Source organism: Blennius ocellaris (genome assembly GCF_963422515.1).
Source record: "Blennius ocellaris genome assembly, chromosome: 6".
NCBI classification, from domain to species: domain Eukaryota; kingdom Metazoa; phylum Chordata; class Actinopteri; order Blenniiformes; family Blenniidae; genus Blennius; species Blennius ocellaris.
In genome coordinates, this window is record NC_137655.1 from 26,182,465 (window position 1) to 26,239,334 (window position 56,870).

At 45.2% G+C, this 56,870-nt stretch overlaps 2 protein-coding genes across 2 annotated transcripts; both read left to right on the top strand.

The window, feature by feature from the left end:
* Window positions 1–2,229: 2,229 nt before the first annotated feature.
* On the top strand, window positions 2,230–37,541 carry LOC308131750 (MAGUK p55 subfamily member 4-like; the record flags this gene model as incomplete). The annotated part of the gene is made up of 17 exons (XM_080498583.1): window positions 2,230–2,251; window positions 3,953–4,074; window positions 4,910–4,987; window positions 5,511–5,594; window positions 5,679–5,810; window positions 10,618–10,699; window positions 11,144–11,229; window positions 13,538–13,609; window positions 16,220–16,419; window positions 23,886–23,944; window positions 30,158–30,196; window positions 30,366–30,533; window positions 30,986–31,066; window positions 32,014–32,107; window positions 33,762–33,870; window positions 36,549–36,683; window positions 37,356–37,541. The coding sequence occupies 17 exons, from the start codon at window positions 2,230–2,232 to the stop codon at window positions 37,539–37,541; spliced, it is 1,749 nt and encodes a 582-aa protein (XP_080354709.1).
* An 8,447-nt stretch (window positions 37,542–45,988) lies between these two features.
* On the top strand, window positions 45,989–53,074 carry vtcn1 (V-set domain containing T cell activation inhibitor 1; the record flags this gene model as incomplete). Its single annotated transcript, XM_080498584.1, has 4 exons — window positions 45,989–46,034; window positions 47,146–47,508; window positions 50,210–50,461; window positions 53,034–53,074. The coding sequence occupies 4 exons, from the start codon at window positions 45,989–45,991 to the stop codon at window positions 53,072–53,074; spliced, it is 702 nt and encodes a 233-aa protein (XP_080354710.1).
* Between the last annotated feature and the right edge of the window lie 3,796 nt (window positions 53,075–56,870).

The window sequence follows — 56,870 nt, forward strand, 5'->3', positions numbered from 1 at the left end:
ATAATAATACTAATAATAATAATAATAATAATACACATGGCGTTGTAATAATAATGGCTTGGATTTATATAGTGCTTTTTTTCAAGGGGATTTAAAGGCCTAGTGAAATGTAAAACACTACTTTGCAAAAAACGATAGTTGGGGTTCTGCTTATAAGGTTCCTCCGACTCTGCCCCACCATTGTATCATAACAAAGTTATTTGAATTTTGAATCTCCAGCCGAGGAAGTCGGGGGAATCCTTCTTCGTGGTCGTGATGTCATGAGTTGTGCAGATCTCCATCTGTTGTGTTTATATCGGCTTGTTTCCTCTTAAATATCCAAGTTTTAACAGTGTTTTGAAGTTATAGTCGGCGTTTTATGAGCCTTGAAGAAAGATTGAGCCTGGAAGAGACCAGAGAGGAGAAAAGGAGCACAGGCGGCGGGAGCGGCTAGCTCGGGCGGCTAGCGGTTAGCGGGAGCGGCTAGCTCGGGCAGCTCGTAAACGATCAAGTAATACCTGGACTCATCTTGGGTGATTCCACAGTCAGAAAAGCTCTTGGACGTGTTGGATCCAGGAAGCCGGTCGTTCTGCCAAAAGTCCGGAGCCTCAAAGCCTCAAAGGTGAAAAGTGGCGGCTGCTGAGGCGAGGAGACGAGGACGAATGGAGGACGAAGCATCTTCTGCTTCCTCAAACATGTTCCAGACGGGGTCACCGATGGCAGAACCACCTTCTGTGTCTTCTTCATCAATCACTGGCTTTGAAATGACCATGATGATGAAATCTGGTTCAATTCAGCCTCTTCGTGGTCAAAACTCTGATCCTCCATAATGTAAACACAACTTGGGCGTGTGCACATCTCGTGATGTCACTCTGTTATTGTCAGAAGCTCCGCCCAGCAGAGGAAATAGCGCCGTTCATCGGCTATTTTCTAGCAGACTGCCATGTTTTAACATTTGACCTTCAGCCAGTTAGCAGGAAAACGTCCCTAGAAGAGACACCAGAGTGTTTTGGAGGTGGAATTCTCATTTCACTGGGACTTTAAAGCGCATACAGAAACCATTATTCATTAACACCAGTCACAGTAAGCTACGTTGCTGCCACAGCTGCCCTGGAAACAGCCCGTCCGACCACCACCAACATTCATGCCCATTCATATGAGGCAATGTGGGTAAAGTGCCTTGCCCAAGGACACAATGACAATGACTTGGATAGAGCGGGATTAGAACCAACCCGTTGGTTATTGGACAACCCACTACCACTGAGCCACGGTCGCCTCGAACTAGTAACTAGTTCTTCTGCACGTGCTCAGTAGATGGTCAACCAGAACAATCTTTTCCTCCGTTGGGTCATGACTGCCAGTCCTTATTCTCCTGGAACTTGGTTGTTTTATTTTGACAGTCACCATAATAACAATGCACCTTGGTGTCTCTTCTCTACCATGTCCATGTTCTCCCACTGTTAATGTTGAAAGTGTATTGTTCTCTGCCGCATGTGTGTTTTTCTCTTTTAAAAGCACCTCTGAAATGACTGTGTTGTAGTTGGTGCTACATAAATAAAGTTGAATTGAATAAAATTGCTGCACGTGTGTGTGTGTGGGTTCAGTCAAAAACAAACAGCACCCACTACTGGCCCAACGTGAAAAATGCAACGCATTCAGTTTTTCATGTAACTTCGTTTTCAAAATGTTGCCGGGTACAAACACAAAAACAATCTGTTTTCATTTGAAACATTGTCGTGTAAACGGGGCCTCAGTTTTCCAAACACAAACACAAGAATCTAGCAAATGTCCAAAACTTACAAAATGACTGAACACTAACAAATTCACTGAGGATGTAGTGAAGTGTCCACAATACTGGCACCTTATCTGTTTATTTGAACGAGGAAGTCAGTCGTATGCCTGACACGAGCATCAGGAAGCCAAAGAAGAGAAATTTAAGAATGGTAAAAATCCATAAATAACCCAAAATATGGTTTAAAATCACACTGTCTTCATTGTAATTTCTATCAGTTGCTGGCATTGGGTCTAAGACTCAGTGTACAATATTCCAAGTACAAACATGTTTCAGAAAGTTTTGCGTGACATGGCAACCTATGAATTGCGGTGAGGCGAAACCGTGACCATAAACTGCCTGGATTTAATATGATAATCAGAATTATTGAAGAGTTGTGGCGTCACTTTTTCCTTCTCTTCTTCCATTTTCAGTGGAGTAAACCTTCTCTCCATCTCGTGTGACTCCAGATAATCACAATGAGGCAGGCTCTGGAGGAAGGTGAGACACACACACACACACACACACACACACACACACACACACACACACACACACACACACACACACTGCTCCTTGTCTCTCAGATGGATCAAAATGAAAGAATTCCCTCCCTCTTAATAAAGTAGTTCTCTGCTATTCTATCCTAATGTCTTATGTGAGTTCAGTTTCAATCTCAAACTCCACACCAGAGCTTTAATTTGAATTTAATCTGGTCTCAACCCCTAATTCTGACAGTATTAGTCTCTCTGTAGGAATCAGGGCTTCTCCCTCATCCTAATCCCGCCCATCCCAAATACTCTTTTCTTCTAGCTTCTGCTCAGGTCACACTTCCGGCCCTAAACGTTAGCAATGACATTCTGGACACCCTGGGATATTGTGATCCACCAGTGTGATATGTCATGTTTCAGTACAGTGAGGCCTCCTCATGCTGTTTTAAAAACCAGATGCTCTGACAGAAACAACCGAGAATAGTTCAGTAATTATGTTATAATACATTGATGTTACATATCAAACTAGACAAGTCAACATTGGCTGTAAAAAAAATATTCAAACAAAATCAAAACACGACTGTATTGCCAACCAAGTGAATCACCAAATATCAAAATCATCATAGTGTAATTTTGGATACAAACTACAATGAACAACAACAGACATATTACAGGTAATGATCATAATAAAAGGTCTTGTTTTTTGAGCAGAAGACGAAACGTCTTGATTTAGGTAAATCTTCCTCAGACAATGTTTACAAATGAATATAATGAGAGCCTTAAAAAGACATAAGCTCGTATTGGGCTTAATTTGAGTTTTGACTCAAAAATCTGAATGGTCTATTTTTAAGACAAATTGGAGGCTGGTGTTCTGGACAGACAATCCACAGATATAATAGCTTTGAGGCAAAGCGATCGCCAGAAAGAAAGAAAAAGAAACCTGCAGAGATGCACAAATGTTGATATTTGTAAGTTTCACGTGAATAGAAGAGGTGAAAAGAGTCACATTAGAGGGCTGCTTACATCAGGGGTTTTTGAGGTCTAACTTCAGGTGGAGTCACTAAGCTCATCATCATCATAATTAGAGTATGAGGGCTTCAAGAGGACGGAGAACAATGGTGCTTCTCAAGGCCATAAATAACATTAGTGCCCATCTGGGGCGACTGCAGCTTCGTTTGAAGAGCTTGTGGTCTTCCAATCTCAAAGTTGAGAGCTCGCCGCTCCAGTTTGCCACGCCCACATGTCAGAGTGTCCTGAATGGGGTAATAAACCCAAGTATAGCTCGATGGAGACCGGCCATGTTGTATGGCCTCCGCTGTTGTGTGTTAAGAGTGAAAAAGCATGTTGAGGGAAGTCCACTTTACCATTGAGCATTGTATCAATTCTACCAAGTTCACTTGAAACCAGTTGTCCAATGGAACCACTCGACCATTGGTGTCGGCTGATCCTCATTTGGCCAAATTTTGCTTTGTCCTCGTCAACCTTAGTTGGATTTTGTTCCCTTTGGAGCTGCTTCTGTTTGGGAGCCTTACAATCCAAATCAAGGGGTGTTACGTTAACTGCTTCTCTTTCCAGGTTTTAATTTATCAGTAAATAGGAACTTAATATTGGTATCTGTAGAACTCTATGCTTCAATGTCTTACCTTCCCTATTCTTCATTCCCTGAACAATCGACCAGTTACAACAGGTTTGTTTGTGTTTGTGTGTCCAGGCATGAGTGAGGTGCTATCCAGCATGGTGGACGACATTGGTCAAGCAGTCAGCAGAACCATGAGTGGCGGTCATGTTCTACATGAACTGCTGAATGCACCGTGGCTGCACGCCCTGCTGAAGGTGATCAAACTCAAGACTCCTGCTCCACAACAAACACACCATTACCACCGGGCTTGGTCATGAGGGGATTTTTGCTTTATTTATGCTTTTCTATTAAACCATTGACCTTTCTGTGCTTACTGTGCCCCGCGATGCTAATCTGGATCAAGTGAAGGGATGGATTGCATACACATTAAGAGATGACTGTGCTGTAACAAGTATTATATAAATATATTTTAACTGACTGGATCTTATCTGTAACTGTCCAGCACAATGTACAGGGCACTAAAGAGGCGAAGAGGCGAGTACAGGCAGGAAAGAGTGAATAGAGATGAGTGTCGATGCTTGATTTCTGACAGAAGGTGCTGTAAGATTTTCTCTTTACTTCTGCATGTTTCAATCCGGGCGAAGTCATAAACGGATCTGTAATGATCAAAGTTTCCACAATGATTTAGTACAAGTACCGATCGGGCCTCTTCTCAGCATTAAGCTTTTAAAAAAGGGCCCCTTGACAGCAGCCCAGGGATGCTGCTCCATCTGGTCTCGGGGGGGGGGGGGGGGGGGGTCTTCTCTGCACTCTCTGTCTGGTGCCTTCCGGGTTGGGGCGTAGCTCTCGTGGGGTGGTTCACCGGGGCCTCCTCTGGTCTGAGGACTGGGACGGCAGTGTCCGGGCCCGATGGCAAGCTATGATAGAAGCCATGGATGTAGTGACATAAGATATGGGAATTGTTGGTGGAATATTAGAGGAGCCAGAGATGGGGAGATGAATACAGATGATCCAGTGTGGTGACCCCTCAAGGGAGTAGATGAGAGATCAGGAACTTCATTGACATGTTTCCCATCTTGTTCTGTGCAGATTTACGAGTGCCTGGTGCGGTTTCAGAGGTTGACACCAAGCCCCTTCTTGCCTTACGCGTCTGGACTTTCACATGAGGTAAACACACAAGCACATGGTCTGTATGTTTCGTGAAGATCGGGTGCTGGTAACCAACAGACATGAGAACTCACCATTTTGGTGGGTTGTCTGTGTGGGGAGGAGTGCATCACCAGTGTCCCACTTACTTGGGCCTGAACAATATGGTTGTGGTTGTCCGTTTGTCCGTTTGTCCATTTGTCCATTTGTCCATTTGTCATACAGTGCTGGTCGAACTCAGGTCAGTCAGTTAATATCTTTTACATCCCAGCCGCCCCCCCTCTCATAGTGTGAAGGAAATTCTCCCCAAAAGAGAGGAATGAGGAAAAATGATAAAGAAATGTAAAAAAAAAAAAAATGCTCGGTATTATAAAATGAGGACGTATACCATATATCAAAATCCTTCCCCAAAGTAATCTCTATCTCATTGTTTACCAGCCATAAGATATTGATACATATTTGTTTGTAGTATTAACTAGTTTTTAAAGATCCTATATGAGTGTGGAATTGTGAATTCCTGTGTTTCCCTTTCCTTCACTTTCAGATCATAGCTGCACTACAGCAGACTCACCGTCCTTCAGCTGAGGCAGTGGAACTCTTCAGCCTCCTCAGCTCTCCCCACATACAGGTCGGTTCTGTCATTTACGGCTCAGATCAGATTTCGGTCCTCTGACTTGTGAAAACACCAGCTAACTGTTTGCGTGTCCTTCAGGCCCTCCTTTCATCCCACGACAGCGTGGCACAGTCCGACTACGGCCCGGTCTTACCGCCTCTTCCCGATGACCTGCCTGAGGACGAGGAGGCCGTGAGGATTGTTTGTCTTGTGAAGAATAACCAACCACTGGTGAGAAGCAAGCATTTTTTTGTTTTTCTGTCTGCTTTTTATTTGGGGTTTGTGCTGGCAAAATATGACTTTACAACATATTTGAACGAATTGATAAAATGACAAAATCTAAGTGCAACATTTGCTGTAACTTTCCCATCTTTTTGAGCAAATGTGGGAGCATTATTTTTAAACTGAGAAATGGTAGAGAAAGCCATGTGGGTTCTCTGTTTCAGTTTTGCTAAACTCACCAAATAATTTCATCAAAATCTCTTCAGTGAAGCGAAAAAGTGTCGACTGTCCTTGACATGCCAAATAGCTTTGCAAATAAAGAAAACAAAACATTGTTCCCTGACTTCTTTTACCAATGTTGATTATGTACACCATGAAGACCACAATTACATTTTCCAAAAATTGACAGTATTTTGCAGGCGATAGGTACATACTTAACCAGCTTCTAGAATTCATAGCCATTACTATTTTAGAAGTTGTTTTTAAGACAATGGCATTCATCAAGTAACCTCTAAACAAATACTGAAAAATGTTTTTTCAATTAAATATACTCAGGCTTTGTCTACATGACAATGTTTCAAGTGAATACAGTTTTTATGTTCTTGTTTCAGAAAACAATGTAGTTCACATGCCAGGCCAGGAGTTAGTGTTGATAGTTGTGTTGTAATAAAACCACACACACACACACACACACATACACACACACACACACACATGCACAGAGAACAATACACTATAAACATTATGAGTGGTGAGTTGGATTGCTATTCCAGTGACTCTCACCTATAAAACTACCAAGTCCCAGGAGAACATGGCCATTGTTGTTATTGTCCACAGGAGAATTGTTTACCATGACCATGGTGCGCATGCACAGTAGCAGTGTTTCAGAGAAGTTGTGTTTTCCCCCGTTTCCAAAGAGACAGAGTCAGGCCATTTGGAAAAATGTCCACCTTGGGAGCCATTTTCAAAAAGCTGTGTTATCAGTGGCTCCGTGTACCATGTTGTGTAAACAGACACTCAAAAGGAAATGACAATTTTCCATTTTCCATGAAAACATTGTCGAGTAAACGGAGCCTTAGTCACACTCTTCATCCAAACAAACTTACTCTTCAAAAAAAAAAAAAAAAAAAAAATTTCTCATCTTACCTTCAATAAGGGTGGAGAGGGGCAAACTGTAGGAGGCGATAGCGTGGGGGTGATTCGTAGCCGCTGGAGCAGCCTTCGCCGCCTCACGCTGGAACGCCTCGCCCCGGCGAGGAGGGCGTGGTCAAGGGAGGAAATCTCAGCCTCGGAAAATGAAGCCAGACTTCTGCCCGTCCACAGAGGAGGAGGGGGACACTTTCTTCCTCACTATCAGTCAACAGGAAGCTGCCGTCTTTGTCCCCAAAGCGCCGAGCTTTGGAAGAAAGGCCTCAACCAGTCAGCGCCCTCCGTGTTCACTCCGGCCACATGCACTGGTAAGAGCAGGAGGAGGAAGAACAGGAAGTTCTACATTCACTCATCCGTTTGTCTGTGAGCAAGTCACTCAATACCCACAGGAAGTGTGGGGAAGACGTCCATCTCATCTTCCAATCATCTATGTGTCATTTGAAGTTTCATTAAAAGGGAAAGGAATCCATCAGTTTATTCATCCATCCATCCATCTTGGACACTCCCTTTGTCTCGAGAAGGACTGTGGCGTTAACAAGAGGTGCACCCTGGTCTTACTACTCCCAGTTTTGAAGCAATACATCCACCTCTATGGTCAATCCAACTCTCAACCCAGCCTTTCAGTTTGGCATTTATTCCTTCAACTACTGGACCATCTGTTCATTTATCCAGTGGATGTATCAGAAGACTTTAACCAGTTCGTCCATCTCGTCTCTCTCATCTGAAACTTGACCAGTTTCCCCACATCTTTGTTTTTCTCTTGTTATTGTTCTTGTCACATTATTCATTCTTGTCGAATGTACCTTCAAGCTGTGCTCACACTTGTGGTATGGTTTCCTCAATTTGAGTAAAGAAAACAAACAATTCAATTACATTTTAGTCCAGTTTCTATTAATCTTGGTACTATCCATTTTTAGCATAAACTGCACTGAAACTAAAGGCATATCATAGACTTAACCTTCTCAAAACTGTTTGCTATACGAAATCCCAGCATATATTAAATGGAAAAAATGTTTTACATTTTCAGAAATCATGTAGAAATCCTTAAATGTGTCAAGAGATCCTGCAAGATGATAATGGCTCAGTCTCCTCACGGTATGCCCTATAGGTTGGTTCAGATGTTTCTGGTCCATGATGCACTCAAAGTGTCTTTGAACGACGTTTCACTCGTTCCGAAAGAGGGATTGCTTTCATGCCACAACTCGACCAACAGACCGTCAATCAAACCAAGTCTGAATCCAGCTTGTTTCCTGCAACTCATCATTTTTCCTTCTTCCATTTTTGTCTTTTTATGCCTCCCCTGTATTGCACCTTGTTTTCAGAGAAACACAAACCAAATGAAGACGATGGCGCCTCTACAGGGGCGAGCAGTGACGACTACGCTTACCCTCCGCCCCCAGTTCCAGCTTACACTGTCAGCCTTCCCAGCTCTCCCGTCTTGTACACAAAGGGGGTACCGGCTGGGCAATCCAGAAACGTTCCTACGCCTGGCAGGACTTCTTCTTGTCCTGGAATGAACCCTCAGCGACCTCCCACAGCGGCCACCAGTCCCGCAACGCGGCGTTCCACTCGTCAGCAAGGGGTTAGCACTCTCCCCTCTCCCGAGATGCAACTTGGCTGTCGCTCTGGACTTTATAACCAACAGCAGGAAGAACCTCTTAGTCATTATTTGATGCGCCACCCCTCCACCGCGCCCCATCACAATGGCCGCAGTCTACCGATGCAGCAGCTCCAACGTCGACCTCCTGAGTTCACCAAGCAGTGCAGCGTGGAGGAACTGAGGTCCACGGTTCAGACGGTCGCCAGCAGTATCGAGCACAGCAGCCGTGACGTGCGCCACCTCGGTCAAAGAATGGTGGCTGCCACCGAGATGATCACAGACAGCGTGGAGGAGAATGCCCAGGCGCTCAACCTGCTGGCTGAAGTGGTTGACAAGCTCCAGGGGCTCATTGTGGCCAAGAACCAGGAGCCGTCGCCTCCTCGACAACCGAAGCGCAGCCCTCCCCCGCCGCCCCCACGGATTTCTTCAATGTCCCCCAAAGCAGTCTACAAACCTCCCACTCCGTACCCACGCCCCATCGCGCCCACCTCTTCCTCGTCTTCCTTGTCTTGCTCCAGTTCTTCTTCCAGTTCCTGTGCAGACGGCTTCGCGATGTCACAGAGCCCAAAGTCAGAAAATGGACACAAAAAGATGGCGCCACCCTCTGGTGCCTCTCAGAAGGCAGGTGGGAGTGGAAGTAATGGACAGGTCAGGTTCAACAATAGAATAGTGTCGAGAGCTCCATCGCAGGACCAGGACTGCAACAACACAGGCTGCTTGAAGACCAGGAGGAACAAGAAGAGGAAGAAGAACAAGTAGCCAGACTAAAAACCGTTTCCTCTCTCTCCCTATTGGCCAGTGGAATTACATTGATATCAAAAACCCAATAGCTAATCAGAACATAATTCAAACACAGAAATGTAGAGACACGTTTTTTTTTCCTGGACATTTTTTTTCTTGGACAATAAATTTACGAGATTGTTTCAAATGTTGGATGTGACATTCTGAGCAGCAACACTGTAAAGGTAAAGATCTTTTTTTTTCTATTTGTTTTTTTGTCATTTTAATCAACCATCTATAAATACTGATGATCTGCTTTTCATTCATTTTTCATTCTTTAAAGTCTCTTCAGACAAATGTTCAGACACTTTTATCTTGTGGTGTTATTTCTATTGCTTTATTTCTTTCTTTCTTTGTTTGTTTACAAAACGTGACAGTTTATATAATTCAGTTTTGTTGATACTGAAGTCCGTTTTGTAAAAGGGGAATCCCCAGAAGCGCAATGCTTGTGGACAGTGACCCACAGTTTAATTACACATATAACTAAAAAACAGAAACAGCAAGATGCAGATTCTCAAAAGTAAAACAGAAATTAAAAAAAAAAATCACCCATGTTTGAATTTGAAGAGCTTCAAGAGGAAGAAAATGGAGTCTGACTGCCAATTGGTCACAAATGTCCGTTTCTAAACAAGACGGGTAAATGCCAACTGGCCGCTTGTACAGGAACTGCTTCCAGCAAAACAAACAGCTGTGGTGGACATTACTGCAGTCAGCATGCCAACTGCACGCTCCCTCAAAACCTGCGACATCTGAGGCATCGTGCTGTGTGATCAAACTGAACATTTCAATGTCTTTTATTGTGGCCACCCTCAGACACAACTGGTCAATATTCATGTTGTCTAATCAGCATCTTGATGAGCCACAACTGGGAGGTGGATGGGTTATCTGGGAATAGGAGAAGTGCTCACCAACACACATTTAGACAGATGTGTGAACAATATTTGAGGGAACTAGATGTTTGTGTTCAGCTCTTGAAAAATGGGAGCAAAAACAAGTGTTGTGTTTATAATTTTGTTTAGTATAGTAACAAGTGTTTCTCCCAATGGAGGTTGAGGACCGTGCATGTGGTTTGTGTCAGCCATCATGAATCATTGATGGGTTGTTCCGTCAGATTCCAGGTTACTTCCTCAGGTTTACCACCATCAGTGGCTTTCATTTTGCTCTATATATCAATCACCTCATTTCTTCATCTTCATTCATGCAGATATATACAAACAGCTGAACGGTCTGAACTTCTCCTACAGTTATTAACGGTGGTTAAAATTGGGGTAACTGTCTGTCAATCAGGGGGCAACTATAAAGAGGAATGAGAAGACTGGGGACATCTACATCGCCCGAGTGATTCACGGAGGACTGGCGGACCGCAGTGGTAAGATGAAACTCAAAAACACTGGCATCCCACTGTTTGGAGGGAGGGAACCAATATTTGGCTTCGTTGTACTGTTTTACTGTCTTTTTTCAATCAGAAATGGTAGAGAGGGTCAATCTGCAGGGCCCGAGGAGGAAAAAGTTGCTCGTGACATAATCGTGTTTGTGTGAGCTTCAGCTTGTTGTAAAAGAAAGGAATAATGTAGCGTGGTGCACCTTGAGGGAGGTCTCATTAAGAGTGGAGTGGGTGTGTTGGTGACATGTGGGAGGAGTGTTGGTGACGTGGTAAGTGTTAAAGGAGGAAGTGTGGTGATGTCATGGCGGTGAAATGTTTGACCGTCATTCTGAGTGAAGAATAAAGAAAACTGACTTGACAACTCTGTCCATCTCTTTAATGGCTTCCACAACAGCATCCTTTCTTACCATGGGTGTGTGTTTTTATCAGGCCTCCTTCATCCTGGTGATTTGCTAGTGGAAGTGAATGGAAACCCAGTGGTGGGCTTGGAGCCAGAACAGGTCATCCAGATACTGGTAGGTTCAATTAATTCTCTGACATAGCTGAGGCTATTACAATTAACACAAGAGTTACTTATCAAAGAAACAAATTGCTTTTTATTCATACTAACATGAAATAACTCAAATACTTTTTAAAAAAGTACAGTATGTGAAGCTGGTCCCCCACCCCTCGCAAAAATCTGTGAAAATAGTCTCAGTCGTCTGTGCTGCATTAGTGCTGGTTTGTACTGAAAGAATGATCGTTTGTGGGGTTTTACAGTGTACAGTGATGACATCACTCAGCCCCCACATTCTCCAAATCAGTAGCAGTGCCAGGATTTGGATTGTGGGTGGGCCTCAAGAAAACTGCATGGGCCAGTGAAAATAAGCCCCAAAAAACAACAGTTCCCCTTCATCTCCATCCACAGCGACTCAGTAGAGTTGTGCTGTTACATGATTGTACCCGTGCTCCACTCTGGACTCACTTCTGTGTGCATTCTGTAACGTAACCATCCTGAAAATATCTACATTTCTGCTGCCTGGCGTTCCTCACCTTTCCTGAAGTAGTTTAGGTTTCACTTCAGGAGCTCTGAGCCTCTGGTTCTTTATTTGCTTTTAATTTGTGGTTGTTCAGACGGGGAGACGGAGGATCTCTAGCGCCGGTGAGCGGACCCTACGTAACGGCGTGGATGACGATTTTGACGTCACTGCGCGTGGGGATCCACACATGGGGTAGATCAGGGGTGGGCAATCCTGGTCCTCGAGAGCCGCAGTCCTGCACATTCTAGATGTTTCCCTGCTCAAACACACCTGTTATCATGATGAGGCTCTGCAGAAAGCTTGACAAGGAGCCACTAATTGCTGTATTGATGTGAGGAGACATCTAAAACGTGCAGGGCTGCCCTCGAGGACCAGGATTGCCCACCCCTGGGGTAGAAGCTGCTGATTGGCTGAGAAGCTTTCACTCAAAGCTTTCCTCAGTTTGCTTATTGGATGAACTGCTAGAATGAAAATCACTCACTACTCACTGGGTCAAAAACATGGTCAAAACAGGTGGGCCAGGACCTACAATGGGTGGGTCCAGGTCCTACAATGGGTGGGTCCAGGACCTACAATGGGTGGGTCCAGGTCCTACAATGGGTGGGTCCAGGTCCTACAATGGGTGGGTCCAGGTCCTACAATGGGTGGGTCCAGGACCTACAATGGGTGGGTCCAGGTCCTACAATGGGTGGGTCCAGGTCCTACAATGGGTGGGTCCAGGACCTACAATGGGTGGGTCCAGGTCCTACAATGGGTGGGTCCAGGTCCTACAATGGGTGGGTCCAGGTCCTACAATGGGTGGGTCCAGGACCTGCAATGGGTGGGTCCAGGTCCTACAATGGGTGGGTCCAGGACTTACAATGGGTGGGTCCAGGTCCTACAATGGGTGGGTCCAGGTCCTACAATGGGTGGGTCCAGGTCCTACAATGGGTGGGTCCAGGACCTGCAATGGGTGGGTCCAGGCCCACCCGGGACCAATACTGGCCCTGAAGGTGCTCCAAATTGAACAAAAAATATCTTAGAAGTTGCTCCGTTGCTGCTGCACAGTGTGCATGCCTTCCACATCGCGCCCAGGCGTGATGTGGAAGGCATGCTTGCATTTTCTAATATTATTTATTTCATATCTTAAAAACAAAGGCAGCACAAACGGTAATTCTTTCAGCACAAACCAACACAAATGCAGAACAAATGATTGAGACCATTTTTGTTCAATTTGGATGTTGTGTGTGGGGCTGAGTGAAATTAGATTGACCTTCAAAATATTGTTTAATATATTAAAAACAAAAGCTGCACAAACAATAACTCTTCCAGGACAGACCAACACTAACGCAGCACAAACGATTGAGACTATTTTCACTGATTCTAGCGAGGGGTGGGGTTCCAGCTTCATGGAGGTGAATCCTGGGCAGTTATCGCAAATAAGTTGTGTGCAAGTTTAAAAAAAAACATAAAGACTTAATCACAATTACAAATCACTTCTTAAAAAGTATTTGAGATATTTCATGTTAGCATAAATAAAAAGCAATTCATTTATTTGATAAGTAACTCTCGTGTTAATAGTAATGGCCTGAGCCACGCCAGCTTTTGGCTAATTCATTTAATAATCTATTTTCTTATTATATTAAAAAAAAATTTGCTTTGCATTGACTTGTTGACAAACTTTTGAAGATTATTCATTCATTCATTTTATTTATTTCAATCACACTAATTAAATTTTTTTGATCAGTCCATTTTTATTTACCTGTACTCCTTTTGCTGTTTCGTTAACTCACACCTTTAAATTTCTTTTCTCACCATCTGTCAGATTAATTCTCACGGGACGATCCTGTTCAAAGTGATTCCAAATCCAGCTCAGTCCAGCAGCAGCCAGAAGCCGGTATGAAACTTCACCTTCTCACCAAAGGCTGCAGAAACATAAATGTGGGCAATAAATACAAAGAAAAGAAATGAGACATTAAAAAAATGTATGACTTTTGCTCCCATTAATCTCATAGTTTCTAAGCTACTGCTTTTGACTGCTAACGGGAAGTCTCCACCAGAATTTGATGATGAGATCTCCTGGTAATATATGAGACATAGACAACAATGTTATATCTAACAAATCATTCAGAGTTTACTGCAATCTGATAAGAAATAAATCTTTGTACTCATTCTGATTTGATGCATTTATCGTGTACTTTAAATCTGCAGTGTTTCAAAAGTTCATCCTTGATCTTTCCCACATTTTGTCACATTACAACCATGAATGTAAATCAGTGAGTGCAGTTGATGGCTGGTAGGCTCCGCCTCCTCTGGACTCAGATTTACATTATAAGAAGTGAAACGAGCTTCTTATTTCACTCTTCATCCAACAGCATCAACTGGTAAAGCTTCACATCATCAGCTAGCCTCTTTCAGTCACACTGACACCAACACAAACATAAACACTGGAACTTTTGTCCTACAAAGAAAGTTTCTTTTATAGAGATGGATAGTAGGGATGAGTGAGTACACTGTGTCTGTACTAGATGTGGGCGGGGCCTAAACCAGAAGTCGGCGGTTCAAGTGAAACTGGGTGGGGCTTAAATCGGTACATTATTTTAAGTCTGAAATTAATATGGATTGATCAGAAGTTGCTTTATTTATTGTTTATTTGAAAACTTTTTACAAAACAGCCTCAGAATTGAGATTCAATGTTTTGTATATAAAAAAAACTATATACAGTGTATAAAGCTTACTTTGTAATATTTATAATATATTTATTTCTATGGACTGCCACATACAATAAACAAATTAATATAGGCTTCTTTGTGTGTTCAGCTATATGTGTGTATGTGTGTAAGTGGTCTGTAAGACTGTTTATTTTTTAATGATGTGTGTAAACCTGGTGATTCATGTAACATCCAGTTTTGGCAAACAGGGAAATAATATGTCAGCCTTGTTCACTGTATTCTTCGTTCAGTACGAGCAAAGTTTTCCAACTGACTTTACACCACCAGCCAAACTAAGAGCGAGCAAACGGTAAAAAAAAAAAAAAAAAAAAAAAAACCCGACTGGAGTGGAGGTGTGACCAACATGACACCTGCCGTTTTCAGCTCTGTCTTGTCAAATGCACCGCGTACGTTACGGAACAAGTTCACCAATAACTTTAAATATCAAACAAACTGAAATAAAGGCGAACTGAAGAAAACCTAAGAAGTAGTGAAGAGAGCAACTTGAGCTAGAGTCAAGTCAAACACAGAGAGTTCAGTCACTGTGCGTCTGTGTGTGTGTGTGTGTGTGTGTGTGTGTGTGTGTGTGTGTGTGTGTGTGTGTGTGTGTGTGTGTGTGTGTGTGTGTGTGTGTGTGTGTGTGTGTGTGTGTTTACTGTATATTTACTGTAAACAAATTAAAGTATAGAGATACGTGCAGCACAAATTTAATTTTGACCTTCAGTAAAAAATGTCTGTTATTTTTCAAACTTTCAAAAATTATTTTAGGCCAAAAGTTTAGTTATCACATACTTTTTTTTCTACTTACTCCTATCTTATTTGAAAACAACAAAAAAACAAACAAAAAAACTGTCTCAATGGAGATTATGACCAAAACTCAGTTCACGTACTTGAGGTGAGGCGGGGTACCTGGGTGACTCACCTGCTGACTTTTCTCTGCACTTTATTTTCACGATCAGCAGGAACAATTTTCTCACACATACATTACATACATGACACAGGCTGTAGAGTCCTGCTGTATAACAAATATTGTGTAAAGTGTAAAGTTCATATTGTTGATATGCATTGATTTGTATTGGATCACAGTCAGACATGAGGCTCAGCTCTCCAACGCCTCACCCGGGACATTCTCACATTTTTACTTCATAACATGTCAAAAATGTGTAGAGTAATACTGAAAATGCATCTTTATCGCAAATCAGTGGAAAATATTCATATTTATTTTATCTAAGTTTTTTTCTTTTTTCATGATGGCAGGTGAGGCACTGCCTCCCCTGCCCACGCCTCACTGATGTAAATGTATTTAGTTTTATTCATGTGCTCCACCAACACAGCGTGCCTCATAATGGTAAAGTGGAAGGAAATGACTCCTGATATTCAAGTTGTTTTCCAAATAACACCGAAAAGTGTTAAAGTACATTTAAATTTACATTTGTGGTTGTAATGTGACAAAAGTTCAACCTGTATGAATACTTTTGCTACCACTATATTTATTTCTGCTGACAGTCATACAGTCCTTCATTTATTATTCATTTTATTTTTTCCGAACATTTCACAGTTGAGATTACAGTCATTTAAAACAAAAGAGAACACTTTGCATCAATTGTCTAATTATTTAGGTTTAATGAGGCAAAGTAAAAATGCATGGTTTGTGCATTGTTGTTTCCGAAAGGCTTCGCATTTTCACCACATAGTTTTTAAAATGATGCAGTTTTCATGCTGGGCCACTAGTAGGTGCTGTTGCAAAGAACAATCCGCTATAAATATGAACAATTCTGCCTCTGTCCGTCCCTCAGGTGTACATGAGAGCGATGGTGGACTACTCCCCGCTGCAGGACTCCTCCATCCCGTGTCCGGACGCAGGGATGTGGTTCAGCAGAGGAGACCTGCTGGAGGTGGTCGACCAGTCGGACGCACACTGGTGGCAGGCCAAGAGGCTGCCTTGCTCTGCTGCATCCTGCGCTGGACTCATCCCTTCTGCCAGCATGCTGAAGAGGTGGGGCGCACGCATGCACACACACACACACACACACACACACACACACACACACACACACACACACACACACACACACACACACACACACACACACACACACACACACAGGTTCCTGACAGCTTGCAGTACTCACAGGCTGCCACTAGAGTGTGCTCTGGACTAAATAAAAAAATTCAATTACACCCTTAAAGGCCCAGTGAAATGTAAAACACTACTTTGCAAAAAACACTAGTTGGGTTCTACTTCTAAGGTTCCTCCGACTCTGCCCCTCCACTGTTGTCGCATAACAAAGTTATTTGAATTTTGAATCTCCAGCCGAGGAAGTCGGGGGAATCCTTCTTCTTCGTGGGCGTGACATCAAGAGTTGTGCAGATCTCGATCTGTTGTGTTTATATCGGCTTGTTTCCTCTTAAATATCCAAGTTTTTACAGTGTTTTGAAGTTATAGTCAGCATTTTATGAGCCTTGATGAAAGATTGAGCCTGGAAGAGACCAGAGAGGAGAAAAGGAGCACAGGCGGCGGGAGCGGCTAGCCCCTAGCTCGGGCGGCTAGCAGCTAGCGGGAGCCGCTAGCTCGGGCGGCTCGTAGACGATCAAGTAATACCTGGACTCATCTTCGGTGATTCCACAGTCACCTGACAGAGTGCAAAAAGGCGATTCAAAAATAAAGCAAAATAAATGAAAATAAACTATTGAGATAAAATTCACAAATACTCAACATAACAATAATAAACATGAATTGAAAATAATAATAATAAATAAAGTGCATTTTTAACTCCGTTACAGCAGCATAGCGCTGGCCGTGGCGTGGATGTGCGTCCGGGACACCGGAGTCTGGAGCTTTCGTCTCCGGCGCTGACCGCGCTCCGGCAGCTCCGCTTCCCAGAGGCGGTCAGCGTTCTGTTCAGCCACGGTCAGTGGCGCTTTATCGCGGGGACGGACCGCGGAAGCGATCAAAAGGAGCTCAGAGCTCGGCGCCTCCGTGTTCCGACGCTGTGCTGCCGGACCGCGATCAGCGCCGGAGTGGAGAACCTCCTGCTTTTGAGCAGAAAGCTCAGACTCCCGTGTCTGTGCCTCAGCCAACCGGGGGGAACGCTCCGGTCACTTGCCCCACATCCGAGCGCTCGAGTGCGGGGCACGTTGCCCCAAGTCGCCGGCAAGTGGCCGGAACGTTCGCTCTCTCACAAACACGGAAGCGGCTGCAGCTCTCCGCTGCAAAAAGTAACTTTTTTTGTTTCCGCTGCAAAAAATAACAGTGCAAAGTGGAGGATGTAAACAACAACAGAGGATTCACAAGATCTAGATCTGACGACTTTCTTTTCTCTTGTAATGTCACATTTCTGTGGAGCTCATAAGCCCCGCCCGCTTTTCACGCTCCTCTCTGCAGTGGAAACGCGACCCAAAATTTCGGTCGGGGTCTCTATTCCATACCGCTCCGCTCCGTCCCGGCACTTGTGTGCGGTGGAACCGGGGCTTAAGAGAGGAGAACTAAATACTGACACTAATGACACTAAATTACAAACAGCTGTGACCAGGAAGAGGAAGCAGGAGAACACAGGGGAGGAGCTCAGCAGGAGGGGAGGAGTGAACATGTCAGGGAGGGAGGGGTGAGTGAACATGTCAGGGAGGGAGGGAGGAGTGAACATGTCAGGGAGGGAGGGGAGAGTGAACACTGTCAGGGAGGGAGGGGAGAGTGAACATGTCAGGGAGGGAGGGAGGAGTGAACACTGTCAGGGAGGGAGGGGAGAGTGAACATGTCAGGGAGGGAGGGAGGAGTGAACACTGTCAGGGAGGGAGGGAGAGTGAACATGTCAGGGAGGGAGGAGTGAACATGTCAGGGAGGGAGAGGGAGAGTGAACATGTCAGGGAGGGGAGAGTGAACATGTCAGGGAGGGAGGAGTGAACATGTCAGGGAGGGAGGGAGGAGTGAACACTGTCAGGGAGGGAGGGAGAGTGAACACTGTCAGGGAGGGAGGGAGGAGTGAACACTGTCAGGGAGGGAGGGAGAGTGAACATGTCAGGGAGGGAGGGGAGAGTGAACATGTCAGGGAGGGAGGGAGGAGTGAACACTGTCAGGGAGGGAGGGAGGAGTGAACATGTCAGGGAGGGAGGGGAGAGTGAACATGTCAGGGAGGGAGAGGGAGAGGGAGAGTGAACATGTCAGGGAGGGAGGGGAGAGTGAACACTGTCAGGGAGGGAGGGGTGAGTGAACATGTCAGGGAGGGAGGGAGGAGTGAACACTGTCAGGGAGGGAGGGGAGAGTGAACACTGTCAGGGAGGGAGGGGAGAGTGAACATGTCAGGGAGGGAGGGAGGAGTGAACACTGTCAGGGAGGGAGGGAGAGTGAACACTGTCAGGGAGGGAGGGGAGAGTGAACATGTCAGGGAGGGAGGGGAGGAGTGAACACTGTCAGGGAGGGAGGGAGGAGTGAACATGTCAGGGAGGGAGGGAGAGTGAACACTGTCAGGGAGGGAGGGAGAGTGAACATGTCAGGGAGGGAGGGAGGAGTGAACACTGTCAGGGAGGGAGGGGTGAGTGAACATGTCAGGGAGGGAGGGGAGAGTGAACACTGTCAGGGAGGGAGGGAGGAGTGAACATGTCAGGGAGGGAGGGGAGAGTGAACATGTCAGGGAGGGAGGGGAGAGTGAACACTGTCAGGGAGGGAGGGAGAGTGAACATGTCAGGGAGGGAGAGGGTGAGTGAACACTGTCAGGGAGGGAGGGGTGAGTGAACATGTCAGGGAGGGAGGGGTGAGTGAACACTGTCAGAGAGGGAGGGAGGAGTGAACACTGTCAGGAGGGAGGGGAGAGTGAACACTGTCAGGGAGGGAGGAGGAGTGAACACTGTCAGGGAGGGAGGGGAGAGTGAACATGTCAGGGAGGGAGGGGAGGAGTGAACACTGTCAGGGAGGGAGGGAGGAGTGAACATGTCAGGGAGGGAGGGGAGAGTGAACACTGTCAGGGAGGGAGGGAGAGTGAACATGTCAGGAGGGAGGGAGGAGTGAACACTGTCAGGGAGGGAGGGGTGATGTGAACATGTCAGGGAGGAGAGGGAGAGTGAACACTGTCAGGGAGGGAGGGAGGAAGTGAACACTGTCAGGGAGGGAGGGAGAGTGAACATGTCAGGGAGGGAGAGGGTGAGTGAACACTGTCAGGGAGGGAGGGGAGAGTGAACATGTCAGGGAGGGAGGGGTGAGTGAATACTGTCAGAGAGGGAGGGGTGAGTGAACATGTCAGGGAGGGAGGGGTGAGTGAACATGTCAGGGAGGGAGGGGAGGAGTGAACACTGTCAGGGAGGGAGGGGTGAGTGAACATGTCAGGGAGGGAGGGGAGAGTGAACACTGTCAGGGAGGGAGGGAGAGTGAACATGTCAGGGAGGGAGAGGGTGAGTGAACACTGTCAGGGAGGGAGGGGTGAGTGAACATGTCAGGGAGGGAGGGGTGAGTGAACACTGTCAGGGAGGGAGGGGTGAGTGAACATGTCAGGGAGGGAGGGGAGAGTGAACACTGTCAGGGAGGGAGGGAGAGTGAACATGTCAGGGAGGGAGAGGGTGAGTGAACACTGTCAGGGAGGGAGGGGTGAGTGAACATGTCAGGGAGGGAGGGGAGGAGTGAACACTGTCAGGGAGGGAGGGAGAGTGAACATGTCAGGGAGGGAGGGGTGAGTGAACATGTCAGGGAGGGAGGAGGAGTGAACATGTCAGGGAGGGAGGGGAGAGTGAACACTGTCAGGGAGGGAGGGAGAGTGAACATGTCAGGGAGGGAGGGAGGAGTGAACACTGTCAGGGAGGGAGGGGTGAGTGAACATGTCAGGGAGGGAGGGGAGAGTGAACACTGTCAGGGAGGGAGGGAGGAGTGAACACTGTCAGGGAGGGAGGGAGAGTGAACATGTCAGGGAGGGAGAGGGTGAGTGAACACTGTCAGGGAGGGAGGGGAGAGTGAACATGTCAGGGAGGGAGGGGTGAGTGAATACTGTCAGAGAGGGAGGGGTGAGTGAACATGTCAGGGAGGAGGGGTGAGTGAACATGTCAGGGAGGGAGGGGAGGAGTGAACACTGTCAGGGAGGGAGGGGTGAGTGAACATGTCAGGGAGGGAGGGGAGAGTGAACACTGTCAGGGAGGGAGGGAGAGTGAACATGTCAGGGAGGGAGAGGGTGAGTGAACACTGTCAGGGAGGGAGGGGTGAGTGAACATGTCAGGGAGGGAGGGGTGAGTGAACACTGTCAGGGAGGGAGGGGTGAGTGAACATGTCAGGGAGGGAGGGGAGAGTGAACACTGTCAGGGAGGGAGGGAGAGTGAACATGTCAGGGAGGGAGAGGGTGAGTGAACATGTCAGGGAGGGAGGGGAGGAGTGAACACTGTCAGGGAGGGAGGGAGAGTGAACATGTCAGGAGGGAGGGGTGAGTGAACATGTCAGGGAGGGAGGGAGGAGTGAACATGTCAGGGAGGGAGGGGAGAGTGAACACTGTCAGGGAGGGAGGGAGAGTGAACATGTCAGGGAGGGAGGGAGGAGTGAACACTGTCAGGGAGGGAGGGGTGAGTGAACATGTCAGGGAGGGAGGGGAGAGTGAACACTGTCAGGGAGGGAGGGAGGAGTGAACACTGTCAGGGAGGGAGGGAGAGTGAACATGTCAGGGAGGGAGAGGGTGAGTGAACACTGTCAGGGAGGGAGGGGAGAGTGAACATGTCAGGGAGGGAGGGGTGAGTGAATACTGTCAGAGAGGGAGGGGTGAGTGAACATGTCAGGGAGGGAGGGGAGGAGTGAACACTGTCAGGGAGGGAGGGGTGAGTGAACATGTCAGGGAGGGAGGGAGGAGTGAACACTGTCAGGGAGGGAGGGGTGAGTGAACACTGTCAGGGAGGGAGGGGTGAGTGAACATGTCAGGGAGGGAGGGGAGGAGTGAACACTGTCAGGGAGGGAGGGAGAGTGAACATGTCAGGGAGGGAGGGGTGAGTGAACATGTCAGGGAGGGAGGGAGGAGTGAACATGTCAGGGAGGGAGGGGAGAGTGAACACTGTCAGGGAGGGAGGGAGAGTGAACATGTCAGGGAGGGAGGGAGGAGTGAACACTGTCAGGGAGGGAGGGGTGAGTGAACATGTCAGGGAGGGAGGGAGGAGTGAACACTGTCAGGGAGGGAGGGAGAGTGAACATGTCAGGGAGGGAGAGGGTGAGTGAACACTGTCAGGGAGGGAGGGGAGAGTGAACATGTCAGGGAGGGAGGGGTGAGTGAATACTGTCAGAGAGGGAGGGGTGAGTGAACATGTCAGGGAGGGAGGGGAGAGTGAACATGTCAGGGAGGGAGGGGTGAGTGAACATGTCAGGGAGGGAGGGGAGGAGTGAACACTGTCAGGGAGGGAGGGGTGAGTGAACATGTCAGGGAGGGAGGGGAGAGTGAACACTGTCAGGGAGGGAGGGAGAGTGAACATGTCAGGGAGGGAGAGGGTGAGTGAACACTGTCAGGGAGGGAGGGGTGAGTGAACATGTCAGGGAGGGAGGGGTGAGTGAACATGTCAGGGAGGGAGGGGAGAGTGAACACTGTCAGGGAGGGAGGGAGAGTGAACATGTCAGGGAGGGAGAGGGTGAGTGAACACTGTCAGGGAGGGAGGGGTGAGTGAACATGTCAGGGAGGGAGGGGTGAGTGAACATGTCAGGGAGGGAGGGGAGGAGTGAACACTGTCAGGGAGGGAGGGGTGAGTGAACATGTCAGGGAGGGAGGGGAGAGTGAACACTGTCAGGGAGGGAGGGAGAGTGAACATGTCAGGGAGGGAGAGGGTGAGTGAACATGTCAGGGAGGGAGGGGAGAGTGAACACTGTCAGGGAGGGAGGGAGAGTGAACATGTCAGGGAGGGAGAGGGTGAGTGAACACTGTCAGGGAGGGAGGGGTGAGTGAACATGTCAGGGAGGGAGGGGAGGAGTGAACACTGTCAGGGAGGGAGGGGTGAGTGAACATGTCAGGGAGGGAGGGGAGAGTGAACACTGTCAGGGAGGGAGGGAGAGTGAACATGTCAGGGAGGGAGGGAGAGTGAACATGTCAGGGAGGGAGGGGTGAGTGAACATGTCAGGGAGGGAGGGAGAGTGAACACTGTCAGGGAGGGAGGGGAGAGTGAACACTGTCAGAGAGGGAGGGGTGAGAGCAGGATCATGACAAGTTTCAACAGACAACAAGGAAAAAAACCTTGGAGTGAATTTAAAGGGTTGTTTCACTCTTTCTACCTTGGACCACTGTGTTTTTTAACAAGCACAGTGGTCCAAGGTTATCATATTTTGAGCTGTGAGTCAGTAACTCTAAACCTGTGGAAGAGTATTTGAGCCATTTAAGAAGAAAAAAAAATGTCCTGGGCCAAAAAATGAACAACCTCATTGCACTTCAGAAAAAGTTGAAAATCAAACTCTAGGTTTTTTCCTTTCATGGCAAAAAACAATTTTTTTTTCCAAGGTCAGTCCGTCCACATGCCAGCTGTGTGACTGCTTCAAAATGCATCGCAGGCGGTTGAATGAAGTGGTGAAAAGGTGCTTCAGAACAAGAATTGAGCTCATAAACACCGTGCAGTCATCAGTATAAGGATTATAAGACACAGTGCAGCTGCAGCGTTGTTCTGTCGCAGAAGTTCGTCGAGGATGAAGGACAAAGGCTCGGATCCCGGAGGGCTTATAAAATGTTTTATTATTGATCAAGGAAATCCTGTGTAAAACCACATGTCTATCAGCAGTAAGCAACCCTGTATGGTCAGAATTAAGTGATTTAATGTGATTTCACATCCGTGGGCAAATGAGGAGGGAAGGACAGACGTCTACACTTTAACCCCCCCAAGACTTTTCTGCAGTACATGAGGGTTGGCTTTTTTGCCTCCGACTTGTTTGTTTTTTCAGTGTCCCCCAATACTCTTCCGTCCAAACCAGCGGTGTCAAACTCATTGTAGTCGAGGGGCCACATCCAACCTGATCTGACCTCTATCTGAAATTTACATATTAAACTTAATGAGATATTATTATATTTGCAAAAAAAACAAAAAAAACAACCCTCAGTCACCTGGATCTGGATCTCGTATTTTTATTCAGGATTAAAACAATTTGTCATTATCTGGAAATATTTTTTGAGTTTATGTGTCTGAAGTATCACTTCACATAAATTGGACACCTTTATTGTGAAAGGTGTTGTGTCATGTGACCTCCACAGATGCATTAATTAATTCTGACCAAGGGCGGTATTGAATGTCATTTTTGCCAATCTGGTGTTTTTAGATCAGCCTCAGTCAGTTTTCATATTTATACTTTAAAAAATAAAAAAATAAAAAATCCCATGGCGCCGGATTAGATCCTCTGGCGGGCCGCTTCTGGCCCCCGGGCCTCATGTTGGACACCCCTGGTCTAAACCATACGTTACATAAAGCCACTTTTTTTCTCAGGATTACCTCGCGTCTTACTTGTGATGTGTGATGAGTGATTTGATTTCTCTTCCTCAACAGTAAACACAGGGAGCAGTGGTGGTGTCAACCTTCTCAGGGTCATGTCTGCATCAAACCCTGTAAGCACTAATAATAATTATTATTATTATTATTATCATCATTATTATTGTTGTTATTTAATTGTATTTATTTATTATTATAATTCTTGTCATCATCGTCATTAAGAACACTAATCATAATCTACTGATCTCATTTTGTGTAGATGCAACTTGCATTTTTTATCATATCATTGATATTAAATGAGTTCATGGGCATGTGAACATGAACATCCAACACCGCCACCTCATGGCCAGGCATGCTAACTACGTGGTTTTCAGCGTTTCTGACATTGAAACGTCAAACATTATTGTGTAAATGTGAAGGTTTTGCAAACGAAAACGCAACAATTGTGCTTTCACTTGAAACGTTTTTGTTTAAATGAGACCTCAGCGTTTTACAAATCAAAATACTATATTCAATATGACTGAAAATGCCTAATAATCAGCTCCACTCTTTCTGAAAGCAAATCAATTAGAAGGAGCATTTATTTTGCGAGTGTTTCTACTTCATCATGCAGTAGAACTACAACAACTGCCGACAGGTATTTAATTGGCAGCTAACACTTGGGCCATGCAGTGTATTTGCAGTTTGTACAGAATGGTGATATAGACTGACGCTTCTATTGGTTCTTGACCCGTGAAAACTTTAACCCCAAAACAAAAGATCATCAGTACCACACCATGAATTATGTCAGTTTTGTTTTCCTCGTGTTTTCCTTCGTGTGTGTGGATCTGTGCTGCCACATGAATAGAATGAATCTTTAACTCCTCTTCTCTCTGTGAACTCTGCTGCCTTCAGTGACTGATGACGGTTCGTTAAAACACACGCTGCTGCTCGTTCAGCTCCAGACCTGCTGTGTTGGGTGTAACGTCCGTTTTCTCTTTCAATGTTCTTCCAGAGGACGATCAAACACAAGCTGAGGAAAAGCGCACAGTTGTCGGTAAATGTCGGACTTCAACATCTGAGGAAGTTGTTGTTTTGGGTTTTTTTTGTCCTCAAACCATCTGAACCATGAAAGTTCATGTTGTTTGTCTTTTTTCCACAGATTTGGAAGAATTAAACTTTGGTAGGTAAGTCTGTCCAGACTCCTGTTGTTGGCTCAGATTTGAACACAAGGTGATGATTCATTATAGGGATGCACCGATACCACTTTTTTCCAAAACGAGTGGTGTATGAGTACTTGTATTTGAGTACTCACAGATGCCGAGAAGTTAAATTTACTTAAAAAAATGTTTTTTATGGCATTGCCTCACTGTTTTATAAAATTGCGTGCATGGCCCCTTTAACAGACGAGCTGCGTGGGTCTCACACAAAGCTGTATAGCAAACGAACTGGCAAAGAAATACAACAAGTGTTCATCTGAGAAACTGAGTTCCATGTCCTGCTTTTACCGGCTGTGAGTCGAGGGAGTGACCCGCTCCTCACTGCCTGCCCGCCATGAGCGCTCCTTACCTTGCCTTGCAGCGACCTGCCCTTGTCGTACCAAAAACTGGGCTGCCAGAATCTGCCTGGCCGGCGTTGTTGATGACCTCATTCCTCTGTTTTCATGGCATCCACACACACACTACCACCACACACACACTACCATCCACACACACTACCACCCACACACACTATCACCCACACACACTATCACCCACACACACTATCACCCACACACACTATCACCCACACACACTACCATCCACACACACACTACCACCCACACACACTACCACCCACACACACTATCACCCACACACACTACCACCCACACACACTACCATCCACACACACTACCATCCACACACACACTATCACCACACACACTATCACCCACACACACTACCATCCACACACACACTACCATCCACACACACACTACCATCCACACACACACTACCATCCACACACACACTACCACCCACACACACTACCACCCACACACACTACCATCCACACACACACTACCATCCACACACACACTACCATCCACACACACACTACCATCCACACACACACTACCGTCCACACACACTACCGTCCACACACACACTACCACCCACACACACTATCATCCACACACACTACCATCCACACACACTACCACCCACACACACTATCATCCACACACACTACCGTCCACACACACACTACCACCCACACACACTATCATCCACACACACTACCATCCACACACACTACCATCCACACACACTACCACCCACACACACACTACCACCCACACACACTATCATCCACACACACTACCGTCCACACACACACTACCACCCACACACACTATCATCCACACACACTACCATTCACACACACTATCATCCACACACACTACCATCCACACACACTATCATCCACACACACTACCGTCCACACACACACTACCACCCACACACACTACCATTCACACACACTATCATCCACACACACTACCATCCACACACACTATCATCCACACACACTACCGTCCACACACACACTACCACCCACACACACTACCATCCACACACACTATCATCCACACACACTCCCATCCACACACACACTACCACCACACACACACTACCATCCACACACACTACCACCCACACACACTATCACCCACACACACTATCACCCACACACACTATCACCCACACACACTATCACCCACACACACTACCATCCACACACACACTACCACCCACACACACTACCACCCACACACACTATCACCCACACACACTACCACCCACACACACACTACCATCCACACACACTACCATCCACACACACACTATCACCACACACACTATCACCCACACACACTACCATCCACACACACACTACCATCCACACACACACTACCATCCACACACACACTACCATCCACACACACACTACCACCCACACACACTACCACCCACACACACTACCATCCACACACACACTACCATCCACACACACACTACCATCCACACACACACTACCATCCACACACACACTACCGTCCACACACACTACCGTCCACACACACACTACCACCCACACACACTATCATCCACACACACTACCATCCACACACACTACCACCCACACACACTATCATCCACACACACTACCGTCCACACACACACTACCACCCACACACACTATCATCCACACACACTACCATCCACACACACTACCATCCACACACACTACCACCCACACACACACTACCACCCACACACACTATCATCCACACACACTACCGTCCACACACACACTACCACCCACACACACTATCATCCACACACACTACCATTCACACACACTATCATCCACACACACTACCATCCACACACACTATCATCCACACACACTACCGTCCACACACACACTACCACCCACACACACTACCATCCACACACACTATCATCCACACACACTACCATCCACACACACAACCATCCACACACACTATCATCCACACACACTACCATCCACACACACTACCATCCACACACACACTACCACCCACACACACTACCACCCACACACACTCCCATCCACACACACACTACCACCCACACACACTACCACCCACACACACTACCATCCACACACACTACCATCCACACACACTACCATCCACACACACTATCACCCACACACACTACCACCCACACACACTACCATCCACACACACACTACCGTCCACACACACACTACCACCCACACACACTATCATCCACACACACTACCATCCACACACACTACCATCCACACACACTACCACCCACACACACTATCACCCACACACACTACCATCCACACACTACCATCCACACACACTACCACCACACACACACTACCATCCATACACACTACCACCACACACACACTACCATCCACACACTACCATCCACACACACTACCATCCACACACACACTACCACCCACACACACTATCATCCACACACACTACCGTCCACACACACACTATCACCCACACACACTATCATCCACACACACTACCATTCACACACACTACCATCCACACACACTATCATCCACACACACTACCGTCCACACACACACTACCACCCACACACACTACCATCCACACACACTATCATCCACACACACTACCATCCACACACACAACCATCCACACACACTATCATCCACACACACTACCATCCACACACACTACCATCCACACACACACTACCACCCACACACACTACCACCCACACACACTCCCATCCACACACACACTACCACCCACACACACTACCACCCACACACACTACCATCCACACACACTATCATCCACACACACTACCATCCACACACACTATCACCCACACACACTACCACCCACACACACACTATCACCCACACACACTACCACCCACACACACTACCACCCACACACACTACCATCCACACACACACTACCGTCCACACACACACTACCACCCACACACACTATCATCCACACACACTACCATCCACACACACTACCATCCACACACACTACCACCCACACACACTATCACCCACACACACTACCATCCACACACTACCATCCACACACACTACCACCACACACACACTACCATCCATACACACTACCACCACACACACACTACCATCCACACACTACCATCCACACACACTACCATCCACACACACACTACCACCCACACACACTATCATCCACACACACTACCGTCCACACACACACTATCACCCACACACACTATCATCCACACACACTACCATTCACACACACTATCATCCACACACACTACCATCCACACACACTATCATCCACACACACTACCGTCCACACACACACTACCACCCACACACACTACCATCCACACACACTATCATCCACACACACTACCATCCACACACACTACCACCCACACACACTACCACCCACACACACACACACACACACACACACACACACACACACACACACACACACACACACACACACACACACACACACTACCAATGCATTGATTGAAGTGCAGGATTGAAGTGAAGGATTTTCTCCTCAGTGTTCCAGTAGTTTGTTCTGCTGCATGTGGAAATGAGACAATTAATGAAAGATCGTGTTTGTTTCCTTGGTATTTTTCCATGAAGTTCCACATCATTATGTTGCGCTTTGATCCACATTCTGTTGAACCATGTTCATCAAGATGGATATTAACAGTCTAATTGATTCTGTATTGTCTTGGATTAATTTCGGCTACATCAAATCCCGTTTCAGATCATTTTCCTTACATTAAACAGTGTATATCTACATTTCTCTGTCAGTACAGTTTTTGTGATGTGGTTATATTCACAATTGCAAAAAAAGTTACTGATTACGATTTCAAGACGTGGCTTACAGTGCATTCATGGTATCATTCATACCCACACTTTTCAAGATAGATAAAATTGTCAATCGGTCATTGTGAACATTTTTGGGGTTTTTTTTGTTTCACAACTATTTTGGTTTTGAAGTCAATTAGACAGTTGTTTCAACTTTTACTATTTACGAAAGCTGAACAGCAGGTGTCACCATGAAACCACTGAACCGATGTGCCTCCGGGGAGATTCTGGCGGCGGGGCTGTTTTTGACACGACACCGTGAACCACAGTCTTTAGTGGATCTTCCTACATAACAACTCCAGTAGCCAATTAACCTTTTATTTCTGTCCACGCTGAACATACATGGAGGAGCTGCAGTCACATTTTGTGAAGTCGTCTGTCCACACTGATGTGTTTGTATTGTTTTTGTTTGTTTACACAGCGATGTCAATCTTATTTGTTTACATTTTAAGTAGTTTACGCTTGTTTACACTGATAGGAGTGATATTTCTCTACACCTTCACATTGTTTACCTTTGTTCACACTGTTGTATGAGTCTTAGTTGTTTACTCTTTTACATTGTTTACATTTGTTTACCCTGTTAAATTGGTCTTATGTCTTTACTCTTTTACATTAAGTTTGGTTACAATGCTATATTGTTCTTCTTTGTTTACATGTTTTTAACTAGTCTGTTGTTTGTTGACACAAATAGTTTTTTTCTTTATATTTGTTCACACTATTTGAACAATGTGATTGTGAATGTGTACAACTTGTCTTCTCTCCCTGTGTGGGAATCACCGCGCAATAACAACTACACTTCTATACGATTTAAATCAATTCAAATATGAGTCATTTCTTTAAAAAAAAATACTTATTTACTTGTTTTGTTTTTCCTTTAGATGAAGCTGACTCAGATTTTACTGATGGAATCTACTTGGGTAAGACGCATTCGGCGTGGAATCATATAGATCAATAAAGTGACAACAAATAATCTGTTTGTTTCTGATGCTGCAGAGTTGTAAAAGAAAGTGTGATACTATTTGAAAACTGCTGTTGTTGTTTGTATTCCTTTAACTGTGACTAAACACTGGTTTGTGCTTCGAACAGCTGGTTTCCGTCGGAGCTTCCGTCTCTGGAGGAGGACGTCCTTCAGGAAGAGGCGACAGTCCTGCACCTCCTGCTCGCCCGTCAGCGGCGCCCTGTCCACGCCCTATGAGGAGGTGGCCTTGTACCAGCGCCCCCCGCAGGAGAACCACCGCCTCATCATCCTCGTGGGTGAGCCAGGAACAGCTGTTCAGGCCTGTTCAACACTTTGGCATCAGGGGTCAAGTTGACTTGTTTAATTCATTTTGCCTTTAGCGCTATAGTTCAACAGTAATGACGGTTTGACTTGAATGCTTGGTGCCTTTTTTCCAGCACAACCTCAGTTATGTGATTCTTCAATCATTTCCTCATTTTGAAATACTGGTTGACCACACGGGACCTAAAACAACAGCAAAAATACAAAATTTGACATTACTTCATACTTTTTAATAAGCAATATGTCTATTGTCGTCTCCATCCAGTCAACAGCTGAGCCCATAATGTCTATGTCATCTATGCCCTTCATCTCGTCTGTCAGGGTTTAATTAGTCGCTAGCCCAGTTTCTCCTGAAGTCATTCTTGTGAATATTCATGTTGTGAAGCGTTCATAGAGTCAATTCTTCTTGGTTTCTCTCTGTGGACAGGTGCTACAGGAGTCGGCGTTAATGAACTCAGGAAGACAGTCATCAAACTGAACCCGTCGACCTTCCAGTCCCCGGTCCCTCGTACGTCTCGCCGTACACTCTCGTCTTAAAGTACACAGTTACTTCAGTCTGGGTTTACCATTAGCCTGGCACCAGGCACCTTCAAACGACTGACTCAGCAAGTGAAAATGTTAACCTGCAACATTCCACTGCACACACACACTTTAATCTTTGGAAAATATTTATGTGATTATATTTAGCTGTGGGCCTTGTACATGTAAAATGTTCCTTTCTTAATATTTGATCTTTCCTTTTGATACATGTTCTTATATTTCTGCCGTCGTGGGCCTCTTGTTTGTTTTCTTTTATCTTCATTATCTGAATAGTGGCTAGTTGTTCATGTATTAAACCTGCAAAACTTGTCCTGTCTTGTCTTCGCTTGTCCTGTCCTGTCCTGTCCTGTCCTGTCCTGTCCTGTCTTGTCCTGTCCTGTCCTGTCCTGTCCTGTCCTGTCCTGTCCTGTCCTGTCTTGTCTTGTCCTGTCCTGTCCTGTCCTGTCCTGTCCTGTCTTGTCTTGTCTTGTCTTGTCTTGTCTTGTCCTGTCCTGTCCTGTCCTGTCCTGTCTTGTCCTGTCCTGTCCTGTCCTGTCCTGTCCTGTCCTGTCCTGTCCTGTCCTGTCCTGTCTTGTCCTGTCCTGTCCTGTCCTGTCCTGTCCTGTCCTGTCTTGTCTTGTCCTGTCCTGTCCTGTCCTGTCCTGTCCTGTCCTGTCCTGTCCTGTCTTGTCTCATTTCTCATTCGGTGTCTCATTTCAAATATAAATTGTCTGTTTATCCTCACATAATAACAGGCTTCCAATGCTTCTTCATGTTTCTTTTGTGTTAAACAACAAGCTTGAACTTAGACTATTGTGCCACTGAGCACACGTAAGGTTACAGGACTTAAAGGTAAAGGTACGAGAGACAAAGAGAAAACCTTGGGAAAGCTTCAAACTGCTTCGGCTGTAATGCTGTCCTGTTTTCTCCACACAGACACCACCCGTCCGATCCAAGCAGGAGAGCAGCCAGGAAGAGAGTACCACTTCATAACTAAAGAGTTGTTTGAATACATGGTCTGTAACCACAGGTACGCTCCCTTTTCTTTGGCTTATCTACCCCACAGCTGTGCGTCTTTCTTTGTTAGCAATCTACACGATATGACTTTTCACCAAAGTCCCATCAGCTTTGACGAGACAGTTTGTCCCAGTTGTTTTGCAGTTTTGCCGCATCATTACCAAAAGCTGAATTTTCTGCACAGTGCTCAGTTCTCGGGCGGACAAGGATCGAAAAACGATCGTTTAAATGTGTCCCGTACAGCCGTGAACTGTGAAAAGGGTTTGATGACCCAGACAGCCGTTTGTGAAGCCTTTAGACGACAACTCGCCGACAAAACTGCAACCCTGGACAACTCACAGATCAAATTTCAGAATTTCTTTGAGAAAAAAAATCCTGTACAATGTACTTTTACATATTATTAGGGACCGAGCACCAAAGGCCAATGAGAAAGAGAAAAATTAGGAAAATGTAATTGATGTTTTATATCTATTTTTCATATATCTAGTATATGTCCATATATAAAACGGCCCACTTCGATTTTGCCGTGTGTTGAGCATGTACATTCCAGCTCACACTGACTGTATCAGTCATATTCTAATGTTCTGTTTGAGCCCCGCAGTGTGTTAACATGTCGGCGGGCAGGCTTACGTGACGCACCTGAACGCATCACTCAAAGCTGTCAGCTTCGAGGCTGCGTTTGAACTTTTCAACTGCACAGCTTATTCGTTTTCAGAAATACATTTCTGTGAACCGTTTCAGTAGTAAAAGAGAACGTTTGTGTCCGAGCTGCAAGACCTTAAAAAAGGTATCAAATCGACTCCTTAAAATTCTGAAAAGTTTTTCACTAGTGACATCATAATTCAACTTGCATCATCGCTTCAATTGAGGGTATAAAAGTCAAAAATCCTGTGGACTGTTGAAAAAATCCCTTAGTTCAGTAACGTTTCGTCGCTGGGAATAAATCAGCGGACAGAGATGAGAGACGTGAGCTGACAGAAACCTGACTAATGAACAGACTATAGTAACTCACTGCTCCATTTCCTCTCTGTTTCCTGTTTCCTCTCTGTTTCCTCTCTTTTTTTCTTCGGCTTCCTCTCTGTTTCATCTTTTTCTTCTGGTTCCTCCCTGTTTCCACTGTTCCCTCTCCATTTCCTCTCTGTTTCCTCTTTTTCTTCTGTTTCCACTGTTTCCTCTCTATTTCCTCTCTGTTTCCTCTTTTTCTTCTGTTTCCTCTCTGTTTCCTCTCCATTTCCTCTCTGTTTCCTCTTTTTCTTCTGTTTCCTCTCTGTTTCCTCTCTGTTTCCTCTTTTTCTTCTGTTTCCTCTCTGTTTCCTCTCCATTTCCTCTCTGTTTCCTCTTTTTCCTCTCTGTTTCCTCTCTGTTTCTTCTGTTTCTTCTCTGTTTCCTCTCCATTTCCTCTCTGTTTCCTCTTTTTCTTCTGTTTCCACTGTTTCCTCTCTATTTCCTCTCTGTTTCCTCTTTTTCTTCTGTTTCCACTGTTTCCTCTCCATTTCCTCTCTGTTTCCTCTTTTTCTTCTGTTTCCTCTCTGTTTCCTCTCCAATTCCTCTCTGTTTCCTCTTTTTCTTCTGTTTCCTCTCTGTTTCTTCTGTTTCCTCTCCATTTCCTCTCTGTTTCCACTTTTCCTCTCTGTTTCCTCTGTTGACTCTGTTTCCTCTCTGTCCAGGTTTGTGGAGTACGGGGAGAGTAAAGGCCAGCTCTATGGGACCAGCACTGACGCCATCGATGACGTGCTGAAACGAGGGCGAATGTGCATCGTAGATGTTGAACCACATGTGAGTTTCACTCAGAAGACGCTGAAGGTTGTGGTCGTGGTGCAGTGGTTAGCACTCTTGCCTCACAGCCAGAAGGTCCAGAAGGTTTCTGTGTGGTTTGCATGTTCTCCCTGCATGGGTTCTCTCCCTCAAAGGGCTTTTCCAGCGGAAAGAACCAGGTGCTGGTCCAGGGCCGGTGCTCGAGTCAATTCTTAAATGAGCACCGCCAAAGAACCGATTGTTTTTTCCATTATCCACGGAGACAAGTGAGAGCCACGTCATTGTGTCACTGCAAAACCTTGTATATCGCTGCATACGTAGCCCCAAGCACTTCTGTGGAAAAATTCTGAGAGGCAGCGATGTGTCGAAAGTCATCGAAACTGCCGGAAAACGAAGCGGAAGAAGAAGAATGCGTTGCCCACCGAACGTAAGTCAACACAATACCAACAATGGTGGTGCTCTGCTGGCTTTGTACAGCCACATGAACCTTCAGTGTTGGTACGTTACACGGTGCATTCGATTGATGGGACGGGTAATTACTCAAGGCGTTTTATCCCTATTACTTGAATGTGGTAGCATTAGCATCGGTTCTGCTACATAGCTTTTACTAGGTTTGCATTGAAACACAATATTTGATGGTAATATATTACATTTGTATTTACAGAAGCTTGCACAGCAGAGGTCACCTCTTGTGCGGTCACATCCACGATCCTGCTACTGGTGGGACACAACTGTACCGGATTTCAGTTCATTCAAAACTTCCGTGTCTCCCAGGAGTCATTCCACTACATATGCTATCGGACCACACGTCCTGCTGAAAAAGGACACAAATTACCGTCTGTGTGTCCCAGTCCAGAAACGGGTCGCAATTCCCGTCTGGAAACTGGCGACTGGCAGTGAATACAGAACCATCAGCCATCTTTTTGGGGCAGGACTGACCACCGTGTACAACTGTGTCCAAGAGTTCTGCAGTGCAGTCATCCAGATGTGCTTCCTGTACACATCACCACTCCTGATGCAACAAAATTAATAGAAATGGCCACATACTTTAATAACTGCTGGAGAGTCCCACAGGGTGTGGATACAATAGATAGCAGCCACTTGCCAATTATTGCACTGGAAGAATATCCAAAAGGACTAATAACCACACAGGATGGCATTCTATTGTTTTGGAAACCATTGTGGATGGCAAAGGACTTTTCTGGGACGTGTGTGTTGGTTTTCCAGGGAGTGTGCATGATGCACTCATTCTTCTCCAGTCACATTTGTAGAATATTGTAGGTGGTGGACACTTACTGGGGCAAAACGTTGTGACCATCTCTGGCCGTGATGTTGGACATTACATCATTGGCGACCAGCCTATGCAGAAGTGGCTGAAGAAGCCATTTTCTGACACTGACAGACTGAACCCAGAACTACTACAACTACAGGCTGAGCTTTACACAATCTGTTGCTGAAATGGCGTTTGGGAGATTGAAAGGACGATGGAGGTGCCTCCTAAAATGAAACACTGCAAGCTGGAGCTGAGCTAGAAAATGGCAGTGACTTGCTGTGTTCTCTATAATATGTGTGAAGAACATGGGGACAACTTTAATGAGGAGATCCAGGGCAGACATTCACAATCAGCATTTTTGGTCCCAGTCGTCTTATTGTAATTTTTGAAGTTTATTTAGGAGCTGATGGACAGTCCTGATGTATCCCGCCATGGCCACGTCCCGTTGTATCTCTTGGTACACCGGTTTCGTCTGGGTCGTTGCATCATGTTTGGATGCAGACCAAAAAGAGAAGAAGTACTGCGTCTCCTCGTCGCTCCATTGTTGTTTTTTCCATTCCATTTCGCTCGCTGCTGTAGGTTTCAGAATGCTGGTACGAGCGCATCTCTTCCGCCTCGTAGGTAGCGACAACTCCGCCCCCACCTGATGATGTGTCTGGCCCCGGTTTGGCTCCGCTCAGGCCCAGCAACGAAGAGGGGCCAGAGTAGCACCAGTTTAGCCTGTTTGGCCGGGGCTTTGGCAGTGGAAAGACAAAGAACTGGTGCTCAGTCTGGCCCCGGCTCCAAACTAGCCGCTGGTGCTTTCCGGTGGAAAAGCCCCCTCAGTGTGATATTTGTGAGTTCAGCATTAGTGATACCTCAAATCTGTTCAATATATCCCCATCCGCTATCATCAAAACTTAATCCACTTTGTCCACAGGCTCCAATGTGGCTTCAATAGTCTGATCCTCTGAGCTGAACGGTGTGACGGTCCAGGACTGTCGAACTCATCTTGCATGTCATGGAGGGATTGCTCAGTGATGTAGGGGGTGTGGCCTCAACAGCTCGGCAGTAAGCTGTGTGCTACGAGCATATCAATGAGGAATGGCATAGAAATGCAACTGTACTTGCATGAAACGTGCATGTACTGCTTGTTTAAGTCAGAATTATGCTTAAAAAAAAACGTTTTCTCACAAGTTCTCCATTCAAAATTCAATGTGGTAAATTCCTGGTTCATTACCATTTATTACCATGGAAGGTTTAGAACTTTGAAAATTGCAACCGTGCTCCTGCCTGGTGCTGCTGGGCTGAGTTTTGATCTTCAGTGTGAAGGTTCAACTCTCAGTTGTGCCTATGAAAGTTTCAAAAAGTTGTGGCGCAGAATAGAGACATCCTTCGGCCTTTGTGCTCTTCTGTGTTGTTTGAACTTCTGCCGTCTGTGTTTCAGAGCATCCAGATGTTGCGCACAAAGCAACTGAAACCCTACGTGATTTTCATCAAGGCTCCCAGCGCAGAGCGGCTCAGACAAACCCGGAGAGACGCCCGGGTCATCAGCAGCCACACCTTCAACAGGACTTTCTCAGTAAGACACGAGAGATCACATGTGTCAGACATGACGCTGAAATCCAACCAAATTGTTAAAACATTGATTTTATTTATTGGTCATCTAAACGGGGCCTGAACTGATGAAGCCTCCCAGAAAAAGAGAGAATCATCTGCAAACACATCAAAACCTTACCAAGTTTGTTCGTCTTGTTCTGGTCAAAATGTCTCATTCTGCTTGATTTAATATTAATTCATAGAACAAGTAATATTTCTGCAAGACAGATGATGGATCTCAAATAACTTGTTGAGTCAAACAGTCTTGAATTGATCTTGTTTTGATTTGTGTTTTAGAAGAAACAAAGTTTATTTTACATTTCATACATTTTTCAAGCTGAGGTCTAATTTGGACAAGATATATAATGTTGATTTTTTATTTATTTTTTTGCATTTGTGGCTTATGCGAATGAACCAAGGTTAAAAACAATGTTGAAATATACTTTAAAATAAGTTTTCTCTGCTGATTTTAAGATCTCTATGTTTTAAATCACGTCTAATTTCAGGAAGTCTTACCAAGACGATTCTCATTCAAGGTAAAATTACCTTGAAATCATTGTTTTGTTCTTGATTTGAGAGGGGCGTTTTGTTTGGGTTTTTTCACCGTGATTCATTTACTTCACGAGTTGTTTGTCTTTTTTTTCCTGGAGTGCAGGAGGAAGACTTTGTGGAGCTGGAGGAGACTTCCCGGGCGATCGAGGCCAAATATCGTCAGTTTTTCGACGGCGCGGTGCTGAATGAGGACCTGCAGGACGCCTGCATGCAGCTCTGCTCCCTCATCCAGCAGGCGCAACACGAGCCTCAGTGGATCCCTGTGAGCTGGAGCCGAGCTGACGAGTAGCAGAGGACAGGATGGAGGGAGGAGAGACGACGAGTAGCAGAGGACAGGATGGAGGGAAGAGAGACGACGAGTAGCAGAGGACAGGATGGAGGGAAGAGAGACGACGAGTAGCAGAGGACAGGATGGAGGGAAGAGAGACGACGAGTAGCAGAGGAGGACAGGATGGAGGGAAGAGAGCTGACGAGTAGCAGAGGAGGACAGGATGGAGGGAAGAGAGATGACGAGTAGCAGAGGAGGACAGGATGGAGGGAAGAGAGACGACGAGTAGCAGAGGAGGACAGGATGGAGGGAGGAGAGATGACGAGTAGCAGAGGAGGACAGGATGGAGGGAGGAGAGATGACGAGTAGCAGAGGAGGACAGGATGGAGGGAAGAGAGACGACGAGTAGCAGAGGAGGACAGGATGGAGGGAGGAGAGACAACGAGTAGCAGAGGAGGACAGGATGGAGGGAGGAGAGACAACGAGTAGCAGAGGAGGACAGGATGGAGGGAGGAGAGACGACGAGTAGCAGAGGACAGGATGGAGGGAGGAGAGCCGACGAGTAGCTGAGGAGGACAGGATGGAGGGAAGAGAGACGACGAGTAGCAGAGGAGGACAGGATGGAGGGAAGAGAGCTGATGAGTAGCAGAGGAGGACAGGATGGAGGGAAGAGAGACGACGAGTAGCAGAGGACAGGATGGAGGGAAGAGAGCTGACGAGTAGCAGAGGAGGACAGGATGGAGGGAGGAGAGACGACGAGTAGCAGAGGAGGACAGGATGGAGGGAAGAGAGACGACGAGTAGCAGAGGAGGACAGGATGGAGGGAAGAGAGCTGATGAGTAGCAGAGGAGGACAGGATGGAGGGAAGAGAGACGACGAGTAGCAGAGGACAGGATGGAGGGAGGAGAGACGACGAGTAGCAGAGGACAGGATGGAGGGAAGAGAGACGACGAGTAGCAGAGGACAGGATGGAGGGAAGAGAGACGACGAGTAGCAGAGGAGGACAGGATGGAGGGAGGAGAGACGACGAGTAGCAGAGGACAGGATGGAGGGAAGAGAGACGACAAGTAGCAGAGGACAGGATGGAGGGAAGAGAGACGACGAGTAGCAGAGGAGGACAGGATGGAGGGAAGAGAGACGACGAGTAGCTGAGGAGGACAGGATGGAGGGAAGAGAGACGACGAGGAGCAGAGGAGGACAGGATGGAGGGAAGAGAGACAACGAGTAGCTGAGGAGGACAGGATGGAGGGAAGAGAGACGACGAGTAGCTGAGGAGGACAGGATGGAGGGAAGAGAGACGATGAGTAGCAGTGGAGGACAGGATGGAGGGAGGAGAGCCGACGAGTAGCAGAGGACAGGATGGAGGGAAGAGAGACGACGAGGAGCAGAGGAGGACAGGATGGAGGGAGGAGAGACAACGAGTAGCAGAGGAGGACAGGATGGAGGGAGGAGAGACGACGAGTAGCTGAGGAAGACAGGATGGAGGGAAGAGAGACGACGAGTAGCTGAGGAGGACAGGATGGAGGGAAGAGAGACGACGAGGAGCAGAGGACAGGATGGAGGGAGGAGATACGACGAGTAGCAGAGGACAGGATGGAGGGAAGAGAGCTGACGAGTAGCAGTGGAGGACAGGATGGAGGGAAGAGAGACGACGAGTAGCAGAGGACAGAATGGAGGGAAGAGAGACGACGAGGAGCAGAGGAGGACAGGATGGAGGGAAGAGAGACGACGAGTAGCAGAGGACAGGATGGAGGGAAGAGAGATGACGAGGAGCAGAGGAGGACAGGATGGAGGGAAGAGAGACAACGAGTAGCAGAGGAGGACAGGATGGAGGGAGGAGAGCCGACGAGTAGCTGAGGAGGACAGGATGGAGGGAGGAGAGACGACGAGGAGCAGAGGAGGACAGGATGGAGGGAAGAGAGACAACGAGTAGCAGAGGAGGACAGGATGGAGGGAAGAGAGCTGATGAGTAGCAGAGGAGGACAGGATGGAGGGAAGAGAGCTGACGAGTAGCAGAGGACAGGATGGAGGGAAGAGAGCTGACGAGTAGCAGAGGACAGGATGGAGGGAAGAGAGACGACGAGTAGCAGAGGAGGACAGGATGGAGGGAAGAGAGACGACGAGGAGCAGAGGAGGACAGGATGGAGGGAAGAGAGACAACGAGTAGCAGAGGAGGACAGGATGGAGGGAAGAGAGCTGACGAGTAGCAGAGGACAGGATGGAGGGAAGAGAGCTGACGAGTAGCAGAGGACAGGATGGAGGGAAGAGAGACGACGAGTAGCAGAGGACAGGATGGAGGGAAGAGAGACGACGAGGAGCAGAGGAGGACAGGATGGAGGGAAGAGAGCTGACGAGTAGCAGAGGAGGACAGGATGGAGGGAAGAGAGCTGACGAGTAGCAGAGGAGGACAGGATGGAGGGAAGAGAGCTGACGAGTAGCAGAGGAGGACAGGATGGAGGGAAGAGAGACGACGAGGAGCAGAGGAGGACAGGATGGAGGGAAGAGAGACGACGAGGAGCAGAGGAGGACAGGATGGAGGGAAGAGAGACGACGAGGAGCAGAGGAGGACAGGATGGAGGGAAGAGAGACGACGAGGAGCAGAGGAGGACAGGATGGAGGGAAGAGAGACGACGAGTAGCAGAGGAGGACAGGATGGAGGGAAGAGAGACGACGAGGAGCAGAGGAGGACAGGATGGAGGGAAGAGAGACGACGAGGAGCAGAGGAGGACAGGATGGAGGGAAGAGAGACGACGAGGAGCAGAGGAGGACAGGATGGAGGGAAGAGAGACGACGAGGAGCAGAGGAGGACAGGATGGAGGGAAGAGAGACGACGAGTAGCAGAGGAGGACAGGATGGAGGGAAGAGAGCAGAAAGAAAACAGAACATGACTGATTAATAAAAGGGGGAAGAAGAGAACAAGAAGAAGGGAACAGCACAATTGTATTATGGGAAAAGAACTTGGAAAAATGCTGGAGAGAATAATTAAGATTTCGATTAGTGATTGGAAATTGCAGTACAGTTTGTACATTTCAAGCTGGTGTAGTTAAAGTGTTTGAAAATGACCTCTGACCCCCAGTTAGACAGAAAACTCTGCCGCAAACAGCATCAAACAGTGTGTTCAGATATACAGACGTTGGAACCTGGATTACAAGAATATTGCAGTTTACATGCTTTTTTCTTTCAATTTTTGAGAAAATTACATTAAAAAAAACAAAAAGAGGAGGTTGAAACTATAAATCTAAAAAAAAAAACAGTTCGTTGTATTGTACATTTATTACCTGTGAACTGTAAAAAAAAAAAACATAATAAAAACGTGTATAATTCAATCAAGAATCACTAATAATCACCATTTTGTCCCCAATTCATTGGCAGAAGATTTGTAGAGATAGCAATGATATTATTTACTATTAAAATGTATGGCAATATAATAAGGAACTATTTGGGTGAATTGTATTATTATTATTAGATCAAGTGATTTAAACGTTTCTATCATCTCATTAAACTTCACATTTTTGATGCAAAGCTCACGATTCTTTCATTTCTTTTGTAAATACTCAGGAATGAAGACAACAACTCCACTCCCACTTTATCGGTTCTTATTGAATGTTTGAATAAAAGTAACGCAATACACAAAGTTCTTGGTACTTTTGGTCGTTTTGTATTTAAGACTGCACTGTGGTGTCATTTGAACAGACTTCATCTTCTATATTCCTTCACCCACATTCAGAGCAGAAGTCAGGAAACACCCTGAAGAGATACACCAAAATACTGTCAAGCTGATTGAGATTCACAATTAGGCTGAATGAAAGCGAAAACCCTGTTCTGCCACACGGTGGCGCTGTAGGGCTTTCCAGTGGATGATGAAGTTTCCTCCAATCTTTGAAACTAATTTCCTGCTTTATACAGACACACAGGATATTTTCAGTTCTTTCAGTGCACACAGCTGTGAACTGGGCACATTATTTATCTTATAAACGCACGGGTAGTGGTTACAGGAACAGTTTTAAATGTAAGTTTTACCTGGAAAGATAAACGTGCTGTTTTGATCCTTACATTCTGTATTGATCAACCTTCCACCCACTCAGTAAAAACATGCATATTGGAGAAGTTTCACTGCATTATTGCACCACAAGAAATGTTGAGATTGTTGTCGGTTTTGGAAGTAATTCTTTAGTTTGGTGTAAATATAGTCATATAAACAGGGTGAACCACTGTGGCACCGAGACACCTTTTGAAATCTATTCAGTTTTAGTTTCATAGCAACAAATACAATGCAGTAAAAAAAAAAAATCTGTTTATTCAAGAAGAAGAATTTGTGATAGTGAAATAAAAATTTTTTTTTTTTTTTAAAAGACCTCCATTTTAAGAGGAAACCTGCAGAACCAGAATGAGGAGGAGACTTTCTGGAGAGAAAAGTTGTAAAATGATCTTCCTTGATCAAAACCCTTTTACGACTTGGAACAGAAGCTTGAAATCCCTGCAGCCCCCCACCTTGAGTAAATGACCAGATCCAGGCTTCTCGCCATTCTTTTCCTTCCAGTTAATGATAAACTGAATGTTAAAGCAGTAGCAGGAGCTGCGTGGTTCTGTATATCCTTGTGTTGATCATATAACGATAGAATATTACAACAACAAAAAAACACTTTTCCCTGAAGCGTTCAGCTAAATCATGAAATCTTGAGAAAGGAGCACCATTTTTTATTATTTTTACAAGATAATTGAGACGTTGAAAAGGAAGGCACACACCTCAAAGGCAATGTTTACTCATGGTGTTGTGTTTAAAGTGCTGAGGGAGGCTTCACACACACAAAGCAGCACCCAGGAAGCGTTCAGTCTGAAGGAGACGGATCACCTGAGAACAGGAAAAGCTGCAGGAATATTATGACCGGACCCGTGACCTGAGCCTCGACCACATCCAGTCTTTGTCAGCGGTTTTTTTTCTTCTTCTTTTTTGAGAAACTATGGCTACATTCGGGCAAATCATCTTCTCCAGGTAAGGCCATCAGGTTTGAATGTGCTCTGATAAAGTGGTGAAAATGTGATTCACATTTATCATGTTGATGCTGACCTGACAGATTTGATCCATTTTGACCAATAGAAAGGCTTGAAAAATTCAAGAACTGGTGGACAATTGTATTCAAATTCTTGCGTGAGCAGCTTAAAATATAAGACTGAAACTTTGCACATTTTTAAAAGCAAATACACAGATCAGCCATAATACTATGACCACTTACAGGTGAAATTAAAACGTTTCTAACCCTCTATTTCTTTCACATGACGCCTGAGAGCAGGTGGGATGTTGAAGTGAACATATTGTCCTCAAATTTCTGCAGAAGTCCGAGGAAGGAAAAGAAGTGAACAGACTCGTGACCAAAGGTCATAAAAGACTTTTAAAAAGGGAAGACCAGGGTTGGACACAAAGCTTTTATCTCCTTCAGCCCCTGGTTGTCAGGTAAATAAAGTGATGGTGTTCCCAAAGAAAGGAGGGGAAAGCCCCACTTTTCTCTGTCAGGCCACACCTCACCGCTACAGTTCATCAAGAGCTGTTCAGTAAGTTTATTTAACACCTAAAAAAAAATGAAATATTTTGTTCGTCTGACTGTAAAAGTTCATGTCGACATGACGGCTCGATAATATTGAAAGTAGAGGTAAACTCCTTTATGTGTACCTCCACTCAGACTGGAACTGGACCCGCTGTTCTGCACATCTGACTCACTCTTTCGTGATGTTGACGTTTTCCGTCACTTGAAGGAAAACAGTCCCAAGAGGAACTCAGTGGATGTTTTCAACACAGCAAGCCAACTAGCCAGTGATACATCAGCAATGTGTTTCCAGGCATTGTGGTTTGAAAGACTTGAAATAATAATTACATAAAGGATCAGTAGCATGTGGTGGTGTTTCAGTCAGGGCCAGCAGTAACACCCCCCCCCCCCCCCCCCCCCCCACACACACACACTCTTGCTGTTAAATTAGCTGCCATCATTCCAGATTAGCAGATAATAACAGTCATCACCACTTGAACAGGAGCCCAAATTATTATAAAATATGATGTAATAAAACCCGAATAGTAATAATTGGTTGATAGTGTAACAAAACCCTGAGCCCCAACTTTAAAATCAGTACTCTTAATATTATATTATGGATGCAGGCAAAATATTTTTCCCCTAATACTGTAATAATTTTATAACATCATTAAGTTTGTCAAGGATTGGGCTTGAACCTGAACTGCTTCAATTTGAATAACACTGAAAGAATGAGTTCCAAATATTTGTTTATACATATATCTATATACAGTTTGTGGTATATATGTATGATGGCTATTGTCCAAGTCATTATTGTCATCGATTCTCTATAATGTGTAACTTATTTCTCCAATCATCAGTACAAAATAATGTAGCAGCAGTAGTGTGCGGTGGTGTTTCAGCCATCTTGGATCTTGCTGTTAAATCAGCCGCCATCACTCCAGATTAGCAGATAATAACAGAGTCATCACCTCCTGCCAGCCGGCCAATCAGTCAAGCTCATTTCAATGACCACACCCAGACCAGCACTAGAAACTCTGCTGGCCCTGAGGAGGTCCGTCAATAACACATCAGAATCTGATTGGCTGATGATCCTGTCACTCAACATTTTAACCCAATAGCAGCGTCCAGCTTCCATCAGAGGTTAGCAATGAAGTTACTGCTGGTCCCCAGCAGAGGAAAGGAGCTGTGATGCGTTTAGGGGACATAGGAGATTTGACCTCCACAAACTAGAACCAGTCGCCTTCTGGATAAAGTTGCTAAAGTCACTAATTGATTCAATACGCAGATTTCAGAATCACTTTTTAATTATTAAAAAAGAAAGAAAAATTATTTTTGACAGGGCTAGCAGCGCGAGCAGTGCTAGCCCTGACTGCACACCACTGTAAAGGCTGGATGTCTTGCTGACATCTTGATAACGTAGCAGAAGGTGGATTGATGGCTCAGGGCTGGAAAGCAAAAAGCTAAACCTCCACGATGTTATGACGTTATGGCTGATCTGTGTATTTCATGACTTTGTGTGAGAAGCCAAAACTATTGAGTAACAAGTCAAGAGAAGATTCCAGACCTGCTGTTTGCAGGGTGACAATATGTGAGTAAAACACTGGGGTTGGGATGACTAATGACTAGGGCTGCAACTAATGATCATTTTAATAATCGATTGATTATCTTTTTCAATTAATCGATGAATTGGTTAAAAAAAATGCAAATTGTAGGACCAGTTGATATTTAATGAACCATACATCAAATATTTTATGGTTATTTAAAAGCACATAATGAACCAATATAAAGATATATACAATATAAATACATATATACACGTATATAAGATGTATACATGATAATTGTTAAATAAGATTTAAAGTACTTCAGGGACCACAAACAGTCCAGTTTCATCCTGAGTGACCAGACTATTGAAATATTGATATAATAACTATAAATTTACACTTCCCAGCTCCACAGATATGTGACGTTACAACAGTAATGTCAGCCGGGCAGCAGACCTCATGAATCCTCTGTGGTTGTTTACGTCCTCTGCTTTGCACTGGTTGTTTTGTTTTGTCTCCCCCATCGGAGCGCTCTGGCGGCTAGCCGGTTAGCTCGAGTGCTGCACCGCCACTTTGATGTTTCCGAGAGTGAACGCATGTGACGCATAAATCTCACGGCACAATGAATCGATAATTAAATTCGTTGCCAACACTTGATAATAGGATTTAATCGATTCGTTGTTGCAGCCCTCGTCCCACACTTTCAACAGTTTACAAAGTTTTCTTTGGTCTCCTTCTCCATTTTGCATTTCGCGCTTTGTGCAGACATGATGTCATGAAAAGCGGAAGTGGTTTTAATGAAGCATCGAGTCAGAGAGTTTTGCCTCGAGGAATTTTAGTAATCGAATTACTGGAATAACTCGAGGAATCGTTTCAGCCCGAGTAGTGATCATCATCAGTCAACTGGCTGTCGACTAATTCTGAGAGTAAGGAAGCGCTTAAGCTCAAAAATGGACAAAACTACAAAATTGCATATGCAGTAAGAGAACATTGTATAAATCAATTTTCAGTAGGTATCAATTTTACATCGTTGGAAATATGTACATGAACTAGCTGGAAAACAAACATGGAAGCCATAAAAATACATCACCTGAATAGTTATTGAACAGGTTTTTTGTTAATTACTTTAAATTAAATTGTAGAGAAATCCTGCTGATGAAAGAACCCGACAGGTCGACGAGTTTGGTACAAGCTTGTCAAAGTTTTATTGTTACGGCTCGTCGCCCAACTCCAGAAAACACGTCTTCAGTGTGACTGTAAATATAAAACATCCTTCTAACTGTGTTTTACTCCACTTTTAACAAGCAGATTTGTGGAAGTTCAGGCTTTAAATACATTTGAGTTCTAAGATTTCTTATTTACGTTTCTCCTCCTGTGAAGCATCATCATCCTCATCGTCATGTTTTCCCTCGCCATCGTCCTCATCTTCGCCTTGACCTTCTCACGTAAGCCCTCCAGACGTGTGTGTGTGTGTGTGTGTGTGTGTGTGTGTGTGTGTGTGTGTGTGTGTGATGTGGGGACAAAACGTAAGTCCCTACAATGTGAATCACTGAATTTAGATTTGATGACACATTTACAGGTTGGATCAGGGTTTATTTGCAGCAGCTGCTCCTCCTGAGATTGAATGGAAGCCAATGTAACGTCTCCTGAAGTGATGTGTACAGTATATTGTTAAATGATGGAAGTGTCCTTCAAAGTATCAAAATGTTGAAATTACACTTGTATTTTATATGTTTTGTACAAAAACACATTACAGAATGTGTTGTGCACTAGAAACATAGACAACACCTGCAGCCAGTGATATTTGAAGGTTAATGCAGGATCATTTTGTTGGACCACGATATGTCCACTTTGCTGCCTAATATAACTTTGACATCTCTTATCTGTTTTAAGATTTGATATTCAGTAGAGGTGCCAAAGTATTCAAATTCTCTACTTAAATAGGAGTACACACACACTTGTTTAGAAAAAATACATCTTTATTTAAGTACAAAATTTAAATAAGTCTAATCATTCAGATGAACATGTGTCATAGTTTGGAGTCAGAATGATTTAAAAAGATAATAAACCAGAATTAATTTGTGTTGCTTTTCTTTTAAGTTTTATATTGATTCCTTTATATGTGTGAGGCATTGAGGTTATATTTACATTTTATTTCAGAAAGACTGGAAACAGGAAGTCTGACATTCAGTCCCGACTGATACGACTCTTAAATCCATCACCTTGTGCAGCTTCAGTGCAGATAATTGTTCCCATCAGCTGCTTTCCTTCTCTCACAGTAACTCTGAATCGTCCAAAAATTAATCTGAAAAGTAAATCTGACTTGATTTAATCTGTTGAATCAACAATAGAAAGTCAAGTCAGTATCTTTATACAAATAAAATCTCGTATTGAAATCAAATATATTTGTTCAAAATAAATAATAATGAATAATTTAAGTAAAGGAGGAAAAGTTCAGATATTTGTCTTAAAATGTCAAAGTTGTCAGCAAAACGCAACCAAAAAAAGATCAAGATAAAGATAAAGCTGGAGATGTGTGATCTCGCCGTCCGGCAGGACAAAACATCGAGGCCTTGAGCAGCAACACCAAACCCATCGGCAACGTGGGCGAGGACCTGGTCTTCGACTGCCACCTGTTCTCCAACGTCCTGGGACAGGACACCTTCAGCCATGTGTCGGTGGTCTGGACCAAGGCCGAGGCGGAGGGGGAGGTGTACGTGTTCCAGGACGGGGCTCCGGACCTGCAGAACCAGGACCCGCAGTTCAGAGGCCGGACCCAGTTGTTCCCCGACTCCATCGACCAAGGCAACGCCTCCCTGCTGCTGCGCAGCGTCCGGCAGAGCGACCAGGGCGACTACACCTGCAGGATCGACTCCTCCGACGGAGGAGGAGAGATCAGCATCCAGCTGCGGACTGCAGGTAGCGCCACTCGTTCTTCCAGTTCCACTCTGTGTTTGCTTAGACCATGAGCAACACGTGGAACGTTTACCTTCGCTCGCAACTCCTCCACTGTCAAAACAACGTTTGTGTGAAACGGTCACACCGTCCCTGGTCTTTCCTCACTAGGAGGACGTTTTCCTCTCAAAGAGGGTACAAAAGGACATTTTGCAGTAAATCTCATGACAGTGAAGAGTAGCAATCGTCTGGAAGACAGTAGATTATGAATAAATTGGACATATTTTCAGCAGCATCAGATTGTTTTTACATGATCAATCAACATTCCCCCACCGTCACACGTTCACACACAAATAATAAAAGCTGCCATGCAATGTGCTTGCAAACCATTGGAGGAAACGAGGAATCCTCCACAGCTGAACAGGAGCCATCGAACTACCAATAGCCAGACACGTTTGTGTTTTCAGTTCTGAAAGCTCTTGCGATTACACGGAAACATTTTGAAAAAAAAGTCTGATTGCACAATAATTAGTTTTCATGTTGTGCCACTAATTGGTGCTGTTGTTTATTTTTGTAATAAAACCACATACACACAAAACAATACGCTGTAAATAATAACAATGGGAGAACCCAGACATTCTTGTGGACAGACGACACGTTGGATCGTTATTACAGTGACTGTCAAAATAAAAGTACCAAGTCCAGGAGAAGATGGAGTCATGACACTCTGGAGGAAACATTGTTCTTATTGTCCGTCTACTGAGCATGTGCAGAACCACTATTTACCATAATGATGTGCATGCCAATAGCAGCAATTCAGAAAAGTTGTGTTTTTCCCTCTTTTCCATAGAGATGCAGTATTTTCATAAAGTTCCACCTTGGGAGCTGTTTTCAAAACGTTTTCAGTGGCTCCAAGCATCAATGTTGTCTAAACGGACAACAGTTTTTTGTTTTCACTTGAAAAAAACAGACCTGTTCGAGCCCAATTTGTAACACGACCCAAATTATTATAAAATATGATGTAATAAAACTCGAATAGTAATAATTGGTTGATAGTGTAACAAAACCCTGAGCCCCAACTTTAAAATCAGTACTCTTAATATTATATTATGAATGCAGGCAAAATATTTTTCCCCTAATACTGTAATAACTTTATAACATCATTAAGTTTGTCAAGGATTGGACTTGAACCTGAACTGCTTCAATTTGAATAACACTGAAAGAATGAGTTCCAAATATTTGTTTATACATATATCTATATACAGTTTGTGGTATATATGTATGATGGCTATTGTCCAAGTCATTATTGTCATCGATTCTCTATAATGTGTAACTTATTTCTCCAATCATCAGTACAAAATAATGTAGCAGCAGTAGTGTGCGGTGGTGTTTCAGCCATCTTGGATCTTGCTGTTAAATCAGCCGCCATCACTCCAGATTAGCAGATAATAACAGAGTCATCACCTCCTGCCCATGGGCCAATCAGTCAAGCTCATTTCAATGACCACACCCAGACCAGCACTAGAAACTCTGCTGGCCCTGAGGCGGTCCGTCAATAACACATCTACATCTGATTGGCTGATGATCCTGTCACTCAACATTTTAACCCAATAGCAGCGTCCAGCTTCCATCAGAGGTTAGCAATGAAGTTACTGCTGGTCCCCAGCAGAGGAAAGGAGCTGTGATGCGTTTACAGGACATAGGAGATTTGACCTCCACAAAATAGAACCAGTCGCCTTCTGGATAAAGTTGCTAAAGTCACTAATTAATATCGGACACAGATTTCAGAATCACTTATAAATTATTTAAAAAAAAAGAAAAATCCTTTTTGATGCCCCTGTATGCACACCACTGTGTATAAACATTACCAGAGAATGTGGAAATAGTTAATTACCAAAATACCAGTCTTGTTAGAAAATGGTTTATTTAAGTTAGTTATTTCTGTGTAAAATATAACAATCTTAAATATAAGAGAAGGTGTGAGAGCCGAGCACAGACTGTTATAAACCAGCGAATGTCATCAATAAATACACAATAAACACTAGGAATCGTTCAATTCAGTTAACAGCCGTTTATGACCAAAAATGCATTAATTCAGTAATTATTCTGAAATCATCTCATAAATCAACACATCTTAGTATCAAACGTCATCTAACATGGAGATCTACTATACAGCAAAGTACAAAAAGTGTGTGTGTGTGTGTGTGTGTGTGTGTGTGTGTGTGTGTGTGTGTGTGTGTGTGTGTGTGTGTGTGTGTGTGTGTGTGTGTGTGTGTGTCGAAGCGTGTTTAAATCTGAGTGTGGATGTAATGACCTCAAACGTCCACCAGAGGGAGGCAGACGTCAGGTTCAGTGTGACGACAGCGACGACCACGAGAGGTGTTGTGCGCGCTCTACCTGGGATAGCGTGACGTCACTGAGCTTTGTGCAACGCTCATAAGGTCTGCAGAGAGCAGGACGGGTTTCTTGCAGCTGAGAAAGTAAAGACTTGTGGAGAGGAGAAGACAACAAATGTCAAAACTTGAGGTGAAATGTAAAAGTAAAGATCTCTTTTTGAAAGGAAAATAAAAGAAATAGTACAAGTCAAAATATTAACAACAAAATGAGGTTTTCTGTTCTTTTGTTCTTGATTCCTTTCATATTTTCTATACTTCAGGACATACATCCACTATTGAATGAATGAGTAGTGCAGTGGGAGCTGATTCTTTGCTTCTGTCCCCGGAAGCTTTCTCTGCCCCATCGTTCACCTTCTCTAACGGGACGCTCACCGCCGTGGCCAAGAGGTGGTTACCGAAGCCCAACGTCACCTGGATGAACCAGACCGGGTTCGTCCTGCAGGGCAGCACCACCTACACCCAGAGTCCTGTGGGCATCTTCAGCCTGGTCAGCACGCTGCAGCCGCCTTTCCTAGACGAGACCTACAACTGCAGGATTGAAAACGAGTTTGTGATCGCCGTGGGAGCGGCCACTGTGGCAGGTGAAGGTTGGCACTCGTGCATGTTCACTTCTGAGACGCACACAATTACAAACACGTTCAGTAAGACCTTCCATAAGTGTGCGCCACTGCGGCGTACTTCCACATCAGGAGGGTCAAAGTCGTTTTAGTTTCGGGTTAGTCAGTCAGTTAGGCCCAATCCCAATTCTGTTTTGTACTCCTCCGCCTACCCCTTCGCCCTCCACCTCCGCCTCCACCTTTCCCTCCAAAATGAGGGCAAAGGCAAAGGGACACAAGTTTCAGCCCTTAGATTTGGGACCCCCCTCTCGCTCCGTCTCACAGTTTTGACGTCATAATACGGCGCCGTTACATCAGCAGAGCTGAAGCACGGATGTTAGTTGATTTTCCAGCAGGAGCGTCGTCCTGCCGTCCCAAATTCGACGTGTTGCAGCAGCTTGGCTGCTTTGTTTCACATCAAGGTGAAGAAATAGACGGAGACGTGGATTACTTCAGTTTTTGTATTTGGACTTCAGAAATATTTCCTCATTCACCATGAGAAAGTGGAGGAGCTTCCTGGTTTGCTCTGGGTCCCTGTTTTCAAAACACCCACATTAGAAGACTTTGGAACTCTACAGTGTAAAAATAAAATGTTGTAAACACGGTCTCCACAAAACAAAGACACACGGAAGCTCCATACGGCAGCGCTACTGCCGTTCTTACTAGTATAAAACACAACAGGTTTATATAACTTTAGAAGCGTATATATGTGAAATGCGAGTCCTTCGGCGCCATGTTCTCCTACCCCTCTGTTCAAAGTATGCATCTGGAAACGTTCGTTTAGAGGGGTGAATAGCCCTTCCCCTCTCCCCTCCACCTCTGCACAGTAGTGAAATGGGACACCCCTCAGACACTCATGAACGCGCATTTCAAAGGGGTAGGGGTAAGACGAAGGGCTAAGGGGGAGAATTGAGACGCAGCCTCAGTTAGTACTTCACTGTTTGAGAGAAACAAAAAAATAGAAAATATTCAATGTAATACAAAACAAACATTTCTAAAGTTATGAATGAAAAGGAGCAGAATGAAGAATTAACTTATGTAATCTGCTCTTGTAACGAACAATTTACAGTAGGAACAAGAGCAATCCAGAATTTCTGTGATTTCCACCAAACTTTGGTGAAAATCTGTCATGTAGTTTGGTCGTAATCCTTAAAACCCTATCAAATTAAATCTTGATCCACAATCCAGATCTGGATCACCTACAAAACCAATGGAATCTTACAGGGCCTATTATGTATCTTTGGTGAAAATTTCGACAAAATCCATTCAGTATTTTTGCCGTAATGTTGCTGGCCGACACACAAACAGACTGACAGATAAATATACACCAACGAAGGTCTTTGGCCGACGTAATAAAACCAAACAGAATGCCTATAAAGTGTGAGAGGCCGACAAAGCCTCCCTCAAGCTCACCAGAATGTGTCTATCATGATTTCTATCACGCTTTAATACTATCGCTCTATTCCTGTGTATTTTCTGGATTTAATTACTTTTTTGAAAATCTTGCATGTGAATTTGATCCTTATGATTATTTGTCTAGATTTTAACTAAACCTTTAAGTACTTGACATTTAAACAAAAGTGCTTTTTAAACATCATCACATTTCCAATGTTGCAAAAAAAAAAAAAAATGTAAATTGTCTAATAGGATCTGAAATCCTATCAACTGCAGTTTATTTTTTCTCTTCAGGTTAACGTTGGCAGAAGAAACCAAATAAATTCATTCACACACACGTTTAGATTTTTATGCTAAAGCTACTTAGGCTGAGTTTACACAGCAACGTTTTAAAGCGATGTCGGTTTACACAGAAACGGGAGAAAACAATGTTGTTGGCATGCCAGGCCATAAGGTGGCGCTGTTGGTTGTTTCTGTATTGAAACCCTACACGTGTGCAAAGAACAATACGAGATAAACATCAACAACGATGAGAAGAGGGACGGTTCATCAAATCCTTAATAAAAATCACCTCATTCTCAAATTTTCCGCATGTTTTGATGTGCTTTTAATGTACGTGTTCTCAACGGTGCCGCACTCGTTGCACGTGGAAAGAAAACAATAACATTCACACTAAAATAAGTAACGTGTTTGTATATATTTCAGAGACTGGCGTAGCGGAGAGGACGTACTTCATCTTCAGTGTGGCTGCAGTTTCCCTGCCTGTATCACTTTACCTGGACATTACAGCCATTCTTTTCAGCATATATTACGTGATTTAGACGCACGTCTTCCCTGTAATGGACGGGTGATGTGTCCCACTTCAATAAAGCTTTTATTTAACTTTTTGTGTTTTTGACGCTTCATCTTTGCAGCTCAAAGATTTCCAAACACTTTCTACTCCAAGCTCTTTAGTTTTTTTAAACATACACATATTGTGTACATTGATACTGGTACCACGTGTCTTGGACACTCGGGTAAAGAAAAGGACAGAGCAGGTAAGTTGGATGCACTGGAGGGGGAGGAGGCCGGACAGTTCGACAGGCCCAAACGTGTCATGAGGGTCTGTTGGAAACGCCTGGCCGAGCCCTCAATCCACACAGTCTTGAACTCCCCCCTCCAGGAGATCTTCTCACGGCTCCCGGGGGAGGCTGGAGATACTGAGTCTGAGTGGACCATGTTCTCCACCTCCATTGTCGAAGCTGCTGCTCGGAGCTGCAGTCACAGGGTCTCTGGTGCCTGTTTTGGCAGCAACCCCCGAACCCAGTGGTGGAAACCGGAAGTAAGGGATGCCGACAAGCTGAAGAAGGAGTCCTATCTCGCTCATAGGACCCCCGAGGCAGCTGCCAGGTACCAGCAGGCCAAGTGTACTGCAGCCTGGGCCGTGGTGGAGGCAAAACCTGGGGTCTGGGAGGAGTTCGGGGAGGCCATGGAGGAAGACTATCAGTCAGCCAGTGGCAAGGCACCAGGAGTTCCTTAAATCTCTGGATGTGCAGAGACTATCGTAGCTGATTAGTCTCTGCAACATTGTGTGGAGATTGGGGACGGTACCTCTGGACTGGCAGACCGGGGTGGTGGTCCCTCTTTATAGGAAGGGAGATCGAACAGTGTGTTCCAACTCCAGGGGGGTCACACTCCTCAGCCTCTATTCCAGGGTACTGGAGAGGAGGATCCGGGCCATTAGTCAAACCTCGGATCCAAGAGGAACAATGCGGTTTTCGTCCTGGTCGTGGAACACTGGACCAGTTCTATACCCTCCATCAGGTGCTCGAGGGTTCATGGGAGTCTTTGTTAAGGGCTGTTCGGTCCCTGTACGCCCGGAGCAGGAGTCTGGTTCACATTGCCGGCAGTAAGTCGGACCTGCTCCCAGTGCACGTTGGCCTCCGGCAGGGGTGTCCTTTATCACCAGTTCTGTTCATCACCTACATGGACAGAATTTCTAGGCACAGCCGGGGGCCGGAGGGGGTCCAGTTTAGGGACCACAAGATCTCTGCTCTTTGCAGATGATGTGGTTCTGTTGGCTCCATCAAACCTGGACCTTCAACGTGCACTGACACGGTTCTCAGCCGAGTGTGAAGCAACTGGGATGAAGATCAGCACCTCTAAATCCGAGGCCATGGTTCTCGACCGGAAAAAGGTGGCTTGCCCCCTCCAGGTCGGTGGAGTGCCCTTGTCACAGGTGGAGGAGTTCAAGTATCTCGGGGTCTTGTTCAGTGGGGGAAGACGGAGCGTGAGATCGACAGGTGGATCGGTGCAGCGTCTGCAGTTATGCGGACGTTGTATCGGTCCGTCGTGGTGAAGAAGAAGCTGAGCCAAAAAGCGAAGCTCTTGATTTACCGGTCGATCTTCGTTCCTACCCTCACCTATGGTCATGAACTATGGGTCATGACCAAAAGAATGAGAACCACTACTTTATAGGAGTTGTGTTGCTAATTGCCTCTCATTTCCACATGTTGCCTATTTAATTTGCACAACAGGTGACATCTTCATCATCTTCCGGCTCTCAGCGAAGGCGGACGCTTCTCTCTTCTCTCCTCTCTCGCTCGCCCTCCCTGCTTGCTGCTCCGTCCTGTACTGTCTTGTGTCTGATCTATCAAGAGACTCTCTTCAGACCCGCATCCGAATTTAACCGAAATCATGGACTTGATCAGCTGGTCTCTCAATGCGATCAACCAAATTTTTACAACACGAAGATCGGGCAAAGGAGAGCCCGCATGTCCTGATGGGACGTTTGCAGCCAGATACATGCTGGATTCCTGGGGTTCCTGGAGGTTCCTGTGTTTGGCCATTCTTTCCATGGAGGATGTGGAGGACCTCTACATATTGGGATTCATGATAGCAGGTATGCTGCTGATTGGAACTGGCGGCTGGGTATTGGAACTCGGTTGGGAAGCTAAAATCTGCCACAATTGGAGCAGCATTGGAGACCAGAGACACTCAAGGTCGACAGATCAAGCTGAAGCGCCTGAATGAAAACAATCCTAATCTACAATTCGGACTCCCAGACACCCAGTTGCCAAGGCTGTGTTTTGTCTTCAACTCTCCTGGATGTGAGTGTGGATTGAAGGCTCGAGAAATATGTTGTAGCCTGTCTGTGTTGATGCTAAATGTGCCTGAGGTGGGTTTTTTTCCCAATTACAGACTGTGCTCCTTAGAGCAGTGTTTTTCAACCACTGTGCCGCGGCACACTGGTGTTCCGCGAGATATAGTCAGGTGAGCCGTGGGAAATTATCCAATTATTATGTCACTTTTTTTCAAAAAAAACATTTGTTCTAACAGCCGCTGTCAGCTGTGAGAGCAGTGTGCAGAGTAATCACGTATTAGTACAGTGGTGAGCGCCGTGGAAGAATTGCTCTGAGTCGAGATTATTTTCTGCCAGGTGATCACCAGAGACTTTTATTTTGACATGAACACATGCAACCGGAACTTCATAACAGGACGACACTCCACACAACACGTTTCTCACTCCTGGTTGATCACCAACATCCAACAAACCAAACTAGAGGAAATAATGAACTATCTGAACCGAGGAACAAAAACACAACACAAGCACAAACCAACACACACAACAACCCCGACAATAACCCTCGATAACCTCCGGCAACACGTAACCTGAACTCCCATCATGCACTGCAGCGACCAACTCCGTGATGCTACAATACTCTTCACCACTAGATGGCAGCACAGAACTTTGCTGGTGAAATTGAAACTTTTAGTGCGGTGGAAACGAGGCTTTAACAGACGTCAGTGTGGTTCATCTCCACCTCCTGCTACCATCTTGTATCAAAGTACTGTGTCAGTGACAGTGATGGAGAAGTTTTTGAAAAGGAAGAATGTGAACCAGGATCTCAGCTCTTCATCCATCAGGTCCAGGTTTCACACTGAGGGAGTCACTATTAAAAAAAGTCCTTGCTTTCTGGATTTACTGGATTCCTGTTGATAAAACTTTGATGAGAAAGACTTTATATTGTTAATAGAGGCTACAGAGTTTAAAATGTTACCATTTTCAGGTGGTGGTGTGACTCGGGATTTTTCCAAAGAAAAAAGTGTGTCTTGGCTCAAAAAGGTTGAAAAACACTGGTTTAGAGGACAGTCTTTAATCTGCCTTTTCCCCCCTCCTCTCCTCACCTCATGTTGTCCGTTCCCCCAAACTTTCTATGCAATTTCGTTGTACCTGTACCTGTACAATGACAATAAAGCTTCTGATTCTGAAATCACATCATCACAATTGGTTTTGCTTCCTAACTGGACAGGTTGATTTCACACCAGTGTGACATACTTGGTGTTACATTGTGTTGTTGAGGTGTTCCCTTTATTTTTTTTGAGCCGTGTATTTATACATTTAATTAAAATTAATAAAGTGATATTATTTTGATTCCTTGTTTGAAGTCAATCCTGAGCTTTTTCTGAACTTTGACATATCACAGTGAATGTGTTTCATTTTTGTACAATTAAACACGATTTCTATCAGGAAAGTGAAAATATTTGGTAACTCCTTAAATGATGCTTTCTAAAAGGTGTCTTACAAATGAACAACCACTTAATTAATTAACAACACAATATAAGACTCAGAAAATTTAGACAAAGTTTAGACAACTTCCTAAATTATGAAGACTTCTGTTTTAAATGTTTTAAACTTACCAACACTGTTGTTGTTGGATTTCCCCCCCCTGTTGGCCCACTTTCTTTGGCAAAGGATTGCTTTAAATATAGAAAAATGTTATTTAAAAAAAAAAACAACTATTACCAAACATGAAACTGCATGGACGTTTATGCTTTGAAAACATCACGTTTAGTGACACATGAGGGGGTCAAATTTGTATAGAAGGCAAAATTGCTGGTCTTTAGTGTGCTACAAATTCTGAAACCATTGTGTCTGTTTTACACTTTAAAACCAATATCATTACATATTAAGAATTTGGAGTTGTATTTATACTACTTTTTCACAATAGAAAAACTG